Source organism: Oryctolagus cuniculus, chromosome X, assembly GCF_051225735.1.
Source record: "Oryctolagus cuniculus isolate XC-2025 breed Fujian yellow rabbit chromosome X, ASM5122573v1, whole genome shotgun sequence".
NCBI lineage: Eukaryota > Metazoa > Chordata > Mammalia > Lagomorpha > Leporidae > Oryctolagus > Oryctolagus cuniculus.
Genome location: NC_142888.1, coordinates 39,554,729 through 39,626,817, shown reverse-complemented (window position 1 = coordinate 39,626,817; position 72,089 = coordinate 39,554,729). Strand labels below are relative to the sequence as shown.

At 37.4% G+C, this 72,089-nt stretch overlaps 1 pseudogene; it reads left to right on the top strand.

Moving 5' to 3' along the window:
- Positions 1-17,073: 17,073 nt before the first annotated feature.
- Positions 17,074-71,820, top strand: LOC100352613 (serine/threonine-protein kinase PAK 5 pseudogene; annotated as a pseudogene).
- Positions 71,821-72,089: the final 269 nt, after the last annotated feature.

Here is a 72,089-nt window from a genome sequence, read left to right as displayed (position 1 = left end):
AGAAACAAACTCTTATCTGGGACCATCAACAAATAAGAAGGGACCTTGTAAGAGAATATTGATATATCCATGTTTCAAAAGTTAAATGTTGTATAAAGAAAGATCAAGATGGCTAAACAGAGAAGATCAACACTCACCTCAGCCACAGAAAAGTGCCAGAGCAACATAGAGAGGACCACACTTCCAGGAAATTGACTTATGGGAAACTAAAATAAAGAAGTGATGGGGAAATAAGCCACACCAAGAAAGAACAAATCTCATGTTGTTCTGTTGTTCTCGTTTGTGGATATATATATTCTTTCTCTATGCACACACACATACACACACACACACACACACACACACATATATATATATATTTATGTTATATATACATAGAGAGAGAAACAGAGTACAGATAGATAAAAATTGTGTGGATGTCATATTATTTGGTATATAGTTATAAATATTGCTTCACTTAATCATACCATGTAAATTACAATATACCCTTCTTTACTATCATGATCATTATGAATTCCTCCCTCTGTAATATTATCTATTTTCAAAAATAGTATATTTATGTGTATGTATATAGTGTCTACATTTGAAGTGATTGTGGCAAAATGTTACAGAAATTTTAAATGTTACAATTAAAAAAATTATAATAACAAAGAAGTGATGGGAACTACAAACAGCACAGAGACTGAGACCTGCAGAGAGAAAAGGGGTGGGGGAGGGAGAGAGAGAGTAAAGCATGATGCAGTTCTTATCCTGGCTCACCAGCCAGTAAGAAGATATCTTGCTAGGAAAAGGTCAGTAGAAAGCTTCAAGATGCCTGGCCACTGCTACAGCTCAGCAGCCCTAACTACAGAATTGCACAGTCCTCACTGGCTTTAAATGCAATCTGGAAGGCTGACTGGGGTCCAAGCAACCACTTTACTCATAAAAATGAACCCACATTTTCTCCCTCCACCCCAAAAACACTAGATACCAGCTGCTGAGGTACAACCTCTTCTAAACTCCATACTTTCTTAGGGTTCAGCAAATAAACTTGTTCATAGCAGAATTTCCCATAGCCAGAGCCAGAGCCAAAGCAGGGCCAAGAATATGCCCCCTGCATTCTACAGATGTGGAATTTCAGTGTATAAGCTCCTGGTCTATGCTTGCTTGCTCTATGTAATGTAAGAAATTTCCTCATGGCTTCGTGGGCCTCTGTCAGCAAAAGCTCATATGCAAGCCCAGAGTACCCAAAGTGAGGAAGTTCCCTTCTCCATCTCATAGGACAGGTTTCTGGGTAGCATGAGAACAAGCCACAACATTACTGCTGCATGGTCTGTGGAACCTGGGGTCAATTCCCTTTGTGCTCTGAAGCTCTGGGATGGACTCTGTTTGTGTTACCATCTCTGGAGAGTCTTGTACTCACATGTAGGATCTAGAGGACTGCATCTGTGTTCCTCTGCTTCAGGCTGGCAGCTGCCAATAAATATTCCCAAGTATAACTAGCACTCACACTGTGAGACTTACATAAGGACCTCACTGCATCTTGCAGCTCTAGGACTGTGATTTTTGGTGCTATAAGTTCCAGGGTCACTTGTGCTCCCCCAAGGGGTCTGAGGAAGGCCCTATCTGCCTTCTTCTGCTCCTGTCGTGCACCTGCTAGTGTACAATGTCCATCACAAAATATGATCACTGTGGGGGATCTAGTGTACCTAGATAAGGTACACTCTGAGCCCCACAGCTTGGGGACTGTGATGATTGGAGCTATTCCAGTCACTTGAGTTTTCCCCAAGGCACCTAGGTAAGGGACCTACTGCATGCTTCAGCTCTGGGTCTCTGATTCTTCATTTGATAAGTCCCAGGGTCACTTGGGTTTGCCTGTGGGGGCAGGCCCTACCTGCATCCCACTGGTTCAGTCATGTATATTATGTAATCAACCCGTGGGACACAGGTAAAGTATTCAACAACAAGTCCTGCAGCTCTGAGACTGAGACAGTAGGAGCTACATACTACGTAATCATCAGAATTCTCTCCATGGGACCTGGGAAGTAACCTATCTGCATTCCAATACTCTAAAACTATATCTTCTAATGCACAATCCCTAGCATAGCCTGCACATGAAATGTGAGACTTGGGTAATATCGCTGCTTGCATCCTGCAGTTCCAAGATGGGGACTTTTGGCACTGTAAGTACCAGACACCTGTGCTTGCCCTGTATGGCATGAAGAGGGCTCTATCTCCATTCCACTTGATGTAGAATTAGGCCCACAGTTGCCATTGCACAATCAAGAATAACCCACGTTTTTCTTGTAAGACCTGAAGGAGTTATCTTCCCTGCACTGTAGCTCTAACACTCCAACTATTATTACTATTTGCCTTGGAGTTACTGGAACCTATGCTGTGGAATCTAGGGAAGAAGATATCTGCATTCCACTGCCCTAAGCCCACACCTAAAAGTGCACAATCTCCAGCATGAACTATATTTGACTCCCCCATAGGACTGTAGCAAGGTCCCTTTAAAACTCTCACTGCTTGTGCTACTATAAGCCCAGAATCAGTCACACCCACCCAGTAAGAATTGAGGAAAGTTCAGTCTATATCATATAGCCCTAGAGCCACAGTAATTGGTGCCACAAGCCCCAGAATCACTCACGCTTGCCTGTTGGGCCAAGCACCATGTAAATGGCTTCAATCATCATAATTTCTGGTGTGAGTAACACACAACTCTCTGGGCATGTAAAAAACATATGGAGGGTAGTACTGTGGCACAGTGGGTTAAGCCACTTATTGGGATACCTGCATCTCATATCAGAGGGCTGGTTCCAATGCCAGCTGCTCCTCTTCAAATCCAGTTTCTTGCTAATCTGCCTTGGAAGGCAACAGATGAAGGACTGATTTCTTGGACCTCTACCACCTACATGGGAGACCCAGATGAAGCTTCTGGCTCCTGGCTTCAGCCTGGTCCAGCAGTGGCCATTGGGCCGTTGAAATCATCTGGAGTGAGAATCAGTGGATGGAAGATTCCCCCCCACCTCCTCTGTGTGTGTGTGTGTGTGTGTGTGTATGTAACTTTTTCTTTCAAAATGAATAAATATTTTAAAAAACCCATATCAATGGAAGCCCATGTCCACCTCAAAGTCATATTAATACCTCCATTAACTGTGACAGACTAGACAAACGTGGCACTGTGAACACTGCTGACATTTATTACAGATGAAGAAAACACTCAGTGGTTATACAACTTGGCTTACCTAGAATAAAAGCCAAAGCAACACCCCAACTGATACCCTACATTCTATCTAAAAAAAGTCTTTTCCTACAAAACCTATTCTATTCCATGCAAAAGAAAGAACTGTTGTGCCAGATGCATAGGCATCAGTGTAAAGACACAGGAAATATGAAGAATCAAGGAAACAACACATCTCCAAACCAACACAATAGTTCTTCAGAAATAGATCCTAATTTGAAGAATATCTACCAAAATGCCTCAAAAATAAATCAAAATGATGATCCTAAAGAAACTGTTTGGTTTCTTTACTGCTATGTAGCATAGTTTCAGATTGTGCTTACTTATAGATTATAAATCAGCAAAAAAAAAAAAAGTTTCAAGAATCTTGAAGGCTTAACCTTTCCAAGTCAGACATGGAATAATGGCTACAGAAGGCTGAAACACTGCCACCATAGGTAAGCTGGTGCAAAAGCACATGGGTTATTTTTTCTGTGGATAACATATGTGGGATAGGTCCACTGTTGTTCAAGTGACAACCTAGTTCCTTCAACCTCAGATGCTTGGTTAGAGAATATTAAGTTTTGTTTATACCTTCTTTCTTATAGGTTTAGTGAGTTCCAAACTATTTGCTGAGTTTTGATGCTATTGTATCTGTATACATATAACATTAATGATTAAACCATTGTAGCTAAATAAAAATGAAGAACAAAAGACATTCAGGACTATTGTGCTATCATGCAAGAGAGTACCCTGATCCCTGATTTTCTTCTCTCTACTTTGTGTTTCTTGTAATTCTTTCAGCACCTGTTACTCTGCCCTTTGGATGCTTCACAGTTGTCAATTGCTCTGTGACAAAACTCGATGAGGTGCAAAAAATACAGATACACAATTCAAAGAAATGAGGAAAACAATATATGATATGAATGATAAATCCAACAAAGAGAGAGAAATCATTAAAAAGAACCAATCAGAAGTTTTAAAGATGAAAACATTAATCAATGAAATAAAAAAATACAATGGAGAGTTTTAACAACAGAATAGATCAGGTGGAAGATTTTCCAATCTTGAAAAGAGTTTGAAATATCTCAGTCAAGCCAAAAAGAGGAGAAAAATATCAAAAGGAGATAGCCTACGAGACATGAGAAAGCAATAAGTGAAATACTGTTCATATTATAGAAATCTTAATATTTTCACCTTTTCCATAATGTTTGAAACATTTATTAATTTAGGGTTTAAATATAGCTGTTTATGGATTATAACAGAAAGCATTCATGGTAACGGGCTTGCTTATTTCCATAGGCTTATTATTTGATCATTGTGTGGCCAAGTATGGGAAAAGTCCCCCTGAGGAAGTATGTCAGTTATCAATATAGGTCAGGACACTAAATCTACATCAAAGTTTTCTGACAACAGATTGTATAATCACTACATTGGAAGCATACTTTAATGTATTAATAATCACTCTCACTGCTACCAAAATGAGGTAGAAATTCAAATAGATATACGCTTATTATGTAAGATTGAAATTTATGGGCCGGTGCCATGGCTCAATAGGCTAATCCTCTGCCTGCCGCGCCAGCACCCCAGGTTCTAGTCCCAGTCGGGGCGCCGGATTCTGTCCTGGTTGCTCCTCTTCCAGGCCAGCTCTCTTTGTGGCTTGGGAGTGCAGTGGAGGATGGCCCAAGTGCTTGGGCCCTGCACCCCATGGGAGACCAGGAGAAGCACCTGGCTCCTGCTTTCGGATCAGCGTGGTGTGCCGGCCACAGCGCGCCGGCCGCAGCGGCCATTGGGGGGTGAACCACCGGCAAAAGGAAGACCTTTCTCTCTGTCTCTCTCTCTCCCTGTCCACTCTGCCTGTCAAAAAAAAAAAAAAAAAAAAAGAAAAAAAGAAAGGATTCTTTCTAATGGAACAACAACTGGAGAAATAAACTAAAATTATACATTTTAGTTATTCTGGCCATTATAATTTTGATACTTATTTTAATATTTTCATTTTTTATTTAAAAGGGGGGGAGGGCAGAAGGGAGAGAGGGAGGGAGGGAGGGGAAAGAGGAAGAGAGAGAGAGAGAGAGAGAGAGAGAGAGAACATTTCAAAATTTCAATCTGCTGTTCTCTGGTACACTCCCCAAATGCCCAAAACATCCAGATTTGGGTCAGCCTAAAACCAGGAGCATGGAACTCAATTCAGGTCTCCCACATGGGTGGCAGGTATCCAAGCACTTGAGGCAGCATCTGCTGCCACCTGGGATGCACATTAGCCAGAAGTTGAATGGGAAGCAGAGAAGCCAGGATTCAAAGCAAGCACTCCAATATGGGATGGAGGTATACCAAGCAGTGACTTAAGCTGCTATACCAAATGTTTACCCCTTGGTACCTATTTCATAGGAGTTCACACAAAGTGTAACATTATTCTTCCTCATTTAATAAGTAACTCAAATATACACAATTTTTTATCAATTACAAATTGTCCTGAGTGTGAATGTAAGCTTGAGGAACCCGTTTTTTTTTTTTTTTTTTGTCAGTCATGGACCCAGTTCATTCATTGTATGGTTTATAATCACAAAAAAATAAAAATGCCAAGTCTTTTCACAAAATAAAAGAAATATTTCTTGGAGTTGACTTTTTGGTGCAAAGGGTTAAACTGTCACCTGCAACACTGACATCTCATATGTGTACCATTTCAAGTTCTGGCTGTTCCACTTCTGATCCAGTTCCCTGCTAGTGTCCTAGGAAAACAGCGGAAAATGGCCCAAGTGCCTGGGCCTCCGTCAACCATGTGGAAGCCTTGGATGAAGCCCCTGGCTCCTGGCTTTGGCTTCGCCCAGCCCTCACTTTTGTGGAAATTTGGGGAGTAAGCCAGTTGATGGAAGATCTCTCCGTTCCTCTCTCTCTCTCTCTCTCTCTCTCTGCTTTTTAAATAAATAAACAAACCTTTTAAAATTGCAAAAAATATTACCCAAATATTAAATAACACAATGTTAAATATCATCACACAATCATAAATATAGTGGCTCATTATGCTGTGGAATGTAATGGATAGGAAAGTTAACCATTAGAATGAATGTACTCAAATGAAGAAACAAGCATTGTGGCACAGTGGGTTAAGCTGCCTCTTGGGACCATTGGATCCAATATTGGAGTGCCATTTTGACTCTCAGCTATTCCACCTCCAATCTAGCTTCCTAATAATGCATACTGGAAGGCAGAAGGTAGTGGTTCAGCTGTTTGGATACCTACCACTTGAGACCCAGATGTAGCTTTTAGCTCTTGACTTTGGCCTGATCCAGCCCTGGCTATTAAAAGCATTTGAAAAGTGAACCAGCAGATGGAAAATATCTTTCTTTTTCTCTGTTTCTTCTTTTTAAGCAGATTAAAATAAACAAACACTAAAAAACTGAATATACTCAAATGAAAAGTCCCTAAACAATACCAAAGACTTCACTTGCTTCTGGCCTTTTATAACTGTAAATTTTAACAAAACTGAAGGTAAATATAAAGATAAGCAGTAAATTCAAGCTGAATGCTAGTGGTGGTTTTTCCAAAGGTCTAAAACCTGTCCTCCATAATATTGATCCTACCATGTTTAGAACCTGATACTCTAGTTAGCCCTAGGATAATCAAAATGGACTACATCTCTTAATATTACTACTGACAATATAACTTCAATTCTACTGTATAAAATGGTATTTACAAACACAAATTTTAGAAAAAAAATGGGGCCATGTTTGAACTCATAAATGCTATATTGAGAGAATAAGGATCCAATCCAGGAATCTTGGTATGCCAAGAATTTGCTTTTGATATTGGAGCAATTTCAGAAACATGGAATTTCAATACAAACAGGATGGAGTAATAATCTAATAAAGGATACAGGAGTTCAGCAAAATTAGAATGAAATTGGGAAGAATTTAGAATTAAGATAATTTGGTGTGAAATCCTGTCACAAAAAAAGTGTTGCTAGTGTCACAGTAGGTTAATCCTCCGCCTGCGGCTCCAGCATCCCATATGGGCACCAGTTCGAGTTCTGGCTGCTCCTCTTCCAATCTAGCTCTCTGCTATGGCCTGGGAAAGAAGTAGAAGATGGCCCAATTGCTTGGACCCCTGCATCCATGTGGGAGACCAGGAAGAAGCATCTGGCTTCTGGCTTTGGATTGGCACAGCTCTGGCTGTTGCAGCCATTTTGAGAGTGAACCAACGGAAGCAAGACCTTTCTGTCTCTCCCTCTCACTGTCTGTAACTCTACCTCTCAAATAAATTAACAAAATATTTTTAAAAAGAGTGTTGCTAGAGGATTTTTCCAAGCACTCATGTGTATAATCAAATAACAACTAGCTATTCAACAACTATAACAGTACGCACTTAGATGAATAATTAAGCATTGGGTATGGTAACATGAAAGCAGAGAAAAATATGGTATAAAAAGGTTGATCATATTGTAGATATGAAATATGGCATTATCAGATACAAATTTCTGTAACTGGACTGTTAAAACTAATCTGACTAAAGTATGAAATTTCTTCATTACATCAATAAATATGGAACCAATATGTTAGATGGATAACTATCATTCAGTTAACTGTAATTAAATTGTTGCTATTAACAGATGTTGGAATTAACAGATGTGAGAAATGACTCATCCTTGAAATTTAGAACAAATTGAACTCTGTTTCTTATAACTTAACAGCTCTATTTTCACTCTCCAATGAATGTCCTAAACCTGAACTCACAAAGAATGATGGCTGTGTGAAATGTATGTGTCTTATATTAAAAACATGATTGGGAAACATGGAAGTATTTCTCTTGGCTGTGGATTGATGTGTAAGAATAATAAGACTTTCGTAATTGATGGATATTCATATGAAACATACTAGACCATACAAGAAAAACTTCAAACCAGAACTCCACATATTGATTATACATGAGGCACCAGTTGGAAAAAAAATGAGAATTGAAGAACAACTCTCAACTTATAAAACACTTTAGAAAAATAAGATATTCAACTAGTCATATGAAATAGGTATATGATGAAAAATAATTTTTATGCTGAGAATTTGGCCTAATAACTCATCAGTGGTGTGTTTTCACTGGTATTCACCTAAAGTTAATATTCCTTTTAAACTTTGAAATTCATCCTGTCACAAAATTAGTCGTTTCTTTATTTTTTTGTTCAGTCTTAAATCTCCTTCCTCCGTCTCCTTTTTTTTTCTTTTTTTTTACTTTTATTTAATGAATATAAATTTCCAAAGTACGATTTATGGATTACAATGGCTTCCCCCCCATACCGTCCCTCCCACCCACAACCCTCCCCTTTCCCACTCCCTCTCCCCTTCCATTCAAATGAGGATTCATGTTCAATTCTCTTTATATACAGAAGATCAGTTTGGCATACATTAAGTAAATATTTCAACAGTTTGCTCCCACACAGAAACATAAAGTGAAAAATAATAGATGATTTTTTAAATGATGATGAAATCAGATCAGACCTATTGTCATGTTTAATCCCAGTGAGAGTCAAGTTGGGAATTGATAATTTCTTCTTTTTTTTTTTACAGAAGATCAGTTTAGTATACATTAAGTAAAGATTTCAACAGTTTGCACCCCCATAGAAACACAAAGTGAAATATACTGTTTGAGTACTAGTTATAGCATTAAGTCTCAATGTACAGCACATTAAGGACAGAGATCCTACATGAGGAGTGAGTGCACAGTGACTCCTGTTGTTGACTTTACAAATTGACACTCCTGTTTATGGCATCAGTAATCTCCCAGTCATGAGTTTCCAAGGCTACGGAAGCCCCTTGAGTTCTCCGACTCTTACCTTGTTTAGACAAGGTCATAGTCAAAGTGGAGGTTCTCTCCTCCCTTCAGAGAAAGGTACCTCCTTCTTTGAAGACCTGTTCTTTCCACTGGGATCTCTTAATACATTATCCCTCTTAGTAGTTTTTTTGTCTGTTCTACTTAATATGACTGGTTTAATTCTGTAATTAATACACAGTTATTCTTAAGTGTTGAAATTTAACTGAAATGTGATCCCTGTTAAACATAAGAGTGGGAATAAGAGAGGGAAGAGATGTACAATTTGGGACATGCTCAAGCTGACTTGCCCCAAATGGTAGAGTTAGAAACATACCAGGGGACTCCAGTTTAATCCCATCAAGGTGGCATGTACCAATGCCATCTCACTAGTCCAAGTGATCAATTTCAGTTCACAATTGATCATAATGAAAGGACTAAGAGTCAAAGGGAGCACATAAACAAGTCTAGTACCTGCTAATACTAACCAATAGAATAAATAAAGGGGAGAGTGATCCAACATGGGAAGTGAGATACTCAGCAGACTCATAGAATGGCAGATGTCCTAAACAGCACTTTGGCCTCAGAATCAGCCCTAAAGGCATTCCGATCTGGCTGAAAAGCCCATGAGAGTATTTCAGGCATGGAAAGCCAAGACACTCTGGCAAAAAAAAAAAAAAAGTTTCTTTATTTTTATGTGGCTTTGGACTTGGAAAACTAAGAAAAGCTCACCAAAAAGTGAGTCCTGTAGGGGCCAGTGCTGTGGTGCTATGGATTAAAGCCATGGCCTGGAGTGCCAGCATCCTATATAGTTGCCAGTTCTAGTCCTGACTGCCCCACTTTTGGTACAGCTCCCTGCTAATGTGCCTGGGAAAGCAGCGAAAGATGGCTCTGGCCCCTGCACCCACATGGGAGAGCCGGAAGAAGCTCCTGGTTCCTGGCCTGATCCAACCCAGTCATTGAGGCCATTTGGGGAGTGAACAAGCAGATGGAAGATTCTCTCTCTCTCTCTCTCTCTCCCTCTGTGTCTCTCTCTCCCTCTCTCTCTCCTTCTATCTCTCTATAACTCTGCCTTTCAAATAATTTTTTTAAATCTTGAAAAAAAAAAAGAAATAGTCTTGTTACACAAATTGTATGGAAAATCTGATAGTTTGTGTGAAAAGGAGGAATCAAAGGGGAATGTTTGTAGAAAAAATAAACTCACTGAGGAATGTTGAGGGATATAAGTAATCAGATGTGTTAAATAAGCCGTCAGAAGCAACTGTAGGCAGTATGGATAAAAATTATGAAGAACAAAATATTAGGGTAAGCCTCATAAAGAATTATGGCAAACAAAATGTCAAAGATCAACATAATTTCTGGCAGAAATTGAGTATCTGCTGTTAACTAAAAGCAGGAATGATATATAGCAACTGTAATTTTAATTCTATATAAATAGAGTGGAAACTCTGCTGCATCTTTGTAATCATTTGTTGCTACCTGCATATATTCAGGTTATTAATTCTTCTTCAATAATAAAGTTAGTTAATTATGTATTTATGAACTGGGCTTCCCTTTAGTATTTTTATGCCAGCAGAAGATATGTGTGCAGAACAGTTTACATCTATTTCCTGAGGACTTATTTGCAAAGTTGAGAGCAGGGACAATACTAAATAGACAGTTATACAACATTAATAACAGTATTGTATTCCTTCCACACAATAACAGATTAGAAATTTAATAGTATAAGCATTTCGTGTAAAAACTATCTTTATCCAGATGTGTTAACTAATTTAGTTTAAAATTACTTATTGCCTTCTCAGAGTAATAAGTAGGCTACTGATATTAGTGTACATTTCTATGTTGTTTGGACCTTTAACCTCTGAAAGTTTCCACAGCTTTGTCTGTAATTAACCTACCAAAGGCCCTGATTCCTAAAGAGGCCCTACAAGGCACCTCCTGCCAGGTGAAGCTGCCAGAGTTAATAACAGAAGAAGCTGAAGAAAAGTTCAGAGGAGGCATTTGCAGGATTATGCAGGAAGTCAACACTGTGGAAAATCAAAACAGTTTCCTTTCACAATGGAATAAAATGTTCTTCAGGATGGCCTCCCTGCTGTTGCACCTGGCAGATAGGCAGGAAGATACCAAGCAGGGGCCAAAGCAGAAGGGCAAACTGGAATTGATTACCATTTGGTTCACTTAATTAGGCCTTATTTCAGCTGGTCCATGAATCCCAATCTCTCTGCAATCATAGATTTGTTTTCCACATTAGAAATTCACAGAGACATTCTTTCATGGCAATGGTCAAAATATAGGATACTACAAATCTTTATGAAACACTTCTAATATATCCCAGACATCTGACATTTAATTTATAATCTGATCCTCTAACCCATTTAACCCTGTAAACAAGGTCTTACTCATTATGGTTTACAGATACAGAAACTTAGTACAAAAAAAGGATAGGAAGTTAAGTTGGCTAATTCCACACAACATTCTAATGAGCAAAGGATATAGAATAGAAATCCAGGTATGTCAGTCTCTAAGCCAAATGGTTCTCAATTGGGTTATATAGTAAAATCAGTGAGGTGAACTTTTAAATAATTCAGATCCCCAGACCAGCCACCAAATCAATTAAACCAGCATGGGTATGGTGGTTCCCACGTGCCAGAATTTTTTAAAGCTCCTTCAATTATTCTAACATGCAGCTAAGGCTGAGAGCACCTATTCTTTTTTTAACTTTTATTTAATGAATATAAATTTCCAAAGTACAGCTTATGGATTACAACAGCTTTCCCCTCCCCATAACTTCCCTCCCACCAGCAACCTTCCCCTCTCCCACTCCCTCTCCCCTTCCATTCACATCAAGATTCATTTTCAATTCTCTTTATATACAGAAGATCAGTTTAGCATATATTAAGAAAAGATTTCAACAGTTTGCACCCACACAGAAACACAAAGTGAAAAATACTGCTTGAGTACTAGTTATAGCATTAAATCACAATGTACAGCACATTAAGGACAGAGATCCTACATGGGGAGTAAGTGCACAGTGACTCCTGTTGTTGACTTAACAAATTGACACTCCTGTTTATGGCGTCAGTAAATCTCCCTAGGCTCTTGTCATGAGTTGCCAAGACTATGGAAGCCTTTTGAGTTCACCGACTCTGATCATATTTAGACAAGGTCATAGTCACAGTGGAAGTTCTCTCCTCCCTTCAGAGAAAGGTACCTCCTTCTTTGATGACCTGTTCTTTCCACTGGGATCTCACTCAGGGAGATCTTTCATTTAGGTCATTTTTTGCCAGAGTGTCTTGGCTTTCCATGCCTGAAATACTCTCATGGGCTCTTCAGCCAGATCTGTATGCCTTAAGAGCTGATTCTGAGACCAGAGGAGAGCACCTACTCTTAAACATCTATTCCTTCCATTACAGCCATTTATCCCAAGTTTTCCCCATAACAAAAGTCACTTAAGATAAAATCACTTAAGATAGTTGTTAGGAATACAGATTCTGATGCTCCTTACTCAAATAATCTGATTTAGAAGGTGTACGATGGGTCTATCAAGTACTACGTTAACAAGCATATCAGGAGGTTCTTAGTATCAAGAAAGTTTGAGAAACACTATGTACTTTCTTCTTTTTTATTTTATTTAAGGGATACAACTTCATGCATTTAATATTTACAGATTTGGGAATATGATGCTTCCCCCCCGACATCGCTCCCACCTATACTACCCCCTTTCTTCTTCCTCACTCTTCTTTTCCTATTCTTATTTTTTATGGAGATCAATTTTCAATTAATTTGTATAGTCATAAGATTAACCACACACTGGGTAGGGAGTTCATCGATCAGTATGAAAAACATGGAAGTAAAGAGCAAAAGCAAACAAACAAACAAGATAAGCATTGTTCCCCAACAGCCAAGGCAAGGGCTGTTCAAAACCGTCACATTTCAAAGTGTCATTTTGCTCCTGTAGATTACATTTTAAGTACCCTATTAGTTACCACAGATCAGAGAGACCATATGATGTTTGTCTTTTTGTGACTAGCTTTTTGCACTAAGTATAATGCATCCATTTTTTTTGCAAATGACAAGATTTCTTTTTTTTTTACTACTTTGTAGTATCCCATAGTGTATATATACCATAATTTCTTTAGCCATTCTTCAGTTGATGGATATCTGGGTTGATTCCATATCAACAATTAGGAGCAGAAATGAACATGGGTGTGCAGATAAGTCTTTCATATGCTGATTTCATTTCCTTTGGATAAATTCCTTGTAATGGGATGGCTGGATCATATGGAAGGTCTATATTCAGCTTCCTGAGATATCTCTATACTGTCTTCCACAGGGCTGTACCAATTTACATTCCCACCAACAGTGGATTAAGGTATGCTTCTCCCCACATTCTCGCCAATATTTTTTGTTTTTCTATTTCTGTATGTGAGCCATTCTAACTGGGGTGAGGTAAAACCTCGTTGTGGTTTTAATTTGCATTTCCCTAATAGCTATCAGGGATATGTACTTTCTTTTAGAACATGTCATATGCACACCTGCAGTTATAGAACCAGATCCAACCATTTGTCATACCATTAAAAACAAGGGCATTTTGCAGTCTAACTTGTGATGTTGTAGGTATTTTGACATGCATTTATCCTTTTTGAGACTGTAAGCTTTAGAGAGTGGGTGCCATGTTCACACATCTTTTATTTCTCACTATTCTTAGCCTAGGCTACGTCTATTCAGTTATGATCAGAAAGTGCTGATTAAATAGTTATCTATGAAAAAAATTATTTATCAACAATTAGGGCAATAGAGGACTGTCAGGTGATTTAAATGAGCCTCAGCTTATAGTCTTCATATAGAAAAGGAGTTAGAATCTGCAGCTCTCAATCAGCTCTAAATTCTCATAACACTGGACAGCATTAGCAAAGAGACTAGAGACTAGCTGTATTAGTGATGCTCAAAAATAATTTACTGTCAACACAAGTCCTTTTGCCAAGGAGGGAACTTACATAGAAGGAAATAACTAAAGTTATTCTTAGATGCTTTTTAAAATTATGGACATTTTTAAAATACTCAGAATAGTAACACACATCCACCATACCCACTCTGATTTAACTGATCTGAGTCCTGGTTTGTGGATCTGAATTATTTAAAAGTTCCCCTCACAGATTTTACTATATAACCAAATTGAGAACTCTGGTTTAGCGTAGGCATATGGGGCTATGTATTCTGGATCCTTGACTCATTAGCTGTGTGGAATTAGCCAATTTAACCTCCTATCCTTTTACGGGCCTCAGGTTATGCATCTGTAAGACATAATGAATAAGGCCTATCTTACAAGTCAGATTATAAATAACATAGGGTGTCTGGGGCATATTAGAGATGCTTCATAAATATTTATATTATCCTATATTTTGACCATTGCCACAAAAGAATATCTGTGTGAATATCTCAGGATTTGCTATGATGGATATACTATTCTTGGGCAGAGATGGGACTTCTAACAATCATCAGCTCTCCCTGCAACATAATATCCATTATAGTGACTGATAGAAGTTTGTCTCCCTCTGGTGCTGTATATCAGGGACAGTAGTGAATTCTTGTTCTGCTTCATTCTACTTCATTTCTGTATCTACCATATAGGGAATATATCAGAGAAAGAAGTCTGAAACATGACTTTTTATTCATTCTTAAAGTCTGAAAGAGTCAAGTGCCTTCAAGAGTGGGACAGATAACATAAATATGCAAAGTTGGATGACAATAGGCAGTGGTAAACTGAGGAGTGTGTATCTGACCAAAGGTATATAAATAAAAAATAAAATTAAGAGTCAGGATCTGGGCCAGTGCTGTGGTGTAGTGGGAAAAGCCACCGCCTGCAGTGCCGGCATCCCATATGGGCACCAGTTCGAGACCCTGCTGCTCTACTTCCAATGCAGCTCTCTGTTGTGGCCTGGAAAAGCAGTGGAATATGGGCCAAGTCCTTGGGCCCCTGTACCCATGTGGGAGACCTGGAAGAAGCTCCAGGCTCCTGGCTTCAGATTGGCGCAGCTCTGGCCATGTGGCCATCTGGGGAGCCAACCAGCAGATGGATGACCTCTCTCTCTTGCTCGCTCTCTCTTGCTTTTTCTCTCTCTGCCTCTGCCTCTCCTTCTCTCTGTGTGTAACTCTGACTTTCAAGTAAAGTAATTTTTTTTAAAAAAAAAGAAAAGAGGATCAACACATTAGGGACTATTTATGGCCTCAAGGAAGAAGAAGCTCATAACAGGAATGTCTTCCTCAGGATGAATGTGACCTGCAGTGGATATAATCTCAATGGATTGGAACTTAGTTGATGCCAGGCACTTATTTTTGGTTTTCAATTTGTTCAATGCCATGAGTGACTGAATTTGCACAAGTATCGTCAGAACAAGTAATTCAATACCACAGTAATCTTCCAACACCCAATGTGGTCTCAAAGCATGCTTTGCCCTGGTCCTCCCTTAAAGTGTTATGTCAGTGGGATGTGAGGTAGAGAGCTGGTAGGAAGGTTGATGTCTCTTAAGCATATTTTCATCAGACACAAAAAGGGTACTAAATGCTTTTTATCATATGAATAGTACAAATGTAAAATAATTTTCTCACTAGGTTATATTAACTGTGACTTTTGATACATGGTATAGTTTGAGCCAAAATATAGTCACCTTCAAAACTGCTTTTCTTGGTAAATCATTAGTTTCACTTTCTCCAAGGAAAGGAAAACCCTATTAATATAGTATAAACCTCTTCATATCAATCCTCATTTTACCATTTTTATCCCCCAATCTCGTTAGATAACCACAAGCATAATTTTAAGAAATATACTTACTATAAAACCTCTAACTCAGGCTCACACTCGGGTTCTTTGTTAACTGAGTTATTTGAATTTGTTTTTACTGTACCAAGAGTTTCATGCATACTATATACTTACTTAAGCTAGCTATCAATACAATCTTGTGACAGGTATAGTGATAAACTGAGGTGTCTTACATTCTGAAGTCATGATTACCTGAGTCTCTTCAAGTACAAAAGTAGCTCCCAGAATCATTTGTCATTTACAAAAAAAAAAAAAAAAGAAAAGAAAAAGAAACACAAGTGATGGTTCATTTGCTCCAAGCTGTAGAAAATAATACAGCCCTTTTTATGCTATATCATGCACTCCACACAAACAATGCCCCCAGTGAATTAAACTCCTCCAATATATCCAATTGCCAATGTAGAATTTTTAAGATTAAATTTAACAACAAGACAAAAAAAGCAACTGGAATTTTGTAGAAACAGTGTTCTCTGAATTGGAGTCCTGAAAAACTTTTTTCAGACATTTCAGTACCTCCAAACTGCTGATGATACTCCAAAACTGTCCCTATATTACTGCCCAGACGCTTTGAGTTGGGATTTTCTACAGCATTTTATGGGACACAAATATTTGATCCACTAACATCATTATAATTACCTATGAAGCATGGTCTGAGGATTTTCTGCTTAATAAAGACTGCAGCTAATCACTCAACTCTGTATCCTATGCTTAATCTTCTCCTAGTGGTGATTAGGAGTTTGCACTTCCTATACATGTAGAGAGAGAAATCTAATATAAAGTGTCATTCTCAATAAAAAATACTGATGGAGTCTACCAGTTTCCTCTTTCTGAGCTACCTCTTCACTCTTCATTTTTGAGCTTTGATTCTTACATCTTTAACTTTCTGTCATCTTGAACTATAAAATTTAATGTTCTAGCATGCCCAATAGTCTATGACCATATTGCCTCATAACTCTTACATTAAAAAAATAGAGGTAGTATTTCCCCAGTGTGCGCCAGGAGAGACTGAGAACATGGAGTTCAGAGCGATGAAGCAGCAGAGGAGACATGGCTGAGGCACTGCCGCTTTGCTGACAGACAACCACCAGAAATACCCTGTGAAGAAATGCCTCCACCTATTGCCAAAATGAACTCTGAGGGAAAATGAAGTAAACTGGAGATCTCCAACAAAATGTTGCAGACCATAAATAGCCACATTCCTCTGGAGTCTTTAATTCATTCACAGCCATCAAAAAAAAAAAAAGGTTTTGGCATCATGTTTGGGAAGAAAAAGAAAAAGATTGAAATATCTGGCCTATCCAACATTGAGCACAGGGTTCATACTGGGTTTGATCCACAAGAACAGAAATTTTGCAGCCTTCCACAGCAGTGGCATAGCCTGTTAGCAGATACTGCTAACAGACTGAAGCCCGTGGTGAATGCTTCATGTATCACACCCATACAACTGGCTCCCATGAAGACAATCATTAGAGGAAACAAACCCTTCAAGGAAACCTCCTTCAACAGCTTGCTGGAGGATGGTGACAACATCTCAATGACTTGCTCCAATTCACTAAGGAAACAAAGCCCACATACCCTGGATCAGAGAGCCTCCAGCCACGGTCAGTGCCATTTGGAAGAAGATAGCTTCATCATCTTGTCAGAGTACTCCAGTGAATCCAATACTACTGTTGACCATGTGACCAAAAAGCACAGAGAAAAGAGTCTCTACAGAGATGAATTGGATCCTGATAAAGGTAGCCATGTGACCAAGCAAGACGGACACATGATGAGAATGAAGCATGGGGAGGCCTACTATTCTGAGATGAAAACTGATAAAGGTGATATTGCCAGATTTCCTGTCGATTATCACGCTCACTTGGACTCACTGAGCAAACCAAGCAACTACAGTGATCACAAATGGGAGTACCAGTGAGCATCAGGAAGCTCCCCTCTGGATTACCCTTTCCAGTTCACGCATTCTAGAACTTCAGGGACCAGCAGGTGCTCCAAGGAGAGTCTGGTGAATAGCTAAAGTGAGTGGGCACCAAGCCTAGAGAACTATGACAGGCGGCCAAAGTTGTCCTACATGAACCAGACGAGTCCTCAGCCAGCCATGTGGCAGAGGTCCCTGTCAGGTTCAGGGATCCAGGAACCCATGATGCCCATCAGAGCATTTAAATTCAGAGTACATTTAAAACCCATCCCCAAGGACACTCGTACAACTCCTACACCTACCCTTGTTTGTCAGAGTCCAACATGTGCTTTCCAATGGTAAACTATGATTGAGCACAGGTTGGCCCTCAGCCCTCTACTGTCAGGGTCTGACATCTATCCCAGGGGCCCCACCAAACTACCTCAAAGTTAAAGAAAAGGCGGCTATTCCTCCAGCAGCCACCGTTACCCATCTGGGTACAAAAAGCCTCCCTATACCACCACCTTTCCCTGCAAACCAGCTCCCAGCACATCTCCACCACCTCTTACCTGAGCTCTCTCTGCATCTCATCCAGCACCTACCCTCCTCCTAGCTGGGGCTCCTCCTCAAACCAGCAGCCCTCCATGGTGTCCCATGAACAATTTTGAGCTGACCTGCAGCTGGTGGTCAGCCCAGGGGACCCCAGGGGTGACTTGGACAACTTTATCAAAATTGGGCAAGGATCAACAGGCATTGTGCGCATTGTCACCAAGAAACACACAAGGAGGCCAGCACCGCAGCTCAACAGGCTAATCCTCTGCCTAGCGGCGCCAGCACACTGTGTTCTAGTCCCAGTCGGGGCGCCGGATTGTGTCCCGGTTGCCCCTCTTCCAGGCCAGCTCTCTGCTGTGGCTCGGGAGTGCAGTGGAGGATGGCCCAAGTGCTTGGGCCCTGCACCCCATGGGGGACCAGGAGAAGCACCTGGCTCCTGCCTTCGGATCGACGTGGTGCACTGGCCACAGCATGCCGGCCGCAGCGGCCATTGGAGGGTGAACCAACGGAAATGGAAGACCTTTCTCTCTCTCTCTCTCTCTCTCTCTGTCCACTCTGCCTGTCAAAAAAAAAAAAAAAGAAACACACAAGGAAACAAGCTACAGTGAAGAAAATGGACCACTAGAAGCAACAAAGGTAAGAGCTGCTTTTTAATGAAGTTGTGATCATGCAGAACAGAAATGGGGTGGCTGTGTCATATGGTAGGCCCATATTCAGATTTTTTGAGGTATCATCATAGTGTCTTCCATAGTGGCTTTACCAGTTTACATTCCCAACAACAGTGGATTAGGGTACCTTTATCCCCACATCTTCGACAATATTTTTTGTTTGTTGGTTTCTGTATGAGAGCCATTCTAACTGGGGTGAGGTGAAACCTCATTGTGGTTTTGATTTGCATTTCCCTGATAGCTAGTGATCCTGAACATTTTTTCATGTCTATTGGCCATTTGTATTTCCTCTTTTGAAAAATGTCTGTTTAAGTCCTTGGCCCATCTCTCAGCTTGGTGGTAAAAATGCCATCTTGACTGTTAAAATGAGCATATTAAGAATTAAAGTAAACATATAGATAGGAAAACATGGTAAAGTGATCATATAAATAGGATCAAGTGCCTGGTAATAATAACAGAATTAAAAAGGATAGAATGAGGCTGGTGCTGCGGCTCAATAGGCTAATCCTGTGCCTGCGGTGCTGGCACACCAGGCTCTAGTCCCGGTTGGGGCGCCGGATTCTGTCCTGGTCACTCCTCTTCCTGTCCAGCTCTCTTCTGTGGCCAGGGAGTGCAGTGGAGGATGGCCCAAGTCCTTGGGCCCTGCACCCACATGGGAGACCAGGAGAACCACCTGGCTCCTGGCTTTGGATCACCGCAATGTGCTGGCTGCAGCAGCCATTGGGGTGTGAACCAACAGACAAGGAATATCTTTCTCTCTGTCTCTCTCTCTCACTGTCCACTCTGCCTGTCAAAAAAAGAAGGATGGAATGTTTCATCATGGGAAGCAGTCCACACAGCAGACTCATAGAATGACAATTGCTTTAAGTAACACTCTGACCTCAGAATCAGCCCTTAAGGCTTCCTAATCTGGCTGAAAAGCCTGTGAGAGGATTTAAGGCATGGAAAGCCAAGATACTGTGGCTAAAAATGTTCTACATGAAGGATCTCTGTGAGTGAGACCCCAGAAAAAGGAAGTGCCCATCAAAGAAGGATGTACTTTTCTCTAAAAAGGGAGGAGAGAACTTCCACTTTGCTTATGGCCTTGTCCAAATACTGACAGAGTTTGTGGACTCAAAATACTTCTGTAGCCTAGGCACCTAATGTCAAGAGCCTTGGGTGGTCACTGACATCATAAATAAGAGTGTTAATTGTTAAATTAACAACAGGAGTCACTGAGCACTAACTCCCCATGCACGACCTTGGCCTTCAATGAGTTGTATTATGAGAGTTAACTGTAAAACTAGTTCTCAGTTGTGTGTGTTTGTGTGTGTGTATGTGTGTGTGTATGAATTGTTGACATCTTTACTTAGTATAGAGTTGGTCTTCTGTGTACAAAGTTAATTGAAAATGAAACTTAATGCAGAGTTGGACTAGCAAGGCACAGAGTGGGAGGAGAATGAGGGGTGGGAGTATGCGTGGGAGGGCAGCTATTGTGAAAAGAATAGCTATATTCCTAAAGTTGTACTTTTGAAATTTATATTCCTTAAAAAATAAATTTACAATTAATGATTGATGGTGAGTCCCCTCTACATCAATGAGCCTCCCATCCAGGCAATGCAAAGAATCCGTGACAGTTTACCTCCAAGAGTGAAGGACCTACATAAGGTTTCTTCAGTGCTCCAGAGATTCCTAGCTCTGATGCTAGTGAGGGAGCTCTCTCAAAGAGCCACAGCCCAGGAACTCCTTAGACATCCATACTTAAAACTGGCAGGTCCACCATCTTGCATCATTCCCCTCATGAGACAATATAGGCATCACTGAGCAGAGAATTCTTCTAGGTGACAAAACTAAATTAGGACATGAGAATAATTCAGGAGAACATGAAGAAACCACAAAACATGAAAAAGGCCTCTACATTCCAGACCAGCTGGTTGATGGAACAGTGTGATGACCAGCAGGGTTTGACACACCAGGGCATCTCCTTGTGCTTTAAATAGGCATCTCTCCACTGACAGTTGGTGTGGTAATTTGGAGGACGGTTTCACTAAGTCATTATTATCTTTTTCAGCCCTTCATCCAGCAAATCAGAAGGACTCCGTACAAACTCTGTTATGAGGTATCCTGGCCTCATGCAGGGTAATGTATATGATTTTCTATATTGAAAGAATACTTTTTTGGCAAGATAAATTAAAGAAGGAAAACAAAAAGCACTTTTTTTCTTAATGGTAGCAGTGTAATGTATTTTGCAATGAATTTGTAATTTTTCTGTACGATAGTTTTGACAATTTATAGCACTTAGATATCATGTAGCCATTGTATCAGTTGAAGTACTATTTGTTTACTAGCAGGAGTTTGAAAAAAACCTTTCCTACATTTTTATCCCCTTCAGAGAATCAATGATTCTTTAGGAACTTTGAATACTGAATAATTCTCTATCACCATAATTTTAGTTGAATATCTTTCTTATCTTAATAAGTGTCTTATGTGATGGAAGAATTAAGAGTGATGGTGATGGAGTGCACATTTAATTTATCCAACCAAAAACAGTGAGATAAAATTTGAACCACAGTATACCACCAAACTACTCTTTGAGATAAAGCTAAATATTTTGAAAAATCACATTTTTCTTCAAGGCTTGTAGGAGCAAACCACTTTTCACAAACCAGGATGTTTTCCTCAGTGCCCTCCCTCAGATGGGTATGCCATCACTTTCTGGCCAAATTTTATTCCCAGGGAGTAATTTCAGTGCTAGAATCGTTGGACTCTGTTCTCCAAATTGAATATTTGAGTGAAACCACAAGAACTCCAGGCTCACAAATGGAGAGGGGAATGAACAGGACAAGATGTTTGGTGTACAAAACTCTGTATGTTAGCACACCAAATCCTTGTCTGTATTTACCTATGTACCATGGTGTTCATTGCTATTGCTCAGTATCATGCAGGACGTCTGTGCTGACTAGAGGATGAATTAGCAAGGGGGTATTTTACCAGATATGATCTGACTTCAATTGTGACCATGTTATGATGTGTTTCCAAGATAGGGGAGCTGTGCTGCTGTCTAGATCTTCTTGAATGTTGATAAAAATGAATGATTACTACAATACATTTTGTGTTCCTTGTGGAATGAATTTGCATATTACTTGTAGGTCAATATAGATTTTCCTTTAAAATTCTGGAAGAGCTACATAGCCATCATTAGTTTCTTTTAATTATGCATCAGAAAAAGCCATTTGTTACCAAACTGGAAAATCCGAGGCTTTCCTAATGACCTCATATACTGTAATGAACAAGAATTTAAATATGTAAAAATGCTCTGGTTCCTCTAAGCATAATTAAGAATTTTGTAATTAATAGGTTGCTATTAAATTATTAGAGCTAAAAAGGAAAAAAAAGAATAAGATGACCTTCTACTGATTAGATTTCCAGTTTTCCCCCAAACTGGAAATGCCTCACCATAAGTAGAATTTATAACTTTATTTCATAAAACCTAACAAATGTGTGTTTTATGTAAAATATAAAAGAATTAATATAAATCTATAACAATAAAAAACTAATTCCAGAAAATGGCAGTTTTGAAAGTTCATGATGTATCCCAGCAGTTCCACTTCAGATCCAGCTCTCTGGTATGGCCTGGGAAAGCCGTGGAAGATGGCCCAAGTCCTTGAACCCCAGCACCTGCATGGGAGACCCGAAAGAAGTTCCTGGCTCCTGGCTTCGGATCGGTGCAGCTCCGGCCACTGTAGCCAACCGGGGAGTGAATCATCATATAGAAGACCTCTCTCTCTCTGCCTCTCTTCTCCCTGTGTAACTCTTTTAAGTAAATAAATATTTTTTTTTAAAAAAAGAAAGAACGTTTGTGAAACATTAACCAGGTCTATGTAGAAGTAGAAAGAAAAAAAGAAACCCTTTTTTAAGCTGAAATAAACATTTAAAAATTGCAGAAAAAAAATGGATCTTTGGATTCCAAACATTTTTGACAGTGTAATGGACATTTTTCTGTAATTTTATTATCATTGAGCATTTTTAAGTATTAATTGAATTTGTCAAAAATTACTGTAGGGTTTTGTGAACACTAATTATTGGCAGAAAGCATACTTGCAAATAAAAATAAATGTTTGCTTTTTTCCCCATTGTGTTATTGGAGGAAAAAAGAACATTTGCTCGATTGTCCTAGTCTTTGTACATTTTTGACACTATAACAGAACACCACGAATTTATAAAGAAAAGAAATTCATTTTTCACATCTGTAAAGTCTTGGAAGTTTAACCTAAAGGCATCAGCAGGTTAGGGCCTATTCTGCTTTCAGGATGATTCATTGAATGCTACATGCTCTGGAGGGGAGGAATGCCATGCCCTCACATAGTGGAAGGTGATAAAAGAATAAAGCCATTCCCACAAGTCTTCTGTAAAGTGAATTGATATATTTATGAAGACAGAGCCTTCATAATCTAAAAACCTCCTGAAGGGCTTCAAATCTCAACACTGTTGCATTGGCAATTAAGTTTCCAACACATTCATTTTGGGGGACTCAATTAAGCCATAGAAGTTCACCACATAAACATGTTCTGAATACTTTCTAAATTTATTCCTAGGCTGTATCAATCAGCATATCCTAATCTCCAGGTTTATGTAATGGTAATAATAGCGATCAATTACTAGTAACCTAACACTATTCTAAGTGCTTTTTATGGACTGTCTCATTAAATTCTGACAACGATACTCTGAAGACAATATTATTGTCTTAATTTATAAAGAAATTGATGTATGACTTTGCCCAAAGTCACATAGCCAGTAAATGGTGGGGCATAGATTCCAATTCACCCTGTTTGCTTCCAAGGCCCATATTATAACTATGACACACAATATTGACACACAATATTCGCTACAGTAAAATTCACAAATATGTCAAAAATTAAATAGCATACCCTTTAAAAAAGGAGTAAAAAAGAAATCACCAGATAAATTAGGGAATGATTCGATATTAATAAAAAGGAAATGTAGGGGGCCGTTGCTGTGGCATAATGGGTAAAGCCACCACCTGCAGTGCCAGCATCACATATGGGGACCGGTTCGAGTTCTAGTTGCTCCACTTCTGATACAGCTCTCCGCTATGGCCTGGGAAACAGAAGATGGCCCAAGTTCTTGGATACCTGCACCCACATGGGAGACCCAGAAGAAGCTCCTGGCTCCTGGTTTCAGATTGGCTCAGCTCCAGCCATTGAGGCCATCTGGGGAATGAACCAGCAAATGGAAGCCCTCTCTCTCTCTCTCTCTCTTTCTCTGTGCCTCTGCCTCTCTGTAGCTCTGTCTTTCAAATAAATAAATCTTAAAAAAAGGCAATGTAGCATTCCAAAACTTCTTAGATGTAGAAAAAGGAGTGCTCAGAGGTGTTTATAATAGTAAACACCTACGTTAAAAAAGAAAGATCCCAAGTCAAAAACTTACCTTCATACCTTAAAAAACTAGCAAAAAGGGAAGGAATTAATAAAAATTAGAACAGAGGTAAACAAAGTAGAAAAAAGGGAAGTCAGTAAAGAAAGTCAATGAAAACAAATATTTTTGAAGAGATTAACAAAACTGACAAATCTTATTTACACAAAGAAAATAGATATTAAAATTATTAAATCAGAAATGAAACAATGTTATTGCCATTTTAGATAAATAAAAATAATTGTAACAAATTATTCTGAATACTTTTATATCAACAAATCAGAGAGATCAGGAAATTTCCTAGAAACTCATGAGTAACCAAAACCAACTCATGAAGAAATACAAAATAGAACCATACCAAGTAAAAAGTAATCTTTATTTTTAGTAAATTTATAGGTATAAGATTATATGCTAAAACCTATAAAAATAATGAAAGCTCTCACAAGAAAGCTTTAAAAATTGCCATGAGCAGGGAGGGTTGAATTCTATTTCATATTAAAAGTAGAACAAAAATTCCTCTAAACTACAAAAATAGAAAAGATGAAAATACTTCCTGTTTTATTCTGAGTCCAGGCAGTACTCTAATACCAGAGTCAGTCAAAAACATCACAAGAAAACAGTATCAATATATTTGATGAATGTAAATGCAAAGTTCGAAATTTTTGTTTAAGGTGTAAGGTAGGGGTTTAGTTTTGTACTTCTGCATGTGGAGACCCAATGTTCCCAGCATTATTTGTTGAAGAGACTGCATTTTCTCCATGAACTGATATTAGTTATTTTGTCAAAGATAAGTTGATTGTAGACATGTGGCTTGATTCTGGAGTTTCTATTCTGTTTCATTGGTTTATATGTCTTTTTTTGCAAATACTAGGCTGTTTTGATTATAACTGCTTTGTATTAAGTCTCGATCTGTATTGTGATGTCTCAGGCTGTGTTTTGTGTTTTTGTTGTACAACATTGTTTTAGCTATTCAGGGTTTCTTCTGCTTTCATATGAATTTTAGCATTTTTTTCTAGATCTGAGAAGAATGCCATTGGCACTTTCATTGGGATCACATTAAATCTGTAAATTGCTTTCAGTAATATGGACATTTTGATGTTTTTAATTCTTCCACTCCACAAACATGGAAGATTTATTTTCCATTTTCCATCTTTGATTCTTTGTATGTTTTGTGATTTTCATCATAGAGATTGTTGATCTCCATGGTTAAATTTATTCTAAGGTATTTAAATTTTTTGTAGCTATTGTGAATGGGATTGATCTTACAAGGTCTTTTTCAGCCATGGCATTGGCTGTATATACAAAGGCAATTGATTTTTGTTTATTGATTTTATATCCTGCCTCTTTACCAAACTCTTTTCTGACTTTCAATAGTCTCTCAGTGGAATCTTTTGGATCTCCTGTATATACAATCATGTCATCTGCAAATGGGGATAGTTTGACTACTTCCTCCTTTCCAATGTGTATCACTTTGATTTCTTATTTATTTATTTATTTATCTATTTATTTATTTTGCCTAATGACTCTGACTAAAACTTCCAGGACTATATTTAACAATAATGGTGAGAGTGGACATCCTTGTCTGGTTCCAGATCTTAGTGGAAATGTTTCCAAATTTTCCTCATTCAATACGATGTTGGCTATGGGTTTGCCATAGATTGTCTTGATTTTGTTGGGGAATGCACCTTCTAACCCAATTTACTTAAGATTTTCATCATGAAAGGATGTTGTACTTTTATCAAATGTTCTCTCTGCATCTATTGAAGTAACCATAAGGTTTTTAATCTTCAGTTTGTTAATGTGATGTATCACATTGATTGATTTGCCAATGTTGAATTATTCCTGCATACCAGGATTAAATCCAATTTGTCTAGGTAAATAATCATTTATATTAGCTAGTATTTTGTTGAGGATTTTTGTATCTATGTTCACCAGGGATATTGATAAATAGTCCTCATTCTCTGTTGTATCTTTTTCTGGTTTAGGTATTAAGGTGATGCTGGTTTCATCAAAGGAATTTGGGAGGATTTCCTCAATTTCAATTGTATTGAATAATTTCAAAAGAACTGGAATTAATTCTTCTTTAAATATCTGGTAGAATTCAGCAGTGAAGCCATCCAGTATGTACTTTTTTTGTTGTGAGGGTGTTTATCACCAATTCAGTCTCCATCTTGGTTATTAGTAAGTTTAGGTTTTCCATGTCTTTATACTCAATTTTGGTAGATTGTATGTATCCAGGAATCTATCTATTTCTTCTAGATTTTCCAAATTGTTGGCATACAGCTCTTTGTAGTAATTCCTGATGATTCTTTTTATTTCTGTGGTATCTATTGTTACACTTTCTTTTCCACATTTGATTCTAATGATTTGGGTCTTCTCCCTCTTTTATTTTTGTTAGTTGGGCCAATGTATCAATTTATTTTTCCAAACAAAAAACAGCTTTTCATTTCTTTTGTATTGGTGTTTTTGGTTTCAATTTTGTTTATTCCCTAACTTTAATTATTTCTTTCCTCCTAATTTTAGTTTGGTTTATTGTTGTTTTTCTAGGTCTCTGAGATGAATTGATAGCTCATTTATTTGGTGCTTTTCCAATTTCTTGATGTAGGCACTAACATTCAACTTCACACTGCTTTTTCTGTAACCTCTATGTTTTGATATGATGTATTGTCATCTTCATTCATTTATAGAAATGTTTTGACTTCTATTTTTATTCCTTTTATGACCCACTGTTCATTCAGGAGCATGTTTTTCAGTCTCCATGTGTTTATATATGTTCTAGAGATTCTAGAATTGTTAATTTCCAGATTAATTCCATTTTGTTCAGAAAAGCTGCATGGTATGATTTTGATTTTTTTTAATTTGATGAAACTTGCTTATGGCCTAGCTTATGGTCTCTTGGATTCTTGACACCCAGTGTCCAATGTAATCAGCACATTTAGGGATTAGTTATAAAAAATAATGTATCTTTATTTGTTCCTATCCTTCCAAAAATTCTAACAAGGCTGTGAGTTTTCTCTGAGCCTTTGTACACTCCTGCTATTTCAGTACTAGACAGCACCAAAAGTTGAGGTTTGCCACAGGACTTTTTTTGCCGTGTTTTCACTTTATTTCCCACCATATTCCCTAGGCTTAGGTTTTTCTGCAGTTGATTTTTTTGTTCATCATGAACTGGGGAAATGTCTAAAAAGAGGTAGTCCACTCCTGAATCTTATTTTTGGGGTTGAGGTGGGCCCAGACAGGAAGTCCTGTAGCCACCAATGCCACAATGCTAGATCATTACTTCAGTTGACAGCCCACTGATAGCACTGCAGCCTGGGTCTAGGACTAAATCCTACCCTTCCTTGAAGAAGTGACCTCACTGCCTGATGCCACTCCAACTAGCTGCTTGTGATGCTGTCTTAGAAATAAGGCTAACCAAGTGGTATCATGGAACTGAACTTGAGACTAGAGCATGTCCATAGGCTCCATTTGCAGGCACTGGCCTAGGACGTGAACCATTATATTTTGCTCAATATTAGGTTTCACCAGAATTTCATTGAGTCCCAGTATCATCTGTCATTTCTTTCTGTGTGCCCAGAATTGGAAACCGGTGATAATCGCGAAGCCTCAGTTGCACAAGCAGGTGCTAGATGGGTCACATGTAGGTCTCAAAGTCATCAGGCTGTGTGAAATCTTTGGATAATACGCCAGGGCAACATGAGGTTGGCAGTGATACATGCCAGAACAAGAATGTGTCACCAAAGAAAGATCTCTGCCAGATACTGAGGCAATGTTAAGTCTCTGTCTTCAGACACTGGCCTATGGATAGGAATTGTTGGATCTGCCTAAGTTTCAGATTAATCAGTCTGGCATTGAGTTATGAAGGCACAGTCCTGTGGTTACTTAGTGACAGAACAAAAAAGGTAGAGGGGAGTTGAAGGAAGCCTATTGCTTTTCCAGACTGGCACTACGGTGGGTCACACCTGGAATGCACACTTAGTATGGCCTATGCACTCTCATGGGTACATGTTAGTACCACTTGATATTGGATATATTCCAAAACAATTCCATACCACCGGAGTACAAGTCTCCACCAGAGTTGTGGCAAGTGTAGAGGTTGTGAGAAGTGGCCTAAGGGTAGAGACCTTTGGGCTTTATAATATGGTGGGTCTCACCACAGTGTCCCAGTTCTGAGTTCTAAATTTCTTCTCCTGCCTTAGTCCACAGTGAGTGATCCTTCTGTGTTTTCTGTCAGAGGTGTGGGAGGGATAGCAGAAGCAATGCTCTAGCTACCTGTATATAGTGTGTCCACAGTTGCATGTATGGACCTGGAGGCAGGTACTATGGGATACTGATAGGCTGAATTTTATCACAGTGGGTCTGGTCCTAGAATTCAAGTCTAAGGATGGATTGAATTTGTTTTTCCTCCACAAAGTGGGAAGTATCTCTCTTCATGACACTATTTAGAGCTAGGGAAGGAGTTAAATTGGCAACTCTTTCATTCTTGCTATCTTCCATGAGACTTTTCTTATCATAGTAAACTAGGCACTATGGTCTCTCACCTAACTTCCATAGTTCTTCTGAAGGTAACTTGGTACATGAAGGGTATTCAAATTGGTGTCTCTGTAGGGGTCACTGGCTTGTCATGGCTGTTTTTTGTTCCTGAGCAACAACTCTTATTTGATAACTGCACTTTTTCATTTATTTTTATTAATATATGTACAGATTTCATGTAGTTCATAGATACAGCTCTAAGAATATAATGATACTTCCTTTCTCTATTCTTCCCTTTATTTTTTTTAACTTTTGTGGCAAAATGTTTTATTCTATTTATATAAAAGGAACAACTATCATATATTGTTTATATACAATTTTAAGAACATAATGATACTTCCCATCCTACCCTTCCTCCCTCCCTATCACGCTCTCTCCTCTTTCCATTCTTATTTTTTAATTTTTGTAATCGCATACTTTCAATTTACTTGAAGCTTAATCCTCCACTAAATAAAGTATATATAAAGTAGTAAATAGAAAAACCACTGTTCCTCTGAAGTATAGTCAAGGGATAACCTTGTCTCAAAGTGTCAGTTTGTTTGACATATTTTTTATTTACTTTATAGCCACAAGTTTAACGCTCCATTAAATGAAGAGTTCAAAAAGTGAAAAGTAGAAAGACCATGGTTCAGCAGGCATACAAAAAAGGGTTACAAACAATAATCAAATCTCAAGATGGCAATTTCACTGATACACATTAATTTTTTTGTAACCTATATATCAGCTACCACAAGTCACTGAAAACATGTAATATTTGTCTTGTTGGATCTGGTTGTTTTTACTAATCACAGTGGTCTCCAGTTGCATCCATTTTTCTGCAAAAGACAGGATTTCATTCTTTTATATGCTGAATAGTATCCCATCATCTGTATATGCCACTTTTTCTTTATTCAGTCATCAGTTTATGAACATCTACATTGATCCTGTATCTTAGATATTATAAATTGGATGCTATAAACTGGGACAACAGGGAACTCTTCCATATGATGATTTCATCTCCTTTGGGTATATTTCCAGGAGTAGGATAGCTAAGTCATATAATAGATCTATTTTTAGATTGATGAGGCATTTCCATATTGTCTTCAATAACAGTTGTACCAGCTTCCATTTTCACCAGTTTGTTAGGGTAAATTTTCTCCAAACCCTTACCAGCATCGGTTATTTTATGATTTTTGGATAATAGCCATTCAACTGGGATGAGCTGATAACACATTGTGGCATCTAGTTGCATTCCCCTATGGTTAGCAATCCTTAGAGTTTTTTTTTTTTTCTTATGTCTGTTGACCATTTTATATTTCATCCTTTGAAAAATGCCTGTTCATGTCTTTTGACCATTTCTAACTGGATAGTTTGTTTTGTAGTTGTTGATTTTTTTGAGTTCCTTATATACTCTGGATATCAATCCTTTATCAGATGTATAGCTAGCAAATATTTTCTCCCATTCTGTTAGTTACCTATTCACTTTGTTGAGTGTTTCTTTTGTAGTGTAGATGTTTCTTAGCTTGATGAAATCCCATGTGTCTGATTTTGCTTTTGCTGCTTGTGCATCTGGGGACTTTTTGCAATGAATCTTTGCCTATACAAATGTCTTACAGAATTTCCCTATGCTTTCCTCTAGTAATTTGATAGTGTCAGATCATAGATTTAGATCCTTGATACATTTTGAGTTGATTTTTGTATAGCATGTAAGGTACTTCTGCATGCAGAAATCTAATTTTCCCAGCACCACTTGTTGAATTACAGTCCTTTATCCAGGGAGTGATTTTTGTCAAAAATTAGTTGGTTACAGATGCATGGATTAATTTTGGGGTCTCTATTCTGTTCCATTGGTTTACATTTCTATTTCTTTGCCAGGACAAGTTGGTTTTGATTATTAACTGCCCAAACGTATGTCTTGAAATGTGGTTTTTTGATGCCTCTGGCTTTGTTTTTATGGTTTATGGTCACTTTGGCTATTCAGGGTTTCTTGTGTTTCCATATAAATTTTAGGATCATTTTCTCTATATCTGAAAAGTATGTCCTTGGTATTTTGATTGGGATAGCATTTTATCTGTAAATTGTTTTCGGTAGTATGGATATTTTGATCCATACTACCAATTCATGAAGACGGAAGACTTCTATTTTTAGTATGTCCTCTATTTCTTTCCCTAATATTTTGTAACCTTGGTTAAATTTATCCCAAGGTTTTTAAAATTTTTGTAGCTATTGTGAATTGCACTAATCTTATAAGTTCTTTCTCCACCATAACATTGTTAGTATACATGAATGCTGTTGATTTTTGTGTGTTGGTTTTTTATCTTGCAACTTAGCAAATTCTCTTGAGTTCCAATAGTCTCTTAGTGCAGGGTAACTACAATTTTAAAAGTAAAAAAAAGTGCAGACAAAACATTGGTGGTGCAAATATTAAAAGGAAACATTTATTGGTTCATAAAACATTAAACAGAACTATCACATGATGCAGCAATTCCACCCTTAGATATATATCTGAAGTAACTTCAAATAAGTGTTCAAATAGATCCCTGTATATGAATATTCAAAGAACTCATATCCTTAATAGCCAAAAAATGAAAACTCAAGAAACTTTGTGTTTCTATGGGGGTGCAAATGGGGGTGCAAACTGTTGAAATCTTTACTTAATGTATACTAAACTGATCCTCTGTAAAAAAAAAAAAAAAAAAAAAAAAAAAAAAAGAAATTATCAACTCCCAACTTGACTCTCACTGGGATTAAACATGACAATAGGTCTGATCTGATTTCATCATCATTTAAAAAAATCATCTATTATTTTTCACTTTATGTTTCTGTGTGGGAGCAAACTGTTGAAATCCTTACTTAATGATCTTCTGTATATTAAGATAATCGAAAATGAATCTTGATGTGAATGGAAGGGGAGAGGGAGTGGGAAAGGGGAGGGTTGTGGGTGGGAGGGACGGTATGGGGGGGGAAGCCATTGTAATCCATAAGTCGTACTTTGGAAATTTATATTCATTAAATAAAAGTTAAAAAAATAAAAAAATAAAAATACATTAAGTGAAATGTACAAATTAAATTAAATTATTTTTAATATCAAAAAAAGAAAGAAAGAGAAGAAAGGAAGGAGGGGAGGGAGTGAGTGGCAAATCCAGAAAAACCCAGAGAAAAAGAAATAGATGGGGCGAGAGGAAGCGAAGGAAGGAAGGAAGGAAGGCAGACAGGCATGTTGGTGCTGTGACATAGTGGGTAAAAGCTGTTGCCTGCAGTGCCATCATCCCATATGGGCACTGGTTCAAGTACCAGCTGTTCCACTTCCAATCCAGCTCCCTGCTTTGGTGCCTGGGAAAGAAGCAGATGATAGCCTGGGCCCCTGCACCCATGTGGGACAGCCAGAAGAAGCTCCTGGCTCCTGGCTTCAGATGGGCTCATCTCCAGTCTTTGCAGCCATTTGGGGAGTAAACCAATGGATAGAAGTGCATCTCCTCCCTTTTCCTTTCAAATATAACAAATAAATATTTAAAAAAAGAAACACAGAAATCATTTTTTAAAAAAGAAATAAAGAAAGAAAAGAAAAGAAAAGAAGATAAAAATGTGTTCCATGATATCATATTTCAACTTTGGAAACAAGTTATGCCTTGTGCTTTGTCTCCTTATATTATTGTTTCAATGTAAGACCAAACCCATCTTGAAAATAATGTTTTTCCCTTTAAAGCAAAAAAATTTTGTAAATAATGAACCTAATTTAATATGCTTAAAATTTGTAATGGTAAATTTAGTGTACATTTTGCCATAATAAAAAAATACACAACAACAGAGTACTGTACTTCCTTTTTCTACAGTTGATTGTCATGTACCCCCTTGATCTTTATTCTCCAGGACCCAGAATCCTAGGATTCATTAAAACTTCCTGATTTTCTAGTTTATAATCTATTCTCACACAGTACCTGAATCCAAGAAGGAAACTACTGTTCTTAATCTCTTAGGCAAAACCTGGACTAAGTTATAATAAAGAATTGCTGATAAAGCAAATGTTAACCTCCTACAGTTTCAAAAATCTGACTACTTTTTCTTGGTCTTAGTACAGCTTTGTTTCCTATTGCCATTTCTTCTGACAACCTAGAAATTTTGTTTTTTCTGATACACAACAGCCTATTTGTAACCTTTACTGCTATCCTCTGATCTCCTTCATCTGTTCTCCCTCCTTATCTGGATAGCTGTTTACCCACTGATCAAAGGCATTTTTTGAATACTACCAAGCATCATCTGAAAAATATCCAATAGCTCTCATGACCCCAAGCTGACTAAGAACTGCATGAACTAGAATATCAGTATCAGTAATCACAGCTGGAGGCTAAGAGAAGCCCTAGTGGAATTATCAATATCTTGGTTTCTAGAGTCAGACTCCTTGGATATGCATTTAGGCTCTGAGATTTATTTGCTATGTGACTTTCATAGGTAGATTTCCAAGATTTCCATGCTATGCCTTTTCAAACATAAAATGAGCATAAGAATTGTAAATGGTATATGCTTTTATAGGGTTCTAGGAAAATAAATTAATACAGTACAGTCAATGCTAGATTCATTACTGGCTTTTCTGTTTTTATTTCCATCATGTTGAGTGGATCTCAAACTTGGTTGGACAGTGGAATCACTTGAAGTACTTTTAAAAATTGCAATGTCAGGAACCACCTAGACCAATTAAACCACAGTATCTTGGGGTTGAACCTAATCATCAAGTTTTTTTCTTAAAGCTCGAAGTAGTTAGGTAAGTGTCAAGAATGGTAAAGAAGAAAGAGAATAATAATGCTTTCCACGTGTACAAAAGTATTTTTACATTACACATGACAACCTGAATATTATTATCATTATTATCTCCATTTCTCATATAAGGAAATTCAAACCTAAATCAGTTAAGTGACTTTTGGACATATAGAAAAAAGTAAATATTCAACATGAAGATGGAAATAGGGTCAAATTTAGCAACAACATTTGTGAAACACATATATGAACTTAGTTTATTTGGCTTAATATAAGTCAACAGAGTCATGTTGCTGCCACAAAATTGAAAATTTGTATGTCATTTCAATAGAAGTAGTGTACTTTTTTTTTGACAGGCAGAGTGACAGTGAGAAACAGAGAGACAGAGAGAAAGGTCTTCCTTTACCATTGGTTCACCCTCCAATGGGCACTGCGGCCGGCGCGCTGCAGCCGGCGCACCGCGCTGATCCGAAGGCAGGAGCCAGGTGCTTCTCCTGGTCTCCCATTCGGGTACAGGGCCCAAAGACCTGGGCCATCCTCCACTGCACTCCTGGGCCACAGCAGAGAGCTGGACTGGAAGAAGGGCAACCAGGACAGAATCCGGTGCCCCAACCGGGACTAGAACCTGGTGTGCTGGCACCGCAGGCGGAGGATTAGCCTATTGAGCCGCGGCGCTGGCCAGAAGTAGTGTACTTAATTGGGAAGGTCCCCTTACTCTTGTCAATCACATCTAGAATACTGAATTCTTTTCTTAAAGATGTCACACACATGAAAAAAAGAGGTGAGCAAATAAATAGGAATTTATTGGAAATGGCAGCATTATATGAAACAGTGAAAGCAACTGGCATTTACCAAGCCAAAAATTAGAAATTTTAGCATGGATATAACAGATTTCAAGATTTGGAAGGGTTGTCAGCCAATGGAAAATAGGTGAGACTTAGTTTATTAAACTTCAACAGCAGAAATGTAATATACTATGGGAAAATACAAAACCTGCTTAAACTTAACCTGAGAAAGAAATTTCCAGTAATTAAGGCTGTTATAAAAGGCATGGCATTCTAGTGGGTGTGTCACAGAAAAGGCAGTATAGAACATTATACGGCCCTAGCCCTCAACAACAATCTAAATGAAAAATGTCAGAATTAAAATTTGCAGAACTATGGAATCTAAACAAAAATTTACAACCACCAAGAAAAAGATTAATGAATGTATAAGTGGCTGAATTTTAGTAAGAGTACTATGGCCTATCTATAATCCTTCAACCTCAGACTGGTGATGCCTCAGAAGTTAGTAGCCTGCATTCCTGGTGCAGTGCCAAAGGTAGCAATACAGACACACTTGTCAAAGAATCATGGGTGGCTGTTTTGGCCTGTCAAGTTGAAACCTGAAAGACCAGCACAAGAGTTTGCCTTTGCTTCCTCTTAGTCTGAGCGTTCTATGCACTGAGGAAGACTCCTAGGGAGAATCTGCTGAAAGTATTTAAAGGAAAAGTTATTGGCCACAGCAAAGTAGGGCTAAGGAAAACAATTAGGAGAAACAATAGATAGATAAAAGATCCTATGAAAGAAGGTATTGAGAAAAGATATATGTGGGGGGAAAAGGCTTTTAAAAGCTCCTGTATTCTCTCTGTCTCTCACTATCCATTCTGCCTGTCAAAGAAAAAAAAAGCTCCTGTAGATACAGAAGAATAACAAAATTCATGGACATTCCAAAGGTTGGACACCTGCTCATTAAAGGCCTGAGAAATTTGCTCTTTCACCTCTGACATTTAGGCCCAGGCATGCATGAAGTAAAAGCTAAGGACAAGTTGTGAATGGACTGGCTAAATTTTAAATACTGTGTCAATCTGTAAAGACCAGAAGAGTATTATCTTTTTTTTTTTTACTATTTTCTTTTTGGTACCAAACATTTAAGATAATTCTCTCAAGAATCAGCCCTTAAGGCATTCTGATCCGGATGAAAACCCCATGAGAGTATTTAAGGCATGGAAAGCCAAGACACTCTGGCAAAAAAAAAAAATGACCTAAATGAAAGAACTCCACGAGTGAGATCCCAGTGGAAAGAATAGGTCATCAAAGGAGGTACCTTTCTCTGAAGGGAGGAGAGAACTTCCACTTTGACCATGACCTTGTCACCTTGTCTATATATGATCAGAGTCGGCAAACTCAAAAGGCCTCCATAGCCTTGCGAACTCAAAAGGCCTCCATAGCCTTGGCAACTCATGACAAGAGCCTAGGATGATAAGTGACGCCATAAACAAGAGTTCAAATTTGTTAAGTCAACAACAGGAGTCACTGTGCACTTACTCCCCATGTAGGATCTCTGTCCTTAATGTGAATTAATGCTATAAATAGTACACAAACAGTATTTTTCACTTTGTGTTTCTGTGTGGGTGCAAACTGTTGAAAGCTTTACTTAATATATGCTAAATTGATCTTCTGTATAAAAAGATAATTGAAAATGAATCTTGATATGATTGGAAGGGGAGAGGGAGCGGGAGAGGTGAAGGTTGCGGGTGGGAGGGAAGTTATAGGGGGGAAGCCATTGTAATCCATAAGCTATACTTTGGAAATTTATATTCATTAAATAAAAGTTATAAAAAAAGATTTTTGCGAACTGCAAAAAAAATGATAATTCTGTCAAAATACTAATTGACAACTAAGTCAGTGAATTATGGATCTCATTGTCAAAACATTCAAAGAACAGAAAATTTATGGAAGAGTGTAGAAAACCACATGCATGATCAGCAAAATGCACACTGATAAAAGTATTGAGAATACAAATTTTACCTTGCACTGATACCTAGACTCAAAGAAAGCAAAGTTAGTCTTTGAAGGGCTCCCTCAGGACAGATCTAGACTACAAAGACTAGGAAAATTTGTACTCCTTTGTGTACTTCCCTGTATATATGAGCTTTTGTTTATCTGTTTTACTCCTGGAATTCCAGGAAATCTCTGTCAAAACATCAAGTGGGTGCTGGCGCTGTGGCATAGTAGGTTAGTCTCTGCTTGTAGTGCCAACATCCCATATAGGCACCAGTTCGTGTCCTAGTTGCTCTTCTGCCAATTCATCTCTCTGCTTATGGTATGGGATAGCAGTAGAAGATGGCCCAACTGCTTAGGCCCCTGTACCTATGTGGGAGACCTGGAAGAAGCTCCTGGCTCCTGGCTTTGGACAGGCCCAGTTCCAGCCATTGCGGCCATTTGGAGAGTGAACCAGTGGATGGAAGACCTTTCTCTCTGTCTCTTCCTCTCTCTGTATGTAACTCTACCTCTCAAATAAAGAAATATATTTTTTTAAAAATTAAGTGAATATGACTTAAATTAATCAAGATTTCAGTGGGCACACAGCAAGGAATAACCTTTGCAAATATCATTTGGAAAAGTGTCAAAACAATTTAAAAAGAAAAACAAAAAAGTAAAAAAAAAAACCCACGTAACTGGAAAGGAGATAATCTGATTTCCAGAATTACACATTATAATAACCAAATGACAGATTTCCTCTTTGTCTCAAATAGATACCTGTTCCAATATGTTTACAGCAGCACTAGTCACAATAGCCAAGATCTGGAATCAATCAAAGCATGCATCCTAAGATGAATGGACAAAGAAAATTATATATATATATATATATATATGTATATACACACACACAAACACACACACACACACAATAGAATACCATTCTGCAATAAAAAGAATGAAATCCTGTCATTAGCAGTAAAATGTCAGAACTGGAGAACATCCTGTTGAGTGAAATAAGTCAGTTGCAGAAAGACAAAAACCACATGTTCTCCCTAATATGTGGAAGCTAAATGAAAAACACAATCTGAACACAAAATTTTTATTACTAGAGGCTAGGAGGTATAGAAGAGATAGAGAAAATTTGAGTTTAAAGAAATAGGAGAAACTATGTGTGGTTCAATAGTGACAAATATACTAATATGAGATGTTAACAACATGGGAAGCTGGGTGTTGTTTATAGATTGTGACAAATATATCAAACAACAGAAGAATATGGGTGTGCAGTATCTGGGAACATTTTGTACCACTTTTCAAGTTTGTTTTTTGTAAATTTAAAGTTACCCTGAAATATGACAGATTTCCACAAGGCATACAGAGTATCTGAAAAAGGATTCATTCAAAGAGTAATATAAATTGACAGAAAAATATCTCTGATGAAAATATCTCTGATGTACTTACTAGAAAAAGACTTTAAAATTGTCTTAAATGTGCTCATAGAACTACAAAAAATAGAAAGAAATAAACATATCAGTTAAGTGATAAACAAAATAAAATGTCAATAAAAAGACAGTAAATTATGAAAAAAGGACAGATATTGTGGAAGTGAAAAGAACAATAATGGAAACAAATAATTCATTAGAGGGGTCCAACAGCAGATCTGAGCAGACAGAAGAAAAATATAAGCAAACTTGAAGAAAGGTCAATTGAAATTATTAAGTCTAAGTAACAGATAAAATGAAGAAAAGTGAACGGATCCTAAGGGACTTGGAGGACACAGTAAAGCAGACCCAATACAATGAATCTGCAATTACCATAAGGAGGAGACAGAGAGTAAAGGACTGAAAGAATTATTTCAAGAAATAATAGTCGGGGCTGGTGCTGTGGTGCAGCGGGTTAAAGCCCTGGCCAGTAGTGCCAGCATCCCATATGGGTGCCAGTTCTAGTGCTGGCTGGAACTCTTCCAATCCATCTCTCTGCTATGGCCTGGGAAAACAGTGGAAAATTGTCCAAGTGCTTGGGCCTCTGTACCCACATGAGAGACTGAGCAGAAGCTCCTGGCTCCTGGCTTCAGATCAGTGCAGCTCCAGCCGTTGACGCCATTTAGGGAATGAACCAGCAGAAAGAAGACCTTTCTATCTGTCTCTCCCTCTCACTGTCTGTAACTACCTCTCAAATAAATAAATAAAATCTTTAAAAAAAGAAATAATGGTCAAAACCTCCAAATTTTATGCAAGACATAAATATTACAATCCAGTAAGCAGTGAATTTCAAGTAAGATAAACTGAACAATATCCAAACCAAAATACAGTATAATTAAACCACTGAAAGACAAAGGGAATATTTAAAGTTGCAAGGAAGAAGTTTGTCATGTTAAATGGATCCTTAATAAGATTTTCAAGTTGTTATCAGAAACATTGATAACTAGAAGGCAAAGAGATGATATATTTATTTTGCTGATAATCGAAAGTCTGTTAAACATAAATTCTATATCCAGCACAGTATTCTTATATTCCTTAAAACCGAGGTTGAAACTATATTACTGGATAAACAAAAGCTATGGGAGATAGTTATTGCAAGATCTGCCTTATATAAAATGGTGAATTGAACTTCTCAGATTGAAATGAAATGATGCTGGACAGTATTCAAAGCTGCATGAGAATATGAAAATTTCCGAGGAAGGTAAATAAATAAGCAAATATAAAAGTAAGTATCCAGGGGCCAGTGCTGTGGCAGAGCAGGTAAATCCACCATGTGTGGTTCAGCATACAATATGGGTTCCCCTTCTACTCTGGGCTGCTCCACTTCTTATCCAGCTGCCTGATGATGCACCTAGGAAAGCAGAAGATGGCCAAAGTGTTTGGACCCTTGCACTCACGTGGGAGACCCAGTAGAGGCTCCTGGCTCCTAGCTTCAGATAGGCCCAGCTTCAGCCATTGCAGCTATTTGTAGAGTGAACCAGCAGATAGAAAATTTCTCTCTCTGTCTCTCCCTCTCTTTCTCTCTGTAACTCTGCTTTTCAAATAAATAGTCTTTTTTTAAAGATTTATTTATGGTGGGGGAGAGCTCCATGATGGCGGAATAGGGAGGGACTGCATTGATAGTCCGGGAAAAGAGAGTTTAATAAAAGTGGATACTGTAGTTTCAGGAAAGAGGGGAAAAACTGTAGAGGAAACTCTTCCAGAAATAGTGGGACACGGTGGACCTACGTGGAGAGCACGGGTACCCAAGGCTTGGGACTCAAGCAGCCGAGTCTACACACTAGCGCTGGAAACAGAGGTGAGGTGAAACCGCAGTAGCCAGAGACACTGGTGGAAAAGCAGCAGGAACAGTCTAGAGGGAATGAGGCTTAAAGCCCCATGGGGGAAAGTTCACCAGCCTAACTAGAGGAGAGAAAAAAAAATTAAATGGACAAGTATGGACACAATTCTTTCTCTCTCTCTCTCTTTTTTTTTTTTTTTTTTGACAGGCAGAGGTGGACAGTGAGAGAGACAGACGGAAAGGTTTTACTTTTGCTGTTGGTTCGCCCTCCAATGGCCACTGTGGCCAGCGCGCTGCGGCCAGTGCACTGCGCTTATCCAATGGCAGGAGCCAGGTACTTATCCTGGTCTCCCATGGGGTGCAGGGCCCAAGCACTTGGGCCATCCTCCACTGCACTCCCTGGCCACGGCAGAGAGCTGGCCTGGAAGAGGGGCAACCAGGACAGAACCTAGCGCCCCAATCAGGACTATAACCCGGTGTGCCGGCGCCGCAAGGCAGAGAATTAGCCTAGTGAGCCCCGGTGCTGGCCAGACACGATTCTCTCTCTCCACTCACCTCACAAAGGTGGGGAAAACATTACAGCAGGCGCCATTTTGGACATATGTAACAGCTGTGCCAGCTCAGGGCTGTGCCCACCCTCAGCCAAGCAGAAAAACCTGACTCTGGTGGGCAGAAATAACAGGAAGTTAAGACTTAGTGAATGTGTGGAGCTTATGAACCGGGACTGTGAAAAAAAAAAAATGAGGGTGTGTGGGAGAACTCATAGAGTGCCTGAAACATACTCTTGGTGGGAGATGCCACAATCTCTGTAATCTTGGGACCTGGTGGGAGACACAGCAGGGGAATCCAAGCATACACTGAGGACTGCACAGATCCTTTGTGTGGTCCTTGGGACAGAGCAGACACATATTAAACCCACTGGGGCTAGCGCTCAGGCACTGATTACCTTCAAGGAGAACAGCTCAGCTAAGTGGAATTACTTTCCTAAGGAATAAAAAAAAAGAGAGAGAGATTTACTGTGCCAAACCTGGGTGTGTCACCTTTGGCACACCCTTAACCCAGAAGAACAGAACTGAACAGAGCACTCTGGCCACACCCACCACAAGACTCTAAAGATCCACCAAAAGCAGACAGTCCACTTCATCTGGAGTCATAGTATAACGAGAAAAGCCAAAACAGCGAGAAAAACAAAAAGAAACCAAAGAATATCTCCACAGTGCCAAGCAACAAATGCAGAAACCGAGGAATCAAGAACAAGGAAGGCATTATGATACCCCCAAATGAACAGGACATTCCAATACATGATTATGAAGATGATGACACAGAAGAAATGCAAGACACGGATTTCAAAAAAATTATGATAAGAACATTTAGAAGTTCTCAAAAACAAATTCTTGAACTACAGAAATCCTTACTGGGCAGGATAGAAAATCTCTCTCACGAAAATGAAATATTAAGGAAGAATCAAAATGAAATGAGGAATTTAGTAGAACATGAAATTGAGATAATGAAGAGAAATCAAAATGAAATGAAGAATTCAATGGAACAAATGACAAACGCATTTAAGAGCCCTAAAACAGAATCAGTGAGATAGAAGAGAGAATATCGGACTTAGAAGACAGAGCACAGGAAAGCATACAGTCAAACCAAACCAAAGAAGAGGAAATTAGAAATTTAAAAAATATTGTTGTGAATCTACAGGATACTATTGAAAAAACGAACATTCGGGTTCTAGGAATTCCTGAAGCCATGGAAAGAGAAAAAGGATTAGAAGGCCTTTTTAGTGAGATACTAGCAGAAAACCTCCCAGGTTTGGAGAAGGAAAGAGACATCCAAGTAAAGAAGCAAACTGAGACCCCAATAAATATGACCAAAAGAGATCCTCATCACAACATGTTGTAATCAAACTCACCACAGTGAAACATAAAGAACAGATTCTAAAATGTGCAAGAGAGAAACGTCAGATTACTCTCAGAGGATCTCCAATTAGGCTGACAGCAGATTTCTCATCAGAAACCCTACAGGCTAGGAGGGAATGGCAAGATAAAGTCCAGGTACTAAGAGGAAAAAAACTGCCAGCCCAGAATATTATATCCTGCAAAGATCTCAATTGTGAATGAAGGTGAAATAAAGACTTTTCATAGCAAACAGAAATTGAAAGAATTTGTCACCACTCGTCCAGCCCTACAAAAAATGCTTAAAGATGTGCTACACACATAAACACAGAAACATGGCCATCAATGAATGAAGGTAAAGGAAGAAAATGAATGAAGGTAAAGGAAGAAAACCTCCCAGTAAAAGGTCACAGGAAGTTCCAAGCATATACTAGAAAATACCTTTGGGAAAGTGGCAGGGCAAAGTTACTGCTTATCAATAGTCACATTGAACGTTAATGGACTCAACTCTCCAGTTAAAAGACACAGATTGGCTGAATGGATTAAGGAACAAAACCCATCTATTTGCTGCTTACAAGAAACACATCTTTCCAACAAAGATGCATGTAGACTTAAAGTTAACGGTTAGAAAAAGATATTCCAAGCCAACAGAAACCAAAAAAGAGCTGGAGTAGTCATCTAAATATCAGACAAAATAAACTTTAACACAAAAACTGTTAAGAGAGACAAAGAGGGGCACTATATAATGATTAAGGGATCAATTCAACAGGAAGATGTAACTATTATAAATGTATATGCACCTAATTACAAGGCACCGGTTTATTTAAAAGATATGTTAAGAAACTTAAAGGGAGACTTAGACTCCAATACAATAATATTGGGGGACTTTAATAATCCACTTTCAGAAACAGATCAACTGGACAGAGATCAAAAAGGAAACAGCAAATTTAATCGACACTATTACCCAAATGGGTCTAACAGAACTTTTCATCCCTACACTTAAAGAAATACATTCCTCTCAGCAGTACATGGAACCTACTCTAGGATTGACAACATACTAGGCCATAAAGCAAGTCTCAGCAAATTCAAAAGAATTGAAATCATACCATGCAGCTTCTCAGACCAGAGTGGAATGAAGCTGGAAATTAGCAACCCAGGAATCCCTAGAGCATATGCAAACACATGGAGACTGAACAACATGCTCCTGAATGAATAGCGGGTCATAGAATAAATGAAAAGAGAAAAAAAACTTTCTGGAAGTAAATGAGGATAACAACACAACATATTAAAACTAACGGGATACAGAACAGCAGTGTTCAGAGGAAAGTATAAAGCAATAGGTACTTACATCAAGAAACTGGAAAGGCACCAAAAGATCAAGAAAAACTGAAGCAAACCAGACTCAAAACTAATAGGAGAAGAAATAATTAAAATCAGGGAAGAAATCAACATAATTGAATCCAAAAAAAAATTACAAAAGATCAGCCAAACGAAGAGCTGGTTTTTTTGAAAAAGTAAACAAAATTGACATCCCATTGGCCCAATTAACCAAGATAAGGGAGAGAAAACCCAAATCAATAAAATCAGAGATGAAAAAGGGAATGTAACAAGGACACCACAGAAATAAAAGGAGTCATCAGAAATCACTACAAACACTTATATGCCAACAAACTGAGAAATCTAGCAGAAATGGATAGATACCTGGACACATACAACCTACTTACACTTAACCATGAAGACCTAGAAAACCTAAACAGACCCATAACCAAGTCAGAAATTGAATCAGTAATAAAGGCCCTCCCAACAAAGAAAAGCCCAGGACCAGATGGATTCACTGCTGAATTCTACCAGACATTTAAAGAAAAACTAATTCCAATTCTTCTCAAACTATCCAGGACAATTAAAAAAGAGGGAATCCACCCAAATTCTATGAAGCCAGCATCACCTTAATCCCTAAGCCAATAAAAGATACAGCATTGAAAGAAAATTATAGACCAATATCTCTGATGAACATAGATGCAAAAATCCTCAATAAAATTCTCACCAATAGAATGCAACAACACATCAGAAAGATCATCCAACCAGACCAAGTGGGATTTATCCCTGGTATGCAGGGATGGTTCAATGTGCGCAAATCAATCAATGTGATACACCACATTAACAGACTGAAGAAGAAAAACCATATGATTTTATCTCAATAGATGCAGAGAAAGCATTTGATAAAATACAACACCCTTTCATGATGAAAACTCTAAGCAAATTGGGTGTAGAAGGAACATTCCTCAATACAATCAAAGCAATTTAAGACCAGCATCCTATTGAACGGGGAAAATTGGAAGCATTTCCACTGAGATCTGGCACCAGACAGGGATGCCCACTCTCACCACTGCTATTCAATGTAATTCTGGAAGTTTTAACCAGAGCCATTAGGCAAGAAAAAGAAATTAAAGGGATACAAATTGGGAGAGAAGAACTCAAACTAGCACTCTTTGCAATGATATGATTCTTTATTTAGGGAATCATAAGAACTCTACTAAGAGACTGTTGGAACTCATAGAAGAGTTTGGTGAAGGAGCAGGGTATAAAATCAATGGACAAAAATCAACAACCTTTGTATACACAGGCAATGCCACAGCTGAGCAAGAATTTCTAAGATCAATCCCATTTACAATAGTAAAAAAACAACCAAATACCTTGGAATAAACTTAACCAAGGACGTTAAAGATCTCTATGATGAGAAGTACAAAACCTTAAAGAAAGAAATAGAAGAGGATACCAAGAAATGGAAAAATCTTCCATGCTCATGGATTGGAAGAATCAATATCATCAAAATGTCCATTCCACCAAAAGCAATTTACAGATTCAATGTGATACCAATCAAAATACCAAAGACATTATTCTCAGATCTGGAAAAAATGATGCTGAAATTCATATGGAGACACAGGAGACCTCGAATAGCTAAAGCAATCTTGGACAACAAAAACAAAGCCAGAGGCATTACAATACCAGATTTCAGGACATACTACAGGGCAGTTGTAATCAAAACAGCATGGTACTGGTACAGAAACAGATGGATAGACCAATGGAACAGAATTGAAACACCAGAAATCAACCCAAACATCTACAGCCAACTTATATTGATCAAGGATCTAAAACCAATTCCTGGAACAAGGACAGACTATTCAATAAATGGTGCTGGGAAAATTGGATTTCCACATGCAGAAGCATGAAGCAAGACCCCTACTTTACACCTTACTCAAAAATCCACTCAACATGGATTAAAGATCTAAATCTACGACCCGACACAATCAAACTTATTGGAGAACATTGGAGAAATGTTTCAAGACATAGGCACAGGCAAAGACTTCTTGGAAAAGACCCCGGAGACACAGGCAATCAAAGCAAAATTAACAATGGGGACAGCATCAAATTGAGAAGTTTCTGTACTGCAAAAGAAACAGTCAGGAAAGTGAAGAGGCAACTGACAGCATGGGGAAAAAAACATTTGCAAACTATGCTACAGATAAAGGATTAATAACCAGAATCTACAATGAGATCAAGAAACTCCACAACAGCAAAACAAACAACCCATTTAAGAGATGGGCCAAGGACCTCAATAGACATTTTTCAAAAGAGGAAATCCAAATGGCCAACAGACACATGAAAAAATGTTCAGGATCACTAGTCGTCAGGAAAATGCAAATCAAAACCACAATGAGGTTTCACCTCACCCTGGTCAGAATGGCTCACATACATAAATCTACCAACAGATGCTGGCGAGGATGTGGCGAAAATACGGACACTAATCCACTGTTGGTGGGAATGCGAACTGGTAAAGCCACTATGGAAGTCAGTTTGCAGATTCCTCAGAAACGTGAATATAAGCCTACCATACAACCCAGCCATCCCAGTCCTTGGAGTTTACCCAAAGGAAATTAAATTGGAAAAAAAAAAACTGCCTGCACCTTAATGTTTATTGCAGCTCAGTTCGCAATAGATAAGAACTGGAATCAACCTAAATGCCCATCAACAGTAGACTGGATAAAGAAATTACGGGATATGTACTGTATACTATACTATACCCAGTAAAAAAATGAAATCCAATCATTTGCAACAAAATGGAGGAAATTGAAAAACATCATTCTGAGTGAAATAAGCCAGTCCCAAAGGGACAAATATCATATGTTCTCCCTGACCGGTGACAACTGACTGAGCACCAAAAAGGAAACCTGTTAAAGTGAAATGGACACTATGAGAAACAATGACTAGATCAGCCTTGTCCTGACTGCTGAGGAACAATTTAATACTTTATCACTTTTAGTATTTTTTGTTCTACTTAATACTATTGGTTAAACTCTGTAATTAACACAAAATTATTCTTAAGTGTTGAAATTCAATTGAAAAGTGATCTCTGTTAAATATAAGAGTGGCAATAAGAGAGGGAGGAGATATAGAATTTGGGACATGGTCAATCAGTCTTGCCTCAAATAGTAGAGGTAGAAACATGCCAGGGGATTCCAATTCAATCTCATCAAGGTGGCATGTACCAATGCCATCTCACTAGGCAAAGTGATCAGTTTCAGTTCACAATTGATCACAATAATAGGACTAAGAGCTAAAGGGATCACATAAACAAGATTAGTGTCTGCAAATACTAACTGATGGAATAAAAAGGGAGAGAACGATCCAACATGGGAAGCGAGATACACAGTGGACTCATAGAATGGCAGATGTCCTAAACAGCACTCTGGCCTCAGAATCAGCCTGTAATGCATTCAGATCTGGCTGAAGAGCACATGAGAGTATTTTAGGCATGGAAAGCCAAGACACTCTGGCAAAAAAAAAAAAAAAAAAAAAGACCTAAATGGAAGATCTCTGCGAGTGAGATCCCAGTGGAAAGAACAGGCCATCAAAGAAGGAGGTACCTTTCTCTGAAGGGAGGAGAGAACTTCCACTTTGACTATGACCTTGTCTAAATAAGATTGGAGTTGGCGAACTCAAAAGGCCTCCATAGCCTTGGCAACTCATGACAAGAGCCTCGGGTGATTACTGATGCAATAAACAAGAGTGTCAATTTGTTAAGTCAACAACAGGAGTCACTCTGTACTTACTCCTCATGTAGGATCTCTGTCCTTAATGTGTTCTACAATGTGAATTAATGTTATAAATAGTACACAAACAGTATTTTTCACTTTGTGTTTCTGTGTGGGTGCAAACTGTTGAAAGCTTTACTTAATATATGCTAAACTGATCTTCTGTATATAAAGAGAATTGAAAATGAATCTTGATGTGAATGGAAGGGGAGAGGGAGCGGGAGATGGGATGGTTGCTGGCGGGAGGGTAGTTTTTTTTTTGGGGGGGGAGCCATTGTAATCCATAGGTGTACTTTGGAAATTTATATCGATTAAATAAAAGTTAAAAAATGTATTTATTTATTTGAAAGTCAGAGTTAGAAAGTGAAGGAGAGGCAGAGAGAGAGAGAGAGAGAGAGAGAGATTGGTCATCCATTTGCTGATTCACTCCCCAATTGGCCGCAATAGCTGGAGCTGCACTGATCTGAAGCCAGGAGCCAGGAGCTTCTTTCAGGTCTCCATACGAGTGCAGGGGCACAAGGACTTGGGCCATCTTCTACTGCTTTCCTACTCTACAGCAGAGAGCTGGATCAGAAATGGAGCATCAGGGACTCGAACTGGCACCCATATGTGTTGCCAGCACTGCAGACAGCAGCCTAACTCACTACACTACAGTGCCAGCCCCAATAATCTTTTTTTAAAATAAATATTCAGAGAAGTATTCTGCAATGTTCAAGGGCATCAAGGAAGGTAAGCTGGTGTGCAGTGAGTCAGCAGAGATGAAAGGAAGTGTCAGAGAATGGACTTGTCTCACATCAGATCCTGTGTGTCTTGTAGGGTACTGTAACTTAAATTATGTTCCTCTCAAATTATATGTTGAAGTTCTAACTCCCAGTACTTCAGAATATAAACTTATTTAGAAATCAGTTTGTTATAGATGTAGTAAGTTAAGAAGAAGTTATATATATATATATATATATATATATATGTATGTATATATATATATATATAAAGAAAGGAAATTTGGAGACACACACACACACACACAAACACATGTGTGAACATTTAGTCATATATTAAGGTAAAGAAGCTACAATTGAGGGAACGCCAAGGACTGAGAAAACCACCAGGAGCTAGGACACAAACATAGAATACAAAATTCCTTCACAGTGCTCAGAAGTAACGAGTTTTGCCTTAATGTTGGACTTTTGGCTTCCAGAGTTGTGAGAAAATTAAATTCTGTTGCTTAAACAAAGTCATCATTATGTAATAGTATAATATTGATCTTTAATCCTATTTTCTATAGGATTTAAAATAGAAACACAAAAAGGAATTATAAACCTATGTTATTGTGCACAGAATGTATGCAGTTGTCCTTTGTAGCATCAATAACAAACAGGGAGATGGGAGCTTTAAAGCAGGAGAGATTATGCATGCAATTGAAATTAAGTTAATATTAACCCAAATTTGATATTTGTACCTTTGGGATGTTATATGTAATCCTGATAATACTCTCAATGAAAATATTTAAGGATTATATACAAAGGAAATAAGCAGAGAATTGACGTGTGCTGGTAGAAAATTCAACAAAATTTAACAAATTCAACAAAACCTTAATTAAACACAAAAGGAAATACAGTAAATGTGTTATAAAGAAAATAAATGGTAAATGGTACAAGTTTTACTTAACAGTAAATACTTTAAATACAAATGGTTTGCTCTCAAAACGCATAAGTTAGCAAATTATATTTTAAAAAATGATACAACTATATGCTGTCAATAAGAGACATGCTTTAAATCTAAAGATACAAATAGATGTAAAGTGAAATGATAGGAAAAGATATGCCTTGAAAACATTAACCAGAGAACATTTTGATGGCAATATTAATATTAGATAACATAAAATTTTACTCTAACATAATGTTGAAAGGTTGATTTACCAAGAAGGTATAAAAATTAAAACAAGTATGTACCAAATTTCAGGTCATTGATTTATACAAATCAACTACTGACAGAATTGAAAGGAGAAATAAGATAGTTCTAAAACAATAGTTGAGGATGTCAATAATCAGATAAATATACAGTTGATAATTAAGGGAAAAAAGGACTTCAATAACACCATAAACCAACTAGACCTAATAAAACATTACACCAAACAATAGAAAACACATTTTTTATCAGGTGAATATGGAACATTCTCCAACACAGACATTATCTTAGGGCACAAAACCAGTCTCCAGAAATTTTTAAAAGATTGATATCATACAAAGTATCTTCTCTGCTCACAAGGGAATGAAACTGGAGATCCAAAACAGGAGAAACCTGGAAAGTATACAAATTTGTGAAAATGACACAACACATTCTTAACCAATGAATCAAAGAAAAAACTAAAAGATAAATTAGAATTATTTTGAAATAAATACAAAAGAAATAAGAACATGTCAAAAATTTGTTGAGTTCAGCCAAACCAGTGCTCAAAATAAAATTCATAGCTGTAATTTTCTACATTAAACAAGATGGATCCAAAATCAATAACATATTATACTTTAAAAACTGAAAACAGAAGAGGAAGTCAAATCAAAATGTATTAGAAACAAAGAAATAACAAAGATTAGGGTGAAGATAAATGAAATGGAATTTAGGAAATCAGTAGACAGAATCAAAAAAAGAGACAGTTTTTCAACAGATCAAACAATTGATAAACATTCAACTATACCAACCAAGAAAAAAAGGAGGAGATTCAAATTACTGAAACCTAAAAGTGGGGGTATTACTATTTAATTTACAGAAAATATTTTGATTATATTATGAACAATTGTATACCAATATAATAGATAACAGATGAATTGCACAAATTCCTTATAATATATAGGTTACCAAAACTAAAAATAGAATAGAAAATGTGAACAGAATTATAAGGATAAATTCTTGAAGAAAAGCCATGAAGCAGATGGCTTCACAAATTATTTTCATAGAAAAAAATTAAAGAAACAATGTAAATTGTTCTGAAATACTTGTTAAAATGTGGAAGTGGAGGGAATACTTCCTGACTCATTATATAATTCCAGCATTACTCTGGTACTAAATCTAGTTAAGAACACCAGAAGCGGGAAAAAAACAGACCAATATTCTTTATGAACTTTCATGAAAAAACCCTCAATAAATATTAGCAAATCAAATGAAAAAATATTAAGATTATTACACATGAAGAACAAGTGGGATTTTTTCATGGAATGACTGATGGTTCTAATACAAAAACAAACCAATATAATACATCATGGCAATAGAATGGGTTAACATACATGCTGCAGATAAAAGTATTGGAAGTAATTTAATTGACAGGCAAAGTGATATATATAGAGAGAGACAGAGAGACAGAGAAAGACAGATGGGTCTTCCATCCACTGGAAGACCATTCCCCAAATGGCCACAAAGATCGTGGCTGATCCAGGCCAAGTCCAGGAGCCCAGAATTCCATCCATGTGTCCCAAGTACTTGCCCTATACTCCCCTTCTTTTTCAGGTGTATCAGCAGGGGGCTGGATCAAAAGTGGAGGAGCTGGACTCAAACTGGCACTCTGACATGGGATGCCAGAATTGCAGGTGGTGGCTTAACTCACCATGCCACAACACCAGTCCCCAGTTTTTGAAATAACTTAATACTCTTTCATGATACAATATTCAACAAAATAGGAATAGAAGGAATCTTCTTCAGCATTATAAGGGAAATGTATGAAAACTGAAAGGAAAATTTTATGGTAACATCAAAAATGTGAAAGAGTTTCCTTTTCTACACATCTTCTCTTAATGTTGTTATGTTTATGAGTGAGAGGTGATATCTCATTAAGGCTTTGATTTGCATTTCCTTGATGGTTAAGGATGTTGAATATTTTTTCATGTAATTTGTGAAAATACATATTAAGATTCTTTATTTGTTAAGGGACTTAAAGGGAGACTTAGACCCCAATAAAATAGTACTGGGGGACTTCAATACTCCACTCTCAGAAATAGACAGATCAACAGGAAAGAAGATCAACAAGGATACAGTAGATTTAAATGACACTATAGCCCAAATGGATCTAACAGATATCTACAGAACTTTCAATCCTACAGCTAAAGATTTTACATTCTTCTCAGCAGTACATGGAACCTTCTCTAGTATTGACCACATACTAGGCCATAAAGCAAGTCTCAGCAAATTCAAAAGAATTAGAATCATACCATGCAGCTTCTTAGACCATAAAGGAATGAAGTTGGAAATTAGCAACTCAGGAAACCCCAGAAAGTATGCAAACACATGGAGACTGAACAACATGCTCCTGAATGAAAAATGGGTCGTACAAGAAATTAAAAGAGAAATCAAAAATTTTCTGGAAGTAAATGAGGATAACAGCACAACATACCAAAACTTATGGGATGCAGCAAAAGCAGTGTTAAGAGGAAAGTTTATATCAATAGGTGCCTACATCAAGAAATTGGAAAGGCACCAAATAGATGAGCTTTCAATTCACCTCAAGGATCTAGAAATTCTACAGTAAACCAGACCCAAATCTAGTAGGAGAAGAGAAATAATTAAAATCAGAGAAGAAATCAACAGGATTGAATCCAAAAAAAAAAAAAAAAAAAAAACATTACAAGAAATCAGCCAAACGAGGAGCTGGTTTTTAGAAAAAATAAACAAAATTGACACCTCATTGGCCCAACTAACTAAAAAAAGAGAAAAGACCCAAATCAATAAAATGAGAGATGAAAAAGGAAACGTAACAACAGACACCACAGAAATAAAAAGAATCCTCAGAAATTACTACAAGTACTTGTATGCCAGCAAACAGGGAAACCTATCAGAAATGGATAGACTCCTGGACACATGCAACCTACCTAAATTGAACCAGGAAGACATCGAAAACCTAAACAGACCCATAACTGAGACAGAAATTGAAACAGTAATAAAGGCACTCCCAACAAAGAAAAGCCCAGGACCAGATGGATTCACTGCTGAATTCTACCAGACATTTAAAGAAGAACTGACTCCAATTCTTCTCAAATGATTCAGAGCAATCGAAAAAGAGGGAGTCCTCCCAAATTCTTTCTATGAAGCCAGCATCACCTTAATTCCTAAGCCGGAAAAAGATGCAGCACTGAAAGAGAATTACAGACCAATATCCCTGATGAACATAGATGCAAAAATCCTCAATAAAATTCTCACCAATAGAATGCAACAGCACATCAGAAAGATCATCCACCCAGACCAAGTGGGATTTATACCTGGTATGCAGGGATGGTTTAATGTGCGCAAGACAATCAATGTGAGACACCACATTAACAGACTGCAGAAGAAAAACCATATGATTATCTCAATAGATGCCGAGAAAGCATTTGAAAAAATACAACACCCGTTCATGATGAAAAATCTAAGCAAACTGGGTATGGAAGGACCATTCCTCAATACAATCAAAGCAATCTATGAAAAACCCACAGCCAACATCCTATTGAATGGGGAAAAGTTGGAAGCATTTCCACTGAGATCTGGTACCACACAGGGATGCCCACTCTCACCACTGCTATTCAATATAGTTCTGGAAGTTCTAGCCAGAGCTATTAGGCAAGAAAAAGAAATTAAAGGGATACAAATTGGGAGAGAAGAACTCAAACTATCCCTCTTTGCAGATGATATGATTCTTTATTTAGGGGACCCAAAGAACTCTACTAAGAGATTATTGGAACTCATAGAAGATTTTGGCAAAGTAGCAGGGTATAAAATCAATGCACAAAAATCAACAGCCTTTGTATACACAGGCAATGCCACGGCTGAGGAAGAACTTCTAAGATCAATCCCATTCACAATAGCTACAAAAACAATCAAATACCTTGGAATAAACTTAACCAAGGACGTTCAAGATCTCTACGATGAAAATTACAAAACCTTAGAGAAAGAAATAGAAGAGGATACCAAAAAATGGAAAAATCTTCCATGCTCATGGATTGGAAGAATCAATATCATCAAAATGTCCATTCTCCCAAAAGCAATTTATACATTCAATGCAATACCAATCAAGATACCGAAGACCTTCTTCTCAGATCTGGAAAAAATGATGCTGAAATTCGTATGGAGACACAGGAGACCTTGAATAGCTAAAGCAATCTTGGACAACAAAAACAAAGCCGGAGGCATCACAATACCAGATTTCAGGACATACTACAGGGCAGTTGTAATCAAAACAGCATGGTACTGGTACAGAAACAGATGGATAGACCAATGGAACAGAATTGAAACACCAGAAATCAATCCAAACATCTACAGATATTTCATCAAGGATCCAAAACCAATCCCTGGAGTAAGGACAGTCTATTCAATAAATGGTGCTGGGAAAATTGGATTTCCACATGCAGAATCATGAAGCAAGACCCCTACCTTTTACCTTACACCATAATTCACTCAACATGGATTAAAGACTTAAATCTATTACCTGACACCATCAAATTATTAGAGAGCATTGGAAAAACCTTGCAAGATATAGGTACTGGCAATGACTTCTTGGAAAACACCCCAGAAGCACAGGTAGTCAAAGCCATAAACAAGAGTGTCAATTTGTTAAGTCAACAACAGGAGTCACTGTGCACTTACTCTTCATGTAGGATCTTTGTCCTTAGTGTGTTATACATTGAGATTTAATGCTATAACTAGTACTCAAACAGTATTTTTCATTTTATGTTTCTGTGTGGGAGCAAACTGTTGAAATCTTTACTTAATGTATGCTAAACTGATCTTCTGTATATAAAGAAAATCGAAAATGAATCTTGATGTGAATGGAAGAGGAGAGGGAGTGGGAAAGGGGAGAGTTGCAGGTGGGAGGGACGTTATGGGGGGGAAGCCATTGTAATCAATATTCTGTACTTTGGAAATTTATATTCATTAAATAAAAGTTAAAAATAAAAGATCCTTTATCCATTTATAAGCCAATTTATTTCCAACAGTTTTAGGAATTCCTTATATATTTTCAACATTGATTCCTTATCAGATGTCCAGATCTCAAATATTTTTCCCATTCTGTAGGTTGTATCTACACTCTATTGATTGCTTCCTTGACTGTGAAGAATTGTTTTCGTTTAATGTAATCCCATTTGTCCTTTTGTCTTTTGTTGCCAGTAACTACATCAATGCCATGGACTTTAACCTTGTATTTTCTTCTAGTTGTCCATAGTTTGTGGCCTTACATTTACGTTTTTAGTCCATTTTGAGGTGATTTTTGTATATTGCATGAACTAAAGATCTAATTGCATTCTTCCTCATGTTGCTATATATTTGCCCCAAAACCATTTTCTGAATGGATTGTCCTTTGTCAACTGATTTGTGGTACCTTTCTCACAAACCAATTGACAATAAAGGGGTTCCAAGATGGCCAAATAGAGAAAAGGTATACTGATATAGATGATGGGAAAATGGCAGAAGGAAGCTGAAGAAGTGCATTCCCAGGGGAGACACTGAGAGAAGCTTGCAACGAAAATTCTATAGAAGGAAGAGGGACATCATGGAGCATGGTGGAAGGTGCAGACATGCAGCAGCAATCCCAAACATCACACACAGCATCTAAGTTCTGGAGGAGATGCAAGCTTTGTAGAGTGAGGTGAGAGCAGACTGCAACAGTCCATGCCACCAGTGATATTATCAGAGGGATAGCCCTGTGGACCACAGTGTTTTTTAGTATTGCCTGGAGCCCTAACAGGATGCAGAATACCTGCCTAATCCAGCAAAGAAAAAGCATGTGTCTTCCTCCCCATACCCCCAAAAGGGCACTAGGCAACAGGCAGAGAGAAGGTGACATTTTGATAATATAAGCAGCTGTGCAAGTTCTTGTGCACACTTATGGTCAGGGGATTTTACCAGAGGGAAAAATCCATGTACCCCATTAACTTTGAGTCTAGCTTGGAGGGTTGACAGGAGGCTAGGCACCCATGTTTGACTGTTAGGTATCCCCATCCTCTCACCTTATCACAGGCTTTGGGGTTAAACTGCCAAGATGGAACAACCACAGGCAGTGGGCTCTGAGAATGTCTATGCTCTTTCTATGGATGGGATAGGCTCGCAGGGCAGAGCAGATCTTCTGCACCCTCTGACTGTGGGAGCCTTGCATGTTGTGACTGTACAGTAGGGCACAGGATGTAGCTGGGTCTCTAGGCAATGCCGGAGGCTTGGAGCTCCCAGATTGCTTGGAGTGGGTGATTGTAGAGGGATCTGTGGCCAAATGTAGGACAGCACAGATCTATTGGGTGGTTCATTAAGCAGTGAAGGTGCACTCATAGTGGACTAACTCTGAGCACTGATTACCTTGGAAGAGAGTCAGTGAGGGTGTGATTATGCCAACAGAGGTGATCATACCCTCCCCCTGATGACAATAGAGATCTACCATGCTAAACTTGGGTGTCACCTGGGATATTTCCCCCACTCTGGAACACATGAATAGAGCTTGCTGGACACAGCCAGTCACCCCTCTGAATATTCACTGAAAGAGAAGACACTCCACTAAACCACGAGCATAGATCAAAGACATAATCCATCAGAGAAGAGAATCAACAAGTATTTCCATAAATGCCTAAAATAAATGCAGAAATTCAAGACATGAGATGAAGGAAGAGAACATGATTCTCCCCAAAAACCACAACAACTTTTCAATATCAGAATGTAAAGACAAAGACATTGATTAAATGCCTGAAAAGGAATACAAAAGAATGATCATACAATTACTCAGAAGCAATGACAAGCAAATTTAGGAGTTAAAGAAATTAATATATGTCATAAAGGAAAAATTATTCCCATGAGATTTAGATTTTGAAGAGAAACCAAACTGAAATATTAGAAATTAAGAATTCAATATGCCAAATTAAAAACAAAATAGACTTGAAAGCCTTAACAACAGACTTGGTGATGCAGAAGAAAGAATATTCCAAGCTAGAAGATGATAATTGGAAATATCTCAGTCAAACCAAAAAAAAAGAAAAAGAAAAAGAAGAAATTAGAAAATTTAAAAGAGTGTTGGAGATTTATGGGATACTACTGAGTACCAAACATAGAGGTCACAGGACCTGCTGAAGGTGTGGAAAGAGAGAATGGAGCAGAAAACTCCCTCAGTTTGGAGAAAGAAATGGACATCCAAATAAACGAGGCAACCAGAACTCCTAATAGACACGACCAGAGAAGAACTTCACCATGACACAGTGTCATCAAGCATTCAGCTGTAAAACATAAAGAAAAGATTCTAAAATGTTCATGAGAGAAAGAAGAAATTACTTTCAGAGGATCTCCAATTAGACTCACAGCTGATTTATTATCAGAAAACCTGTAGGCTAAGAGAGAATGGAGAAACATAGCCAAGTTTTAAAAGAAAAAAAGAAACTGTCAATCCAAAATACCCTACCCTGCCAAGTTCTCATTTATGAATGGAGGTGAAATAAAGACCTTCCATATGAAAAAAAAATTGAATTTGTCAAAACTCATTCAGCATTACAAATTATGCCTAAGGATGTACTACACATACAAAGATAGTCATCATTATGAAAGAACGGAGAGTAAGAAAATCTCTCAGTAAAAGTACAAAGGAAACCCTAAGAAAACAATAGGAATACATATGGAAAAATGGCAGAGCCAAGTCGTTACTTCTGAATAGCAACCTTGCGGGGCTGGTGCTGTGGCATAGTGGGTAAAGCCTCTACCTGCAATACTGCCCTCCCATATGGGCCCTAGTTGAAGCCCTGGCTGTTCCACTTCTGATGCAGCTCTATTTATTTCCTGAGACAGTAAATAACAACCCAAGTCCTGGGGCACCTGTACCATGTGTGAGACCTGGAAGAAGATATTGGATACTGGCATCAGATCAGTCCAGCTCCAGCTGTTGCAGCCATTTGGGGAGTGAATCAATGGACAGAAGATTCTCCCTCTCCTTCTCCCTCTCCATCTCCCTCCCCACCCCCGACCCTCTTTCTTTACCTCTCTGTAAATCTCTGCCTTTCAAATAAATATATCTTTCAAAAAAAGTAGTAATGTTGAATGTAAATGGCCTAAACTCCCCCAATTAAATGATACAGACTGGCTGAATAGATTAAAAACAATATCCATGCATTTCTTGCCTACACAAAACACCCTCACCAACAAAGATACATGCAGAATGAAAGCAAAAGGATGGAAAAAGTTATTCCATGCTAACAGAAAGCAAACATTAGCAACTGTAGCCATCCTAACGTCAGAAAAAATAGACCTTAACACAAAACTGTTAAAAGATCAATTCAACAGGAAGATATGACTATAATAAATGTGTATTCACCAAATTATAGAGCACTGGCTATTTAAAGAAAATGTTAAGATCTAAAGGGAGACATAGACTCTAATAAAATAGCATTGGTGCATTCAACACTGAATTTTAATCAATGGATGGATGAACCAGATAAAAAAATCAACAAAGAGAGCTAATCCACACTAAGGACCAAATAGACCTAACTGATATCTACAGAACCTTTCATTACACAGTTGAAGAAAACACATACTTCTTATCAGTGCATGGAATTTCTGAAAAATAAACCATATACTAGGCTATAAAGCAAGACTTAGCAAATTAAAAAAAAAAACTAAAATCATACCTGGTGTCTTTTCTGACCAAAATAGAATGAAGCTGGAAATAATAACTGAAGAAACTCTAGAAAATGTGCAAACACATAAACACATGGAGGTTGAATAACATGATCCTGATGGAAAGTGGTCATAGAGTAAATCAAAAGAGAAATTTAAAATATTCCTGGAAATGAATGCAGATAACAATACAACATATCAAAACTTATGGAATATAGTGAAACCAGTGTTAAGAAGGAAGTTTATAACAACTGGTGCCAACATGAATAAATTGGAAAGGCAGCAAATAAATGAGCTATCAATGCATCTCAAGGACATAGAAAAATAACAAACCAAACAGAAAATCAGTAGGAGGAAAGAAATAATTAAAATTAGAGAAGAAACAAATAAAATTGGAACAGAAAAAGAACACAAATGATCACTGAAATGAAGAGGTGATTTTTTTTTAACTTTTATTTAATGAATATAAATTTCCAAAGTACAGCTTATGGATTACAGTGGCATCCCCCCCCCATAACTTCCCTCCCACCCGCAACCCTCCCCTTTCCCTCTCCCTCCCCCCTTCCATTCACATCAAGATTCATTTTCAATTCTCTTTATATACAGAAGATCAGTTTAGCATACATTAAGTAAAGATTTCAACAGTTTGCACCCACATAGAAACACAAAGTGAAAAATACTGTTTGAGTACTAGTTATAGCATTAAACCACAATGTACAGCACATTAAGGACAGAGATCCTACATGAGGAGTAAGTGCACAGTGACTCTGTTGTTGAAAAAATAAAAGTGATACTCCAATGGTCCAACTAACCAAAAGAAAGAGAAGACCTAAATCAATAAAAAAAAAGAGCTGAAAAGGGAAATGTAACAACAGGTACCACAGAAATAAAGAGAATCATCAGAATTACTATATAAACAGTCAGTTGCCAACCAATTGGAAAATCTAGAAGAAATGGCTAGATTCCTGGACACATACAATCTTCCAAAATTGAGTCATGAAGTCACAGAATGCTTAAACAGACTAATAACTAAGATGGAGATTGAATCAGTAGTAAAAACCCTCCCAACAAAGAAAAGTCCAGGGCCAAAAGGCTTCACTGCTGAATTAGAGGTGACATTTGAAGAAGGACAAATTCCAATTCTCAGGCTGTTCAAAACAACTGATAGGAAGAGAATCCTCCCAAACTCCTCCTATCAGGCCAGCAACCCCTTAATTTCTGAGCCATAAAATAATACACCAGAGAGGTAGAACTGTATACCAATATACCTGGTGAACACAGATGGAAAAATCCTCAACAAAATACCAGCTAATAGAGTCCAACGAAACAACAGAAAGATCATTTACCCAGACCAACTGGAAGTAATCCCTGGGATGCAGGGATAGTTCAACATTTGTAAACCAATCAGTATGATGCATTGCATTAATAAACTGAAGAATAAAACCATTTGATTATATCAAAAGATACAGAAAAAGCTTTTGAGAAAATACAACATCCTTTCATGATGGAAACCTTAAGCAAATTGGGTATAGAAAAATTCTCTTCAGTATAATCAAGGCAATTTATTACAAACACAAAACCCGCATCTTATTGAAGGTGGAAAAGTTGGAAGCATTTCCACTAAGCTCTGGAACCAAATAAGGACGTTCACTTTCACCAGTGCTATGAGATAAAGTCCTGGAAGTTTTAGCCAGAGTCATTAGACAAAAAAAGAAATCAAAGGGACACAAATTGGAAAGTAGGAAGTCAAATTATTCCTATTTGCAGATGACATGACTCTATATAGAGGAGAACCAAAAGACTGCACTTAGAGACTATTGGAACTCATAAAAGAGTTTGGTAAAGTGGCAGGATATGGAATTAACACATAAAAATCAATAGCCTTTTGTTTATACAGACAATGCAATGGCTGAGAAAGAACTTCTAAGATCAGTCCTATTCACTAAAAAGAATTAAATTTGTTGGAAACAAATTTAACCAAGGGTGTGAAATATCTCTACTATGAAAATTATAAAACATTAAGGAATGGAATATAATATGACACAAAAATGGAAAAATCTTCCATATTCATGGATTGGAAGAATTAACATCATCAAAGTGCCCATACTCCCAAAAGCAATTTATAGATTCAATGTGATGCCAATCAAAATATCAACATTTTTCTCCGATCTAGAGAAAAAATGATGCTAAAATTCATATGGAAACAAGACACCCTGAATAGCTAAAGCAACAAAAACAAAGCCGGAGGCTTCTCAATACCACATTTCAAGATATCCTACAATGTCATTATAAACAAAATATCCAGTTACTGGCACAAAAGTAGACATGTAGAGCAATGTAACAGAATAGAAACTTCACAAATTAATCCACATAAACCTTCTTTGATAAGAGAGCTAAAATCAATCCCAAGAAAAAGACAGTATCTTTAACAACTGATGCTGGCAAAACTGGATCTCCACATGCAGAAGTATGAAACAAACCCCCTGCCTTACACATTATACAAAAATCAACTCAAAATGAATCAAGGACCTAAATCTACAACCTGATGCCATCAAATTTCTAGATAAAAATATCAGGGAACTCTGCAAGACATTGGCATTGGCAAAGACTTCTTTTAAAAAACCCAAAAGCACAGGAAATCAAAGCTAAAATTGACAAATGAGATTATACCAAGCTGAGAAACTTCTGCACTGCAAAAGAAACACTCAGAAAGTGAAGAGGAAAGCAACAGAATGGTAGAAAATATTTGCAAACTATGCAACTGATAAAGGATTAATATCCAGAATCTATAAAAAGCTCAAGCAACTCAATAACAAACAATCCAGTCAAGAAACAGGCAAAGGACTTGAACACCCATTTTTCAAGAGAGAAAATTCAAATTGCTAGCAGACACTTGAGAAAATGCTCAGCAACACTAGCCATCAGGGAAATGCAAATCAAAACCACAATGAGGTTTTACTTCACTTCAGTTAGAATGGCTCTCATACAGAAATCAACAAACAACAAATGCTGGTGATGATGTGGGGGAAAAGGTATCCTAATCCACTGTTGGTGGGAATATCAGCTAGTACAGTGATTGTGGAAGACAGTATGGAGATATCTCAGAAAGCTAAAAATAAACATAGCATATATCCCAGTAATGCCACTCCTTGGATTTTGCCAAAGGGAAATGAAAGCAGCATATGAAAATTATCTATAGCCACGTTTATTACAGCTCAGTTGACAACAGCTAAGACATGGAATCAACACAGATGTCCATCAATTGTTGCCTGGATAAATTTTATATATATAAAATACAAATTTATATATATATGTGTATATAAATTATATAAATTATATATATATATATCGGAGAATACTACTCTGCCATAAAAAATAATGAAACCCTGTCTTTCACAACAAAACAGATAAAACTGGCAACCATTATACTTAGTGAAATCAGCCAATCCCAAAAACAGAAATACCATATATTTTCCCTGATCTGTGGTAACTATTAGAGTACTGAAAATGGAATTGAAATTGACAAATGTAAAATATAAATTGATACTTGATGATTGTTTATAACCCTTGTCTCTACTGTTGAGGAACAGTGTTTTTTTCTTCTATTTGTTGAGCTCTTATTGTAGGGTTAGTCCTATATCATAAACTGAAAGTAGATTATTATAAAAATTAAGAGAGGGAATAAGGAAGGAAGGAAGGAGGAAGTGTTAGAGCATTTGGGGGGAGGAAGGGTAGCGTGGGAAGTGTCACTATGTTCCTAAATATGTACATATAAAATACATGAAATTTGTTTAGCATAAATGAAACTAATTTTTAAAAAGAAATATTGGCCAAGAATATGAATAGACATTTTCTAACACAGAGGTACAAACAGCCAGTAAGCAAGTAGAAAGATTCTCAGCATCACTAATCATTAGGGAAATGCAAATGCAAATCACAAGCGTATTGAGATAATATCTAACACTCATTAGGATAGCTATTATTGAAATAGGAGAAAATAACATGTTAATAAGGATGTGTTGAAATCAGAACACGTGTACACTGCTAGAGGAATATAAAATGATGCAGCCATTGTAGAACATAGCATAGAGTATCCTCTAAAAATAAACATTAAATTACTATGTGATCTAGGTATTTCACTTTTGGATTTATACCTAAGAGAACTGAAAGCAAGGACATATAAAAATATTTGCATACCCATTTATTTTCTTAGCAGTATTATTTATGATAGCTAAAAGATGGAAGCTAACCAAGTCCATCAACAGATGGATATTCAAAATTGGAATATGTATGAATATTTTAACTTCTCTAGAAATATTTTATATGTATATAGTATATACTTATAAATATTTATTATATAGAAATATTTTATATATTTATGGAAATATTTAACTTCTATAGTTAAAATGTTCCTTTTAACATCTATAGAAATTTTGATCCATGGCATAATCGGATAAATGTTGTAACTTTAAATAAAATAAGCCAATTACAAAAGGACAAATAATGTAGATTCCACTTACATAGGATACATAGCAAAATTCAATTCATAATGAGCCAAAACAGAATGATGTCTGCTAGGGCCTGCAGGATTGGGAAAATAGGGATTTATTAGTTAATGTATGTGGAGTTCAAGCTTTGAAAGATGTAAAAATTCTGGTGAAGGTGTGTGGTGATTGCCTCAAAACAATGTGAAAGCAACTTATTTCCCTTGTACACATCTTAAATGGTAATAATGGTAAAATTTATATATGTTTTATCACAATAAAAATAAACTTTGGCATGACCATACCAAGAAGGAAACAATATTAAGGAAATACATATACCAGGAGGCAAAATTTAGAATTTTTACACGATCAAGATTTGGAATGGTGCACTAATAAATATCATACGATAGAATCATGACCCAAAAGAGAGCTAATTTGCTAAATTCTACAGATTCATACTAGCTAATATCTAATTTCCAAACTGAAAGGAATGAAATTCCTGATATACCATTCTAAACTTCATTTTATCTTGAGGATTTATATGCATATATACCTGCCTCTATAGATGGTTTTAAAAATAAGAAGAAAGCTTTCTGTTAACAGTCTTTTTCATTGCATTTCAATGCATTACCAGGCCTGGCATTATGGCATTGTGTGTTAAGCCACCCCCGGTTCCCTGTTGCTCCACTACTAATCCAGCCCCTTGTTATTGGCCTGGGAAAGGCAGAGAAAGATGGCTCAAGTGCATGAGCCACTGCCATCCACTTGGGAGACCTGAAAGAAGCTCCTGGCTCCTGGTTTAGGTCTGGCCCAGTCTTGGCTGTTGCCGCCATTTGGGAAGAAATCCAGTGGATAGAAGACCTCTCTGTAATTCTGCCTTTCAAATAAATAAATATATCTTAAAACAAATAAATAAAATGCATTAATTGAAAATTCTAAACAAGCAAGATTACTGCAAGCTACAGAAATCATAACACTGGTACTGTATAAAGACACTCATGTAGACTAAAAGAATAAGTAACTCAAAAATAAACCCCTGTATCTTATGCTTAATTGATACTTGCCAGTGTGTTGATTGGCAATTAATGATTGATTTAATAATTCTGGGATAACTCTGAGGTTATGTATGAAAGAATAAAATTTGACCCTTATTTCATACCATATATAAAAATTCATTCAAAATGGATCAAAAAGGGAGATTCCAAGATGGTGAATTAGGGAATGACATACTGCACTAGGCTATTGATAAACAGTAAAAAAAAAAAAGAAAACCGTGTAGGAATTGCACTCTCAGGAAAATTTGAAAGAAAACTGCACTGGAAATCCTGCAAGAGGAAGAGGAATGCCATGGACCTGTGTGGAGGGTGCAAATGCACAGCACGGACATGAACACAAGCACAACTGCAGCAGCCAAGTGCCAGAGTGAGTGAATGCTGCAATGAACTGCTGCAACCCATGGTGATATAGGTAGAAGGAGACTATGGTTTGAGTCTGGACTGGAGCCCTGGGGACTGGCAGTTGCTTGTGGTGGCCCATGGACATAGTGGAAGTACAAGGAGCACATTTACCTGCCCCAACTTCCCCACAACAGTGCCCATGGCTTAGCTAAGAAAGGGCAGGTGCCATTCTAGGTTAGGGCAGGAGCTCCAGAAGACTTTGTGATTACACATAGGAACTGGTTGATAAAGGCCGCCATCTTCTCAGCAGTACTGGCATCAGTGGCAGGGAGAGAGCAATATTTTTTCAGTGGCTCGTGTGTGTGTGTGTGTGTGTGTGTGTGATCCAGAGATTCCAGTGGAGGGAAAAATCCACAGTCCCCACTGACTTTAAGTCTGGCTGGGAAGTGGCTGAACAACCCACAGTCTCCCAGGATCAAGAGCTGTTTTGGGGAACATCTGCCTCTCTGTTAACTGGACAGGCTGGCAGGGTAGAGAGAAACCTCTGGACCCAGCCACTGTGGGAGTCTTGTGTGGAGATTGTGGGGACTTGGTGGTTACATGAGAAGCTGCAATGTGTAGCTGGGTCTCTTGGCAATTACTCGGTGTTGCTTCACATGCTCAGAGCTCCTTAGTTGCCTAGAGCATGTCATTGCAGCAGGAATTGTGCTTAAAGTGAGGTCTGTGCAGATAATATGTGAGGTTCATATGGTAGTATGGAACACACTGGGGACTAACTCTTGGATATTGAGATCTACCATGCCCAACTTCAGTGTTAACTTGGACACTTGCCTGGAGCACTGACAAGAGCTCACTGGCCACACCAACCACACACCAGTTGCTATTCAATGAATGTGCAGACATTCCAGCAAGCCACAGAGGCGCAACTCAAAGAAAAAAGCCTTCTGAGGAAAAAAAAATCAACTCCACAAATGCCTAAAAACAAATGTAGAAATTCAAAAAATAATAAGGAAGAAACCATGACATCCCCAAAGGAACATGATAACATTTCAATATTAGAATGTAAAGATGAAGAGATTGAGAAAATGCCAGAAATGGAATAAAAAATAATCTTAGGGTTACTCAAAAGCCATCAGAAGCCAAATGAAGAACTAAAGAAAACTATACATGAAATGAATGAAAATTTTTCCCATGAAATTGAGATTTTAAAGAGAAATAAAAATGAAATACTAGAAATGAAGAATTCAACAAATCAAAAAAAAATGTGGTGGAAAGCCTTAGCAGCAGAATTGGTGAAGCAGAAGAAAGAATATCTGAACTAGAAGACATATCTTTGCATCTTACAGTCAGACCAAAAAGAAAGAGCGTAGGAGATTTATGGGATACTATCAAATGACCCAACATATGGGCCTTAAGTTTTCCTGAAAGCGTGGAAAGAAAATGGACTAAAAGGCCTATTTAGTGAAATAATTACAGAAAACTTCCCCAATTTGGGGATAAAAAGAGATGTCCAAGTACAGGAGGCACACAGAACTCCTAACAGACATGACCAGAAAAGATCTTCACCACAACACATTTTCAAAATAAAACATAAAGAAAAGATTCAAAAATATTCATGAGAGAAACTCCAGAGTATTTTCAAAGTATCTTCAATTAGGATCACAGCTGACTTCTCATCAGAAACTCTACAGGCTAAGAGAAACTGATACATCATTGGCCCAACTAATAAAAAAAAAAATAGAGAAGACCCAAATCAATAAAATCAAGGATGATAACCTAAATGCAACAACAGATACCATGGAAATAAAAAAAGAATCATCAGGAACTACTACAGAGAGTGATATGCCAAAAAATTGGGAAATATAAAAGAAATGGATAGATTCCTAGACACATACAAAACTGAGTCGTAAAGAAAGAAAACCTAAATAGATTAATAACCAAGATAGAAATTGAATCAGTAATAAAGACCCTTCCAACAAAGAAAAACCCAGGACCAGATGGCTGCACTGCTGAATTCTAGTAGACATTTAAAGAAAAACTAATTATATTTCTCTTCAAGCTATTCAAGACAATTGAAAGGGAAGCAATCCTCCCAAACTTCTGCTATGAACCCTACATCACCTTAATTCCAAAAAAGATACAACAGAGAAAAATAACTCTAGACCAATATCCCAGATGGACCTAGATGTAAAAATCCTCAACAAAACATTGGCCAATTGAACCCAACAACACATAATAGATATCATTCACACGGACAAAGTAGGATTTATCTCTGGTATGCAGGGATAACATTTGTAAATCAATAAATGTGATATATCATATTAACAAACTGAAGAAAAAAACCATATGGTTATCTCAATAGATGCACAGAAAGCATTTGATAAAACACAATTTAATGATGAAAACATTAAGCAAATCAGGTAGAGAAGGAATATTCCTCAACACATTGAAGGCAATTTAAGACAAACCCAAGGTCAGCATCCTATTTAATTGGGAAATGTTGGAAGCATTCCCTCTAAGATCTAGAACTAGACAAGGGTGCCCACTCTCACCATTGCTATTTAAGATAGTCCTGGAAGATTTAACCAAAACATCAGGTGGGAAAAATAAACCAAAGGGATACAAACTGGAAAGGAAGAACCAAACACTTCCTATTTTCAGATGTCATGATTCTATATATAGGGGATCCTAAAGACTCCACTTAGAGATTATTAGAGCTCATAAAAGATTTTGGTAAAGTGGCAGGATACAAAATCAACATGGAAAAAAATCAATAACCTTTGTATACAAAGAGAATGCTATGGCTGAAAAAAGAACTTTTAAGATCTATCCCATTCACAATAGCTCCAAAAAAAATCAAATACCTGAAAACAATTTAACTAAGTATGTCAAAGATCTCTATGATGAAAAACACAAAACACTAAAGAAAGAAGAAGACCATAAAAATGGAAAATATTCCATGTTCATGGATTGCAAAACTCAATATCATCAAAACATCAATACTACCAAAAGCAATTTAAAGATTCAATGCAATCCTAGTCAAAATATCAATAGCAATCTTTGCAGATCTAGAAAAAATGATAAAACTCATAGGGAAGTACATGAAACCCTGAATAGCTAAAAAAATCTTATACAACACAAACAAATCCAGAAGCATCACAACACCTGATTTCAAGACATACTACATATTAGTTATAATCAAATCAGCCTGGTACTGGCACAAAAACTGATGGGTAGACCAATGGAGCAAAATAGAAAATCCAGAAAAAATTCATGCATCTACAACCAACTTATCTTTGACAAAGGAGCTAAAATCAATCAATCCCTGGAGAATGGACAGTCAACAAATGGTGCTGGCGAAACTGGATCACCAAGTGATCAAATTACTAGAAAACATAGAGGAAGCACTGCAAGACACTGGCATAGGAAAAACTGTTGGAAAAGACCCCAGATGTACAGGTAATCAAAGCCAAAATTGACAAATGGGATTACATCAAGCTGAGAACCTTCTGTACTACAAAAGAAACACTCAGCAAAGTGAAGACACAACCTACAGAATGGGAGAAAATATTTACAAACTGAGCAGCTGATAAAAGGTTAACATCCAGAATCTATAAAGAGCTGAAGTAACTCAACAACAAAACAAACAATTCAGTTAAAAATTGGGCAAAGGACTTGAACAGGCATTTTTCAAGAGAGGAAATTCAAATGGCCAACAAACACTTGAGAAAATGCTCAGGATCACTAGCCATCAGGGAAACGTAAATCAAAACCACAATAAGGTTTCACCCTATGCCAGGCTTCCCAATCATGGAAATTTACCCAAACCAAAAGAAATCAGTATATGAAAGAGTTATCTGTACCCCCATGTTCATTGCTTCACAATTTACAATAGCTAAGATATGGAATCAATCCAAATTTCCAACTGTTGACTGGATAAAGAAATACATACATATATATATATATATATATGTATTTATATGTATATATACACACACTATTGAGTGCTACTCTGCTGTAAAAATGATGAAATTCTGTCTTTTGCAACAAAATGGAAACATTTTGCAACAAAACTGAAAACCATTATACTTAGTAAAATAAGGCAGTTCCCAAAAAACTGTTTTCCCTGATCTGTGGTAACTATAATAGAGTACCTGAAATGTAATGTACTGGAGTGAAACAGACATTTTGAGAATAAATGATTGTTTACAGCACTTGTCTCTTCCATTGAAGAACAGTTTTTTTTTTCCCCCTTCATACTATTTGTTGAACTCTTTTCACTTAGTGTAGGGTTAGCTATACAATCATTAAGTAAACTGAAAATAGACTATCTTAAAAATTAAGAGTGACAATCTGAGAAGGAGGAGGAAGAAGGGTTGGAGTGTGGGCAGGAGAGAGGTAGGGGAGAAAGTGTCACTATGTTCCTAAAACTGTATATATGAAACATAACACTTGTACAACTTAAATAAAATTTAAAAAATAAAAAGTAAAAAATAAATAAATAAGTGGTAAATATGGCCTCCACCAAATAAAATGATCAAAGATAAAATATAATAGCCACATCTAGAAAACTCAAGTACAAAACATGACGGTATATCTTCATGAATTTGAATTTAGAAATGTAATTTTAGATATGGCACCAAAAACACAAACATGACTCTAAATTTGAGTTTGTAAAAATCAAAACCTTTCATTATCATACAACACTATTAAGAAAGTAAAAAGATACTATTCTGAATGGAAGAAAACTCTTGTAAAGGAGTCAAAGCAGTGGCACAAAGGGTAAAGCCACTGCCTTGCAGTGCCAGCATCCCATTTGGGTGCCAGTTGCTCCACTTCCAATCCAGCTCTTTGCTATGGCTTGGGAAAGCAGAAGATGATGGCCCGAGTTCTTAGGCCCCTGCACTCATGTAGGAGACCTGGAAGAAATTCCTGGCTCCTGGCTTCGGATTGGCCCAGCTCCAGCTGTTGCAGTCATTTGGGAAGTGAACCAACGGATGGAACACTTCTCTCTTCTCTGCCTCTGCCTCTCCTTAACTCTGCCTTTCAAATGAATAAATAAATCTTTATAATAAAAAACACTTGTAAGCCTCTATTATGAGTTGAATTGTACCACTGTCCCCAAATTCACATGTTGAAGTCTTAGCCTTCAGTATCATAGAATGCAACTGTATTTGGAGACAGGGCTTTAACAGGATAATTATGTTAAAAGGAGACCCTTGGGTAGTCCTTAATGCACTCTGACTTGTTCCCTTATAATTAAAAGAGATTAGGATACACACAAATAGACACAAGGGAAAAGCAGCATCTACATAAGCCAAGGGGATGCTTCAGAAGAAAACAAATTTGCTATCATTTTTCCTTGTACATCTATATTCCAGAACTATGATAAATTTATGTTAAGATACACAGTCTGTGATTTCTTATGACATCTCTAGAAAACTAGTACAACTGCATATCAGATAAGGGTTATATACAGTAAATATATAAAGGACTCTTACAACTCAAGAACAAAAATACTTGAATTGCATTTCTCCAAAGAAGTAATAAACATTGGCAGTAAGCACATGTTCAATGAGATGCAAATCAAAATTACACTGAAATACTACTTCATTACTACTGAGGCTATTAGGAGGCTAAAAATGGGAAATATGCATTATCTTTTATACAATTTTCCAAATATACTTAGAAACCAGAAAAAAAATAAAAAATAAAAAAGGGTTAGCAAGGAATGTGGAGAAAATGGAACCCTCTTAGTTTGCTAATGGAAATGTAATGGGTGTAGTCAGTGTGGAACAAGTTAGCAGTTAAAGTTAAATATATAATTAAAAATAGGTGTTCAAATAAAAACATGTGAGCCAATGTTAGTAGTGGCACTATTTATAATAGCTATAAGGTGGAAACAATCTACTTGATTTTATCCCAAAGACCAAGAAGTGCCGAGGAATGAACAATCTAAATGCCCACCAAAATAAGTATATAATAAAATATTATGTGTTCATGTGTGTATGTGTGTGTATATATATATATATATATATATATACAGAGAGAGAGAGAGAGATGCATAGATTAGAATAGTATCATTCAGCCATAAAATGGGAATCTGTGTTACAACATCAATGAATCTTAAAAACATAGTGACTAGTACTCAAACAGTATTTTTCACTTTGTGTTTCTATGTGGGTGCAAACTGTTGAAATCTTTACTTAATATATGCTAAACTGATCTTCTGTATATAAAGAGAATTGAAAATGAATCTTGATGTGAATGGAAGGGGGGAGGGAGAGGGAAAGGGGAGGGTTGCGGGTGGGAGGGAAGTTATGGGGGGGAAGCCATTGTAAAACAAAGAAAAAAAAACAGTGAATTTGATGAGAGTGTTTTGGAATGAAATAAAAGTGATGTCTGTACAACAATGAATAAACCAATTAAATGCCTCTGAATTTCATATCTTAAAATGGGGAGAAAGTTTTATGTTAGTTGAGTTTCACTTCAACAAAAAAGCAAATTCCAATATGGATGATTCTCAAAGACCTAATTTTAAGTGAAAAAGTACCAAATATTAAAGAATGCTTAATTGTAACTCTGAAATTTAAAAGAAAATTTTAACTTTATGAATAGTATTTATAAGGAGTCAACTGCAAATATATCTAAATTTGAAACATGAAATTCATTTCTAAAAGAGTTAGGAACAAGACAAGGATGTCTCCTATTCCCACTAAAATTTAACATTCTTCTGGAAGTTCTAGTTAATGCAATAAAAGAAGGGTGGGAAGAAGAGATAGGTTTCATCAATAGAAATCAAACTTTTCTATATACTAGCAATCATCAATTAGGAAATGTAACAGGAAAATAGTTTCCATTACCAATTAACAACTCTAAACTATCTAGAAATAAATCTAAACAAAATAACAATCAAGGGGAAATAGATACCTAATAAATGTTATGAAGCTAAATTAAAGTACATAAAAGACAAATGGAGAAACATACCAGATTCTTTGATGAGAAATGCAATTTCACAAAATCTTCAATTCTCCCTGCATTAACCTATACATTTAATGTAACTTCTCTCAAATTCCAATAAGATTGTAGGGGTATATATTTGTTCTAATCTTCTGAAAGAAAAAAATGCATGAGAATGACTGAGAAGAGTGTGATGGCTTCAATGGGTCCCCCACAGGTTATATATTGGAAATCTAACTTGCAGTGTATGACTGTCAAGTGGAACCTGCATTGTGGTGAGGGGGTTAAGCTTGGTGTCTGTGATGCTGGCATCCCTTTTAGGCACCAATTTGAGTCCCAGGTTCTCCACTTGCAATTCAGCCCCCTTTTAATGTGCCTAACTGCCCAAGAATTGGACCCCCACAACCACAGAGACCTGGATGAAAGCTCCTGGCTCCTAGTTTCAGTCTAGTCTAGCCCCTGTTGTTGTAGCTATTGGAAAGTGAACCAGCAGATGGAGCATCTCTCTTTCTCCCTCCCTCTCTCTCTGTAATTCCTTCAAATAACTAAATAAATCTTTAAAACGAAAAAGATAAGTGAGATCTTTAAAAGGTGATTAAGTCATGCATGAGACACGGTCTGCCCTCATAACCAGATTAATGTCATCAACAGGCAAACGAATTCCTGATAATGGATGAGTTAAGCCCCTTTTGCTCTGTCACTCTCAACCTCTTCTTTTTTTAAAGATTTATTTATTTATTTGAAAGGCAGAGTTACAAAGAAGAAGATGCAGAGAGAGAACTTCCATCTGCTGGTTTATTCCCCAAATGGCTGCAATGGTAGGAGCTGGGCTGATCTGAAACCAGGAGCTTCCTGGGTATAGCGGCCAAGCACTTGGGTCATCTTCTACTGCTCTCCCAGGCCATAGCAGAGAGCTGGACTGGAAGTGGACCAGCTCGAACTGGAACTGGCACCCACATGGGATGCTGGCACTGCAAGCAGCAGTTTTAACCTGCTCTGCCACAGTGCCAGCCCCTCAACCTCTTTCAACTTCTCACCTTCCACCATGGGAAGACCTCAGCAAGATGCCAGATGCTGAAACATCAATATTGGACTTCTCAATCTCTAGAAGTGTAAGAAGTAAATCTCTGTAATTTATAAACTATTCAGTCTCAGGTAATCTGTTATAGCAGCATAAAATGGAATAAGACAAAGATTCAGAAAAAGAATTACCACTGAGAGGTAATTACCAAATATTAAAATTAATGCTACAATATCTGAATTGAATAAAACTGGCAGAATAGACAAATGCATCACTGAAACAGAACAGAGATTCCACAAAACATATACATGCATATACAGGACTTTATTGAGTATTGGATTTGAAATTACTGAGGAAAGTGTAGTCTGTCCAACACATGATGTTAAGAAAACTTATTATCCACTTGGAATAAAAATTAGTTCCCAACTTCAGCCATATACAAAGCCAAAACCTAGATGAAATAAAATTTTAAATATGAACAAAAAGCTAAGATAAAGTACAGAAGACTGTACAATTTAGAGTGCAAACATTTTTGTTTTTAATGTCTTATAAAACTCAGGTGTTCTAAGAGAAGAGACTAAAAGGATGCATAGGTACAAAAAACTAGAAAACTGAGTGGAAATTCATCTATGACTTGGATGTGGTTTGTCTCTTCCAAAGGTTATGTTGAAATTCCCAATGTAACAGTGTTGAGAGGTAGTGAGATTCTTAAGTGTTTTTTGGATCACGAGTGCAGAGCCTTCATGGTTAATGCTGCTCTTTAGGAACTGGACTAATTCTCACAGGAGTGAGTTCTCATTCTTGTGTTTTAGTCAATCATGTAATTTTATTTTTATTTTATTTTTTAACTAAAATTCAATATAGTTCATAGATATAATTCTAAGAATATAAAGAGTTTCCCTTCCTCCCTTATATCCTCCCTTCCCCCTCTCTTCCTTTTTTTTTTTTTTTTTGTTCTCATTCTTAAAGGACGGGGTTAGTTACTATCAGAGTGGGTTGTTAAAAAGTGAGCACACAGCTTGTGTTTTGTCTT